We start from the raw sequence: 71,942 nt of genomic DNA on the forward strand, positions 1-71,942 counted from the left end.
TGGCTTTCAGATAGCACTCTAATAATGTAATATCTTAGTAATTTGATGAGTAAATGTTCAGTACAAGGTCACATGATGAACAGGGACTGATATTAAATTAGAGGCCGCCATCTGGTGTCACTGAACTCAAACAGGCTGTAAGGGAGACAGTGGGGAAATTTGGGAAAGAGGTTATGAATAATTGAATAAGAGACGTTTTTGACCATTTCCAATTATTATTACTAAATTCTATAGTTTGCAAAAAACAGAAGCGATTTAACAAAGTAATGTCATCTAAAACAATTATCTGTTTCCATTACGTGGAACTGTGTCCAGAATTGAATTAGATTCAAGTAAATTATTTAGTACTCCCAAATATTAAGCTGATAAACCAGCACCAACATTTGAAGGTCCTAGCAGGTTTGTTAAACAACTAGTTTCATATTTTGACTAGTTTATATCCCAGGGACAGTTAGTACAGATCATATGTCAATGCAACAGGTCATCAACAGGTCAGCATTATAAACATCATCTGATGTGTCTGAAGTATAATTCTGTATACGCAAGGTTTTATCACTTCCTGCCCAAGATGCAGTAATCTCGATTTAGATTAATAATTTTTTAGGACTGATTAAACTTGTGCAAACTAAATACATGTTTATTTTCTTTTTCCAGGACTTATGGAATGTCTGCTACCATTTTATTTTCATGTTTATCAATGATTTTGTATCGCTCCCTTTGAAATGCTTTCTGAGGCAGGTGCCTTGGGAGTTATTATAAAGGTACCCAGATCCGTCTGTTATCCTGTCTCAGATAACGGAACCCCTTGCCAACAGCCAATGAAATTGCAGGGCGCCAAATACAAATCAACAGAAATCTCATTAATCAAATTTCTCAAACATACAAGTATTAGGCACCATTTTAAAGATGAAATTGTCGTTAAATTCAGCCACAGTGTCTGATTTTAAAAATGCTTTACACGAAAGCTCCACAAACGATTATGTTAGGTCACCACCAACTCACAGAAAAACTCAGCCATTTTCCAGCCAAAGAGAGGAGTCACAAAAAGCACAAAGAGATAAAATGAATCACTAACCTTTGATGATCTTCATCAGATGACACTCATAGGACTTCATGTTACACAATATGTTTTGTTCGATAAAGTTCATATTTATATCCAAAACTCTCAGTTTACATTGGCGCGTTACGTTCAGTAATGTTTTGCTTCCAAAACATCCGTTGATTTTGCAGAGAGCCACGTCAATTTACAGAAATACTCATAATAAACATTGATAAAACATACATCTGTTATGCATGGAACTTTAGATAAACTTCTCCTTAATGCAACCGCTGTGTCAGATTTCAAATAAGCTTTACCGAAAAAGCACACCATGCAATAATCTGAGTACAGCGCTCAGACAACAAAACAAGGCATACAGATATCCGCCATGTTGTGTGTGGAGTCAACAAAGTCAGAAATAGCATTATAAATGTTCACCTTTGATGAACTTTGATGAACACCTTACCTTTGATGATCTTTATCAGAATGCACTCCCAGGAATCCCAGTTCCACATTAAATGGTTGATTTGTTCGATAAAGTCCATAATTTATGTCCAAATACCTCCTTTTTGTTTGCGCGTTTAGTACACAATCCAAACTCACGACGCGCGGACAAGTCCAGGTAAAACTTTCAGGCGAAAGTCATATTACAGTTCGCAGAAACATGTCAAACAAATTATAGAATCAATCTTTAGTATGTTTTTATCATAAATCTTCAATAATGTTCCAACCAGAGAATTCCTTTCTCTGTAGAAATGCAATGGAATGCAAGCTAACTCTCACATGAGCATGAGTGATCAGCTCATGCCACTCTGGCAGACCTCTGACTCATTCAGCTCCCATTCCCCCTCCTTCACAGTAGAAGCATCAAACAAGGTTCTAAAGACTGTTGACATCTAGTGGAAGTGCAACATGACCCCATAGACACTGTATATTCGATGGGGAATTGAAAAACTACAAACCTCAGATTTCCCACTTCCTGGTTGGATTTCTTCTTATGTTTTTGCCTGCCATATTAGTTCTGTTATACTCACAGACATCATTAAAACAGTTTTAGAAACTTCAGAGTGTTTTCTATCCAACTCTACTAATAGTATGCATATATTAGCAACTGGGCCTGAGTATCCATCCGGCTGTTCACTCTGGGCACCTTATTCATCCAAGCTACTCAATACTGCCCCCAGCCATAAGAAGTTAATGGGATTCAATGACCTCTGTTCTAACTTTCTATTGAGGTCTGCTCACCCTCACTAGAAAGACTAGAGACATTGGATGGGATGTAAATGGATATGTAAACACTAATAATTAGAATAAGTTTATAATTTATCAATAGTCCTATGTGTGATTCGGAACAAGAGAAGGACAGAGAGAGACCCGTCTCTTGTCTATTTTACTATTCCTTGAACTACCTTGTGGGATACAATTAAGTTAAGATGGAGTTATCAAGAGTTGTAATTCTAATTTTATTCTAATTTATTAACCTCTCTTGGGTAGGGGGCAGTAGTTTCACGTCCGGATGAAAAGCGTGCCCAAAGTAAACTGCCTGTTACTCAGGCCCAGGCCCAGAAGGATATGCATATAATTGGTAGATTTGGATAGAAAACACTCTAATGTTTCTAAACTGTTAAAACTATGTCTGTGAGTATAACATAACTGATATGGCAGGCGAAACCCCGAGGACAAACCACCCCCCAAAAAAATGTCAGCCTACCTCTATTTTCAATGGCTATCACTTTTATTATAAGGCCAAGTCCTCCCAGATTGCAGTTCCTACGGCTTCCACTAGATGTCAACAGTCTTTAGAAAGAGTTTCAGGCTGATTTTTAGAAAAATGAGCCAGAAATGGTTGTTTTTCTAGGTGGCGCGCATTCTTTCGTATTTTTCTCTGGTAAAGACAATAACGGTTCTCCGTCTTAAATTGTATAGTTTATTTACGTATTAGGGTACCTAAGGTTTGATTATAAATGTTGTTTGACTTGTTTGGAAAAGTTTATTAGAAACGTTTGGAATTCATTTTGATTTTCCCTCCACTTTGATGGAGGGAAACTGGGTGGATTATTGACTGAAGCGCGCCAGACAAACTGAGTTTTATGGATATAAAGAAGGACATTATCGAACAAAAGGACAATTTGTGATGTAACTTGGACCTTTTGGAGTGCCAACAGAAGAAGATCATCAAAGGTAAGGCATTTTTTATATCGCTATTTCTGACTTTCGTGTCACACCTTCCTGGTTGAAATATGTTTTTCATGGTTTTGTATGCGGGGCGCTGTCCTCAGATAATTGCTTTGCTTTCGCTGTAAAGCCTTTTTGAAATCTGACACAGCGGCTGGATTAACAAGAAGTTAAGCTTTATTTTGATGTATTACACTTGTGAGTTTATGAAAGTTAAATATTTATATTTCTGTAGTTTTTATTTTGCGCTTTGCAATTTCACCGGATGTTGGCCAGGTGAGACGCTATCGTCCCCTGGGGCCCTTTGGTAAATATGCAAATAGATTTTGTTCACATGCCTGCCTGTAAAAAGTTTTCCCCACCTGCCTGTAAGAAGTTTTCCCCACCTCGAGTGATATATGAAAAAGTGTATTTCTGTTGTTTGTTTTTGTTTTTGTCTTGCTTCAAATACAAATCTCATCAGATTGGGTCTGCTGGATAGTCAGGATTTCTCCCTAAGGATTAGCCCTCTGACACCCTAAACCTGTAGTGAGATCGCCAAGATGATAGGGGAGTATAAGCCAATTTACAGTGTGTTGTTATTCTCCTAATACTGACTTGCCAAGTTAAATAAAGGTTTTTGTATTAAGAATATTGGTAGTAGTAATAATTTGTCATACAGTGAGAAATTGGTCTGGATTTCCTGAATCAGAATTACCCTAAACTAAACTGTTGTTCTGGTCTGTCCTCTCTCTAAGTTTTGGTGAATGTGAGCACAGATGGTATCTAGATGCATGGAAGGGATAATTTGACGAAGAACCGTGTGAACCTCACCCCCTCTTACAGGCTGAAGTAATGGCGACAATGTTGTTCACTGTGATCCTTCTCCACTTCTACCGTGAGACTTGCTGGTGTACTGGTAGGAAAATGGACAAGACATAATGGACAGTGGCGCCTCAGTTGAGAGAAATCGGGACATTGTCAAGGGCCATCCACTTTGAACAAGTGCCATTGGGAGGATGAACTGAAACACTATCTGAAGGGAGGGGGGTGGTCAACCGTGCCCGTAATTGATTTAGGCTTATCCAAAATTGTTTATTTGGGGTATCAGATTGATTGTGGAGGTGTCCACACTGCAAAATGTATAATACTTTAGACTAGAAATGCATTAAGATACCATTCTGTCATTAACATGCCACTTGTGACAAAAGCTCCAGCTGAAATGTCATTGCCAGAATCCATAAATTAAAGTGTGTAATGAAGCATATGTGTAACTGTATGAAGCGAAGGTCTTAAGCCATGGTTTTACAAATTGGATTGTACAACTCAGAACGAAGGGTTTGAAAGTGTCTGTCGTTTTATGTGTTGATTTGGTTTACTTACTACTTTGATTTTAGATTTTAGCTTTATTATGATGCTTATGAATGAAATTAGCTTGACTCCCGTTAATTTAAGTTGAACCTTTATTTTGATATATTATAATATAGAAGCTCAAATCTAAATGCTTACATTAAAATTAATGATAATTATCACAGATGGAGTGATAAGAGGAGGGAATGTGATGGAACATTTTTTAATTGTGCTTTTCTAATAACCAATTTCTGTGTTCATGCAAGTGACTGATAATTTCTTTTTGCTTATTTGAGCTGTTTTTGGCATAATATGGACTTGGTCTTTTACTAAATAGGGCTATCTCCTGTATACCATCCTTACCTTTTCACAACACAACTGATTGTCTCAAGTGACTGATTGAACAAATCCTCACTATCAGTATCTGCAATTTGGCAGTATGCCCAGAACCTTGTTTTGAGAACGAAAGGATATCTCAGTTTCAAGGTCTCAGCTTGGAGTCAAGAAGCCTTATGAGGTTTTGGTCTGTCACATGCACAAACCAAACGTTAATTATTAATTAATTATGAATTATGAATAAGCTAAGTACTGAAATTCCCAAAGAAGAAACGTAACATTCTAGGAACAATTCTAGAACATTACTTTAAATATAACCAAATTTTAGAACATTCCCAATGTCAAACTATTTGGAGAATGTTCCTGGAATATTACCAAAAAATGTATTAAATGTAACCATGTTTGAACTTTCAGGAAATGTTCTGTTGAAGTAATGAAATAGCAAGAAACCAAAAAAAAAAATCAAGTTATTTAAATGTGCTGAGAATCTTACAAAGCCAAAACTCTCCTGCAATCATTACCAGAAAGTTGTGGGAAGGTTGAATAATACATAACCATAGGACAACTACGCTCTAACCAAGCTGTAATAAACATTGTTTTCCTGCAGAGTTCTGTCCTACTATCCAGGTCTGCACCCAAACAATTTTAACTTCTACTTTTAAAAACCCACCTCTCTAAAAACAAGTCTCTCACAGTTGCCGCCTGCTATAGACCATCCTTTGCCCCCAGCTGTGCTCTGGATACGATATGTGAACTGATTGCCCCATATCTATCTTCAGAGCTCATGCTGCTAGGTGACCTAAACTATGACATGCTTAAACACCCCGGCCATCCTACAATCTAATCTTGATGCCCTCAATCTCACACAAATTATCAATGAACCTACCAGGTACAACGCCAATGCCGTAAACACGGGCACCCTCATAGATATCATCCTAACCAACTTGCCCTCTAAATACACATCTGCTGTTTTCAACCAAGATCTCAGCGATCACTGCCTCATTGCCTGCATCCGTAACGGGTCAGCGGTCAAACGACCTCCACTCATCACTATCAAACGCTCCCTGAAACACTTCAACGAGCAGGCCTTTCTAATCAACATGGACCGGGAATCCTGGAAGGATATCGACCTCATCCCGTCAGTAGAGGATGCCTGGTTATTTAAAGAAAATGCTTAAATAAGCATGCTCCATTCAAGAAATTTAGAACCAGGAACAGATATAGCCCTTGGTTCTCTCCAGACCTGACTGCTCTTAACCAACACAAGAACATCCTATGGCGTTCTGCATTAGCATCGAATAGCCCCCGTGAAATGCAACTTTTTAGGGAAGTTAGAAACCAATATACACAGCCAGTTAGAAAAGCCAAGGCTAGCCTTTTCAAGCAGAAATTTGCTTCCAGCAACACAAACTCAAAAAAGTTCTGAGACATTGTAAAGTCCATGGAGAATAAGAGCACAGCTGCCCACTACACCTCCCAGCTGCCCACTGCACTGAGGATAGGAAACTGTCACCACCAATAAATCCACTATAATTGAGAATTTCAATAAGCATTTTTCTACCATGCTTTCCACCTGGCCACGCCTACCCCAGTCAACAGCACCACCCCCCACAGCAACTCGCCCAAGCCTTCCCCATTTCTCCTTCTCCCAAATCCAGTCAGCTGATGTTCTGAAAGAGCTGCAACATCTGGACCCCCAAAAATCAGCCGGCCGAGACAATCTGGACCATTTCTTTCTAAAATTATCTGCCAAAATTGTTGCAACCCAGGGCCTCCCGGGTGGGGTAGTGGTTAAGAGCGCTGTAATGCAGCGCCAGCTGTGCCATCAGAGACTCTGGGTTCGCGCCCAGGCTCTGTCGTAACCGGCCGCGACGGGGAGGTCCGTGGGGCAACGCACAATTGGCCTAGCGTCGTCCGGGTTAGGGAGGGTTTGGCAGGTAGGGATGTCCTTGTCTCATCGCGCACCAGCGACTCCTGTGGCGGGCCGGGCACAGTGTGCGCTAACCAAGGCTGCCAGGTGCACAGTGTTTCCTCTGACACATTGGTGCGGCTGGCTTCCGGGTTGGATGCGTGCTGTGTAAAGAAGCAGTGCGGCTTGGTTGGGTTGTGTATCGGAGGACGCATGACTTTCAACCTTCGTCTCTCCCGAGCCCGTACGGAAGTTGTAGCGATGAGACAAGACAGTAGCCACTAAAAAAACAATTGTTACCACAAAATTGGGGAGAAAGAGGTAAAATTAAAAATAAAATAAAAATAAAAAAGAAATTGTTGCAACCCCTATTACTAGCCTTTTCAACCTCTCTTTCATATCGTCTGAGATTCCTAAAGATTGGAAAGCAGCTGCAGTCATCCCCCTCTTCAAAGGGGGGACACTCTTAACCCAAACTCCTACCCTGCCTGTCTAAGGTCTTCAAAAGCCAACAGACCATTTCAAATCCCACCGTACCTTCTCCGCTATGCAATCTGGTTTCAGAGCTGATCATGGGTGCACCTCAGCCACGCTCAAGGTTCTAAATTATATCTTAACCGCCATCGATAAGAAACAATACTGTGCAGCCGCATTCATTGACCTGGCCAAGGCTTTCAATTCTGTCAATCACCACATCCTCATCGGCAGACTCAACAGCTTTGGTTCCTCAAATGATTGCCTCGCCTGGTTCACCAACTACTTCTCCGACAGAGTTCAGTGTGTCAAATGTGAGGGCCTGTTGTCCGGACCTCTGGCAGTCTCTATGGGGGTGCCACAGGATTCAATTCTTGGGCCGACACTCTTCTCTGCATATATCAATGATGTCGCTCTTGCTGCTGGTGAGTCTCTGATCCAACTCTACGCAGATGACACCATTCTGTATACTTCTGGCCCTTCTTTGGACACTGTGTTAACAACCCTCCAGACGAGCTTCAAGGCCATACAACTCTCCTTCTGTGGCCTCCAACTGCTCTTAAATACAAGTAAAACTAAATGCATGCTCTTCAACCGATCGCTGCCTGCACCTGCCCACCAGTCCAGCATCACTACTCTGGATGGTTCTAACTTAGAATATGTGAACAACTACAAATACCTAGGTGTCTGGTTAGACTGTAAACTCTCCTTCCAGACTCACATCAAACATCTCCAATCCAAAGTCAAATCTAGAATTGGCATCCTATTTCGCAACAAAGCATCCTTCACTCATGCTGCCAAACATACCCTCGTAAAACTGACCATCTTACTGATCCTCGACTTTGGCGATGACATTCACAAAATAGCCTTCAACACCCTACTCAATAAATTGGATGCAGTCTATCACAGTGCCATCCGTTTTGTCACCAAAGCCCCAAAAACTACCCACCACTGCGACCTGTATGCACTCATTGGCTGGCCCTCGCTTCATACTCATCGCCAAACCCACTGGCTCCAAGTCATCTACAAGACCCTACTAGGTAAAGTCCCGCCTTATCTCTGCTCGCTGGTCACCATAGCTGCACCCATCCGTAACACCCGTTCCAGCAGGTATATATCACTTGTCACCCCCAAAGCCAATTCCTCTTTTTGCCGCCTCTCCTTCCAGTTCTCTGCTGCCAATGACTGGAACGAACTACAAAAATCTCTTGAACTGGAAACACTTTTCTCCCTCACTAGCTTTAAGCACCATCTGTTGAGCAACTCGCAGATCACTGCACCTGTGCATAGCCAATCTATAAATAGCCCAAACAACTACCTCTTCCCCTACTGTATTTATTTATTTTGCTCCTTTGCACCCCAGTCTTTCTACTTTGCACACTCATCTACTGTCAAATCTACCATTCCAGTGTTTTAATTGCTATATTGTATTTACTTCGCCACCATGGCCTATTTAATGCATTTACCTCCCTTATCTCACCTCACTTGCTCACTTTGTATATAGACTTATTTTTCTATTGTATTATTGACTGTATGTTTGTTTTACTGCATGTGTAACTCTGTGTTGTTATATGTGTCGAACTGCTTTGCTTTATCTTGGCCAGGACGCAGTTGTAAATGAGAACTTGTTCTCAACTTGCCTACCTGGTTAAATAAAGGTGAAATAAATAAAAAATATGGGTGCCAGCGGTCGGAGGGCATGCCTTTGTGGTGATACTGATGATTTGTCAGCACAGATGATTTGTTAACATAGCGGGTGAGAATAATTAACGAGGCAGGTTAGGTGAATTAACATGGCAGGTTAGGAGAACTAATGCAGCAGGTTAGGTGAATTAATGTAAAGAGAATGAGGCTAAGGTTAGAAACATAGTTAGGGTTAGGCTTAGCTGCGATGCTACATTTATCAACAACTGTTGTCCCTGACGCAATCACTAGATGGAGCTGTATGCCTACGAGATCTAGCCACGACAATATAAACGTAAACAACCCAGATGTGGAGAGAAATCATCAGTATCATAACACCTGCCTCACGCCCGGGGCTGGGAATTATTGCTCAACAGAATGTGATTAAAATCAATAAACCTCCCACTATACCTCCTCCATCACTCAGTGCAGACATCCACACACCTGTCTGATGAACTGACTGCACTGCAGAGAGGGAGGGAGGGAGGGATAGAGAGACAGAGAATAGATAGAGATAGAGGGGAACAGTATAACATTGAACGAAGTGTTTAAAATAAACAAGTACAAAATCAACCAGTGAAAAACAGGTGTCAGCTTGAGTGGGGTGGTGAACATGTTGGTTGTTATCGGTGTGCCCAGCAGTGTGACCTGGGGCAGAGTTGTACGCTCGGTGAGATTAGGGGAAATGGCACGTGTTAGGCTACGGTGAGTTAGAGAGGGGGTAGGCAGGCAGCAGGTGCACTGTTGAAACAATAAACATCCACACGGACAGAGCCAAACTCCAAATAACTCATCCAGCTCACAGCACAGAGAGGAGAGGGAGAGTGCCAAGGTGATGACTAGGCTGTATGTGTTTCATAAGTCATGCCACAGGAAGAGGCGGCCTTTGGTGCCGCTGCCTGCCTGCCTTCTCTGTTTTTCCATCTCTGCTGCTCATCCATGGATCTCCCTCTGACAGCCCGCTTAGATGTTGAACATGTCAATATAGCACTGTCAGATGGAAGATGACAGAGAGGAACACGACGAGAAAATAGGATTAGATGAAGGGAGACAAGAAATGACACATCAAGACAGCATCCAAATGACATGGTCACTGTCAAATGCTCTATTAGTCTTTGTCCAGAAGACACGCTGTAGGGGGTCCAATCAAAAACGCATATTTTGAACAATGGGCAATAATATATTACTTGTGTACATACTCCTCTAAGAAAACCAATGGTCCAACCCTCATGTCTATATCATAATCCATTCCATAATCCAGGCTCAACGTTGAACTCTTCATCTTTCTTCGCAAATCCAGAGGACATAAACCAATATTGAGGTAAGATAGACATACATTTGGAGACATGATGTAGTATTTTCATATTTTAGTATAATACGCTTTCATATTAATGAGAAATTCCTGTTCTTTTTTGATCTATGTGAAATGTCAACGGAGCACTGAGCATTCCTCAAACTTTCTATTTTCAAAGCCTTATACATGTAATTCAGCTTGTGTCATGCGACCTGTGGAAACAGCTTTACAGATGACTACAACAACATGTAAAATCCTCAAAAGTCACAGAGAAAGAGGCCCGGCTCTGTCAACAGAGCTTGGTGCTTATTGAGTACCAGAGTATGAGTCATAATACCCATAAAACCTAGCGGTCAAACAAAGTAATGGCTCCAATTGTTTTTCCACCATTCATTTTTCCCAAAGGGTATTTTAGAAAAAGGTAAAATAAGTGCTGTGTTTTGTGTAGGCTTACCCTGGTGTGATGTTTTGATAACCATGTAAAATCTCTCTCGGACAAGGTGACTTTTATCAATATATTTTCCTGTATTTATCACCAAAATGAAATGCTAATTAGCTGCGAATGTGGCTATCATACAGATATACAAATGCCATGATGATCTGGATGAGATTGCCGAATCGAGGCAAAGGTAAGAATCTCTGGATTAACTATCTAATGTTAGATAATGTAGTAATTCATAAATTGGCAAAATTTCCTTAGATTGACAATTCTGTGAACTGTCTTTTGCAAGTTTTACATTTACACAATACCTGTTAGCAAAGGCGACAGCAAACATGATGTGCAGGAGCTTGCAGGGATTTGTAGTCTTGCACAATGTCTACTTTGAGGCTAATCAGCATTTTTGATTTCTGAGAGTAAAGCCAAATATATTGATAAAAGTCACCTTGTCCAATAGAGATTTACAGTTATCAAAATGTCCCACCAGAGCAAGGGGAAGTCTACACAAAACACAGCCCTTACTTTAAGTGTTTCTAAAATTCCCTATGGGAAAAATGAACGATGGAAAGCTATTGGAAACATTTCCCTGCTAGGTTTCTATTATCGGATATATTAGGTTACAAAATCCGACTTTTGGATATAATGTTAATATGTTAGAGAAATAACCCCCTGAAAGATTCAGAACATGAAGAATAATATTTGTCTTGGTTAAATGTATTTTATAACATAAGGAAGTAACATTATCACCAAAGCGTGTTTTCACCCACTCTTGGCAGTTATGAAGTTGTAAACTCAACTACGGCTGTAACATCTGCCACAGATGGTTCAGCTAGGCTGCACATAACAGGGAATTGAGGGCTATGAGGAATGTTTGGAGCACAGAAAAAAAACACTTTATGGATTTCTTAACACACACACGTTCTGAAGAGATCAGGTTTTATGTAAGAGAGCAAACCTCATCCCAAACCTGAAGGCCCAGCTCGATCCACCCACCATGATGTTTACTTAAACAGACTTGACCTATGAGGTTTGTTTGGTAAACGGAGAGAGCACCACGCAGTTCTGTTCCTGTCACCCTGCTCCTGGACACAGGCTACCCGTCTCCTACTCCTCTGATGCCGAGGTGTTCTGTTGTGCAAACAGGGCCACTAACAGCCAGGGATGTTTCACACAGGAAGGACATCCACACATCCTTGGTTGGTCATATAACCTCCACCTCTTCAAATGCACAAAGTTGATCTGTTCTCCAACTACTGCGTGTCATCCAATGGTAAATTAAACCATCTAAAGTACTTTTCTAGTCTCTGAAGATTGTCAACAAATTTCCATTAAGTTCTTAAATAAAATGGTGTGAAAAATAAAATATGTATCCTAAAACCAAATGACCCCTCAAAAACAGCATACGTTTCAGGCACTAAAGTAAGAGTACACTTCTCTTTACTGAAACAGCCGAGATAAGGCCCTCACAACCAAATCTGTTAGTACTAGTGAGGGTTTATATCTATCATACTATGAGAGCACGTTAAATCTTACCTGAGAAAAAGACAATAGTATATTGCTAAATAATAGCCATAGATATCCACCAGATTGGGGAAGAGAGCATCCAAAATGGAAAGGATTATCTCCATCCTTGTCATTCCATGTCAAAGAAATACATTTGGAAAGTAGTAGATATCTTCAGCTCTAAGTTCCTTCTTGGATGTGGTGCCACGATGGACTGAAATATCTCGCTGCTTTTATACACGATTTGTGGAAAATAATTAAACTGTCAAAACAGCGAAAACATGCAACATAAAGCTTGGCCTGGTGGGGACTGAGCAGAGGGGTACACAATGATCATTGTCAATTATCATTTCCACACATGCAATATTTCCTTCCCAAATACAGAGCAGTGCTACCCCGATTCACACAATGGTTTACTGTGAGGGAAAGTGGACATTGACATTTTTTTAAAGCTCAGAACCCAAGCACCATTACATTATGAAAGCCATACTTTAAATGTAAAGTTAACGAATTCATGGGTTTTAAACTAAGACCGAATAACAGCAGGTGAAACCCGACTAAGCTGACACCTAAAGGAATGTCTACATTGAAACATGACTGCCACCTTGTGGTTGTTGTAATAGCATCCTTGACAGTGATGGGAGTATAGTACCACTCAGTACATAGGATCATTTTGCCCACAACTTGCTCCAATAGCAAGGGTGATAGATGCAAAAATATTACATTATTGAGCTGTATGTTTACAGATGAGGGCATTGTGTTTAGAAATACAAGCCTAAGTTGTCAAGACAAAAAAACATCTGAAAATGTGATTGTCTGCTGTTCACTGCTACCAAACAAACATGCCCTACTAACTTACTGTTTCCACCACACTGGTCTTTCAATAATGGCAATCTCAAATGCCCACTTAGGCTTTTGTCAAACATTTGTCATTCATTTTCTCAGTCACCATCATTGGATTCATGATGCAAACATATTCCCCTCAAAATGCAGACTTTGCATTGAGATTTACAAAGGAAACAAGTATTTATTGCATCAATACAGCATTGAATCACATACTAATGTACCTTAAAATAATCAAAATAACCTTTATGCAAAGGAAAATGTCTATATGCCTGTAAAAACCAAGACAAACAATGAATCAAACTTCACCTACCAAATGTCAAAGTAGGAGATATGACAACAGTAGTTTACAACTGCAATGAGAATGGGATTGCAAGAAATGATTATGTTTAACTGAGCAGGCATCCTGTAGTCCCATGTGGTCACTCAATTAGAACTGTCTGTTCAAGCGAACAAAAAAGTACACACGAGATAATCACAGCATATTATCTGTGCAAGCCATAGTAGGAACGACATTTAAATCACAACAGTTACACACTAGATTTTTCCAAATGTACTTGGCCGTAGGCAATGCATGGCTCCCACAGAATGAGGAAAATAAAGTCATGTCCAGCTACAGTTAAGACTGCATATACTTAACACCAAAAGAATGGGGATGTCATCTACCTTATGCCCTGTTGACATTTTACGGGGATCACTGCTAGTGTATGATATTCCCGGTTCAACATACACAGCGAGATATACTACAACACCCTGTAGCTTGGCTTAAGTATGAAAGTCCATTTCACTCCCTCATTAATTCTGCCTACAGCCAGACATTCTCAGATACCATAGGGGGTTGCCTGTCCATCTGAGTCCACTAGCCAGTGACATGGTTCAGAGGGGTTTAGGCAGGGCAGAAACCTCGTCGAAACACGCATCATAGGCCTCCTTATAGTCCTCATGAGATTTGATCATGATGACGCAGGTGGGCCGCTTTGAGCCAGCAGACAAACCAAGGTCCTGAGGAGACAAATAACAAATCACATCATTGTGAGGTTGTTTGCAAGTTCAAATCCCCGAGCTGACAAGGTACAACATCTGTCGTTCTGCCCCTGAACAGGCAGTTAACCCACTGTTCCTAGGCCGTCATTGAAAATAAGAATTTGTTCTTAACTGACTTGCCTAGTAAAATAAATAAAAAATAAAACCATATGTTTAGTCGTATTAGACATGAAACCCCTGAACAAATGGGACGGTATGTGATTTACTGCTGGAAAACTAACACGGCAGCAATTCATATAGCTTAATCATTCAGCTATAGGTATCTGTCAATATAAAGGAAACACTTGAGTAAATGAGGGATACAAAGTATTGAGAAAGCAGGTGCGTCCACACAGGTGTGGTTCCTGAGTTAATGAAGCAATTAACATCCACATAATACTTAAGGTTATGTATAAAAATGCCCAAGTGTCCATTGTTTTGGCAACCATGGCTAGAAGAGATCCGACATTGAAAGAGTGGTCTCAAAGGAGCATAGGGAGTTTAAAGTAGAGGTCGACCGATTATGATTTTAACGCCGATACCGATTATTGGAGGACAAAAATAAAGATATTTGTAATGATGACAATTACAACAATACTGAATGAACACATATTTTAACTTAATATAATACCTAAATAAAATCTATTTAGTCTCAAGTAAATCACGAAACATGCTTAATTGGTTTAAATAACGCAAAAACAGTGTTGGAGAAGTAAAAGTGCAACATGTGCCATGTAAGAAAAGCTAACGTTTGGCTTCCTTGCTCAGAACATATGAAAGCTGATGGTTCAATATTCCCAGTTCTTCAATATTCCCAGTTATGAAGTTTTAGGTTGTAGTTATTATATGAATTATGACGCGTCACCTATTTCTCTCTATACCATGTGTATTTCATATACCTTTGACTATTGGATATTCTTATAGGCACTTTAATATTGCCAGCCTAATCTCAGGAGTTGATAGGCTTGAAGTCATAAACAGCGCTGTGAGTCAAGCGCTGCTAAGAGCTAAGCGTTGCTAAGAGTTGCTAAGAGCTAAGCGTTGCTAAGAGCTGCTGGCAAACACAGTAAAGTCTGAATGAATGCTTACGAGCATGCTGCTGCCTACCACCACTCAATCAAATCATAGACTTAATTATAATATAGTAAACACGAGCCTTTGGTCATTAATATGGTCAAATCCGGAAACAATCATTTTGAAAATAAAACGCTTATTCTTTCAGTGAAATATGGAACCGTTCCGTATTTTATCGAACGGTTGGCAAACCTAAGTCTAAATATTGCTATTACATTACACAACCCTCAATGTTATAATTATAAAAAATTCTGGCAAATTAGTTCGCAATGAGCCAGACGGCCCAAACTGTTGCATATACCCTAACCCTGCGTGCAATGAACACAAAAGTTGTGACAATTTTAACTAAATATGCAGGTTAAAAAAAATATATACTTCTGTGTATAGATTTTAAGAAAGGCATTGATGTTTATGGTTAGGTACATTCGTGCAACGATTGTGCTTTTTTTTCCGCAAAAGAGCTTTTGTTAAAACGAAGTAGGCTGTCATTCGATTATAAATTAACAGGCACCTCATTGATTATTTGCAACGCAGGACAAGCTAGTTAACCTAGTAATATCAACCATGTGTAGTTAACTAGTGATTATGTTAAGATTGATTGATTTTTATAAGAAGTTTAATGCTAGCTAGCAACTTACCTTGGCTCCATGCTGCACTCGCGTAACAGGTGGTGAAGCCTGCCACGCAGCCTCCTCGTGGAATGCAACGTAAACGGCCATAATCAGCATCCAAAAATGCTGATTACCGATTGTTATGAAAATGTATTTTGAATCGACAGGGCCGATTTTCAAGCTAACACTTATGGGAGATTCTGGATCAGCACCTGAGACAGCGTTTTCCACCACCATCAAGGAAACACCAAATAATGGCGTTGCATCTCCAATAGTTCTAGACACTTGCAGAATCTATCGATGCGGTTCTGACAGCTTGTGGTGGCCCAACACCCTATTAAGACACTATGCTTGTGTTTATTTCGGCAATTACCTGTATATGGTTTACATTTTCCTCCAAGATGTATAGGTAAAATGGTTACTCACCACTTTTGAGGGAATGTAGGCATATGGCAAACTCCTGTCCTCACACATGACTGGTAGATGGCAGTAAACATCGATTGGAAGAGTATCCCCAGCCAACACCACAATGCTGCAAAAGAAGTTTGAATATATCAGTTATCTGGCTGATACACCTGAATAGGGGATAATGCATCACGCAGCTAACATTAGCACACTGAGAACAAAACTTACCCAGTTTCTCCTTTGTTGATGAACTTCTGGACTTCTTTCACTCCTCTGCGAATTTGTTTGAGCTTGGATGCTGAAAAGGGACAGAAGAGCGTTGGAAATAAGAAACCTGCTAGTCTTGTTGGTTGACAGTGTGTGGCAACAAACATTTGTTGCCGAATCGCTAGCTAGGACACGTGCTAACGTAGCATGCTAGAAAACTTTCACTATTTACCAAACTACACCACTTAGCTAGTTAACTTTCTTGACTGTATATCGCTAGCAAATCCATGTAATATCTTAGCATGTATTTGGCAGTAGGTACATGAACCCAATATGACTGGTTAAATTACCCTTTTTTACACATTTGTAAAGTTTCTTGCTTAGCTTCTTGGTGGCCAGTGGATTCGCGATTGGGTTCATGTTTGCGATCAACTCTAGATATGATTTCTCTGTCACTCCGGTCTCCGTCGCTCCAGCATCCTCCTTGATGGCCTTTTCCTCCTTTACCTTTGTCATGTTTTCGATTAAACAAATAATATTAAACAAAACGTTTGCTTGCTGTTTGCAGCGTGCTTTGCAAGGGGGAAAAAATGCTACACACGTGCTGCCTAAAAAGGTTTCCGGTAGTTGCGACGTGTTTCCGACACGCATGTATTTTGGGGGGGCGGACTACACCCCCAAAATTGTATTGCCGCCACTTACTGTGTGCAAGAGGAAAACAAAAAGATCCCACAAAACGGGAACATTGTGTAGGTGGGGAAAAATCTATTCAGACGACCAACAATAAAAACATCCTATTTATTTAGTTAAAAACAAAAAAGCCAGGGGAGGGTGGGATATCTTCCAATGCCAGTACCCCATGTAGGTTCTCTTTCAAGTATTTGTTTCGGTGTTTCACTTATGGGATATGTTTTTAGCATATTAGTCATAAGCCTTTATTACACTACGCCAGCCATAATTGTCTGGACGTCGAGACGTGTGGAAGGGTGTCCCTCCTACCCTATAAAACACGGTCTTCTCGCTTTTCATCAGAAAGCTTACCTCAACACAACTGCACACGAGTTTACGACTCGCTCGCTGTGGGCTATTCTCAGGACTGTGTGGAGGTGGACATTTTCTTTTTCCTTCGCCTTAGTTGGAGGAAAATTATTTGAGGGAGGCAAGGGGTACAGCTGTAACACATTCACAACCAAGTTAGCTGTAGCCAAACAGCGACTATTCGTTAGGAAGCTAGCCACCACACTAGCTAGCTTTTGTGGGTTTTACTTCGACAAGACGTTTTTACTAGCTACACCAAGCTATCTTTTCTGATCTGTATTTTCGGAAACGGTAATCACTAGCTGTCTGACTAAAAAAAAAAACATAGCATCCCAATCACTAGCTGTCTGACTAAAAAAAACATAGCATCCCAGCTATGGCGACAAAAGCACTCCCACCCCAAATGAGGAGAAGCTCTCAGAACGAATATGCTCCTGTGGAAACAAGATATCAGCCAAGGACACCCACTTGGTGTGCTCCGCTTGCCTTGGGCTGCAACATGCCCAGGAAGCATGAACTTCCCCTGGCTCCTGTCCACACTGTGCCCTTTTCACTGTGAAGAGCCCCCGTCACAGGCTAGCCTGAGTCAACAGGAACCTAAAAAGGGGCTGACGTCCCTGATGACTCAGAGGCCATGGATATCCCCACGGGGAATCCTGAAGCGACCAGATCGGTGCCATTGCCCCACTGTTGAAGGACTCCAGTAACAACCTCGCAACCCCCCTGCCAGGCTTCTGGAGACGACAACGACCCTATAGGGTTTTTCGAAGACTCCTTCAACCCCTCAGGCCAGGCCACCAAGCCTCCTGCCGGGGATTCTGAAACTGGACACGCAGGTGGTACGCTACCCCCACCAGCTCTATGTGTGAACCTGCAGAAGGTGTACAAATGCGCTGCGGGTAAGGTGATTCCCTGGCACAATGCAGTAGCATAGACCACCAAGTCCTGCTATGAGGGTAAGAGACTACCCAAAGCCAAACGGGCGGCCAGGAAATTACTAACAGTCATTCCAGAATGCCTGGAGGTGGTTACCCATACCTGGAGTACATCTTTCTCTTCCAAGAACCCTGTCCAAGGTGGGTCAGTGTTAGACTACGTTGACATGGAAGGGATTGGGGTTGGACCCACTTTATCAACCAAGTACGAGGGCTACAGTCCTCCGCGACAGAGAAGGTCTACAGGTCGGTCGTCACAGCTGGGAGGGCGCTCAGCACAACCTCCATGCTCTCGGCATGCCAAGCTGAGCTACAGGAGAAGATAGCGGTCACACTGGAGCCGGGTTTATGGGACGAGATCTGCATTGTGTGATGACCCTCCCACTCTGTCTGCCGTATTCTCTCTTTGTTGTTTCCTTATTAGGATGCTGGTGGGCGAAGTTGGGAGAGTCGTAAGCTACATGGGAAACACCTGGGCCCGGTGTCTCCCAGGATAAATACACCACTTCCCCATTCATGGAGGAGACTCTCTCCATGCAGACACCTTTATAGATTTTGTTGTGTTTCTTGGTGTTTTTTTTTGGTTGTTTGCTTTAGCATCTTTCAACACCCTGCATTATCACATGCATGCATGCAAAACACTCACTTACACTACTGATTACACACACCATTGTATATTATACTTAGTTACTTATTTAATAAATATATATTTGTTACTCCTTATCTCCACATTGTCTCCCTTTTGTTAGGGGCTTTGAGCCGGTTCGTGACAAGTGCCACAGACCTCAACCTGCGTCTGCTTAAAACCGCCGTCTAGGCGTCAGGAAGAGAGATAGGGTTCATGATATCCCAGGAGAGGGCGTGGTGGCTCAATCTATCCACGGTGTCTACTAGTGAGAAGCTGAAGATCCTGGATGCTCCAGTAGACCCTGAAGGCCTTTTCGGTCCCACCGCCAAAAAGAAGCCTCCCTTCCCACCCATGGCACTGTGAGGGAAATGTTATGTTTATGTATCAAATCAATGCTACTTTCTAATTACTAATTAGATGGGTTCATGCAGGTGATTGACTGGTTGTGTATAGAGGAATCCTCACTATCACTGATCCACAACTTGGCAGTACGCCCAGAATATTGATATGGGAACAACCGAGGTATCTCAGATTCAAGGTCTCAACTTGGAGAGAGAGAGCCTTGTGAGTTATTGGTCAGTCACGCATGCGAGCCACCGGTAGTGATGAATTAACTATACCAAATCATGCAAATATAACTTGTCTGTGTATAGCCATATATAAGACAAATGCTGGGGCGGCTCCAGGAGAGCTCCTGATTGACATGTGTACTATGGTGCATTAAGTTTGTTGGAACCTCTCCAGCTTGCTGATAATAAAGAGGGATTCATTTTAAGATTGGCTTAAGGTGTCCCTTGAATTTCCACCACAGCACCAAGGAGCCGGCCGGCTCCTAACCCCACCCAGGGGGTAAGAAGGAAGAAGCGGATGGCCTGGCGGTGTCCCCATCACCAGAGAGGTGAGAACGGCCTTCCCTAAGGACGGTTCTATCTCCTCCGCCAATCCTGAATTTATTCCAGGGTACAAGTTCCCAGGCACCTCAGTGTTCTTTCCGGTGTACTAGGCCCAAGACGATGGCAACAGAACATACACACTCAGGCTCAGGGGGAATCAGCGCTTGTCCTCAAGGAGGAAATAACATCGCTAATTGGGAAAAGGGCAATAAGAATTGCCACGGTCTTGGGCCTAGTACGCCGGAAAAAACAGGTTCGTATCCATCAACCTAAAGGACAATTACTTTCACATCTAAATATATCCTCCTCAGAGGAAATTTCTCAGATTTGCTTTTCTAGGTGTAACCTCAGAATTTCTGGTCAAATCAAATGTATTTATGTAGCCCTTCGTACATCAGCTGATTTCTCAAAGTGCTGTACAGATACCCAGCCTAAAACCCCAAACAGCAAGCAATGCAGGTGTTGAAGCACGGTGGCTAGGATTTTTTTGGGGGGTTCTAGTCAGGATTCTAGCAGCTGTATTTAGCACTAACTGAAGTTTATTTAGTGTTTTATCCGGGTAGCCGGAAAGTAGAGCATTGCAGTAGTCTAACCTAGAAGTTACAAAAGCATGGATTCATTTTTCTGCATCGTTTTTGGACAGAAAGTTTAAGATTTTTGCAATGTTACGTAGATGGAAAAAAGCTGTCCTTGAAACAGTCTTGATATGTTCGTCAAAAGAGAGATCTGGGTCCAAAGTAACGCCGAGGTCCTTCACAGTTTTATTTGAGACAACCATTAAGATTAATTGTCAGATTCAAAAGAAGATCTCTTTATTTCTCGGGACCTAGAACAAGCATCTCTGTTTTGTCCGAAAGTTTGTAGTAGAAAGTTTGCAGCCATCCACTTCCTTATGTCTGAAACACAGGCTTCTAGCGAGGGCAATTTTGGGGCTTCACCATGTTTCATTGAAATGTACAGCTGTGTGTCATCCGCATAGCAGTGAAAGTTAACATTATGTTTTCGAATGACATCCCCAAGAGGTAAAATATATAGTGAAAACAATAGTGGTCCTAAAACGGAACCTTGAGGAACACCAAAATTTACAGAAGACAAACCATTCACAGAGACAAACTGATATCTTTCCGACAGATAAGATCTAAACCAGGCCAGAACTTGTCCATGTAGACCAATTTGGGTTTCCAATCTCTCAAAAAGAATGTGGTGACCGATCGTATCAAAAGCAGCACTAAGTTCTAGGAGCACGAGGACAGATGCAAAGCCTCGGTTTGATGCCATTAAAAGGTTATTTACCACCTTCACAAGTGCAGTCTCAGTGCTATGATGGGGTCTAAAACCAGACTGAAGCATTTCGTATACATCGTTTGTCGTCAGGAAGGCAGTGACTTGCTACGCAACAGCCTTCTCTAACAAGTTTGAGGGGAATGGAAAATTCGATATAGGCCGATAGTTTTTTATATTTTCTGGGTCAAGGTTTGGCTTTTTCAAGAAAGACTTTATTACTGCCACTTTTAGTGAGTTTGGTACACATCCGGTGGATAGAGAGACGTTTATTATGTTCAACATAGGAGGGCCAAGCACAGGAAGCAGCTCTTTCAGTATATTAGTTGGAATAGGGTCCAGTTTGCAGCTTGAAGGTTTAGAGGCCATTATTATTTTCATCATTGTATCAAGAGATATAGTACTAAAACACTTGAGTGTCTCTCTTGATCCTAGGTCCTGGCAGATTTGTGCAGACTCAAGACAACTGAGCTTTGAAGGAATACGCAGATTTAAAGAGGAGTCCGTAATTTGCTTTCAAATAATCATGATCTTTTCCTCAAAGAAGTTCATGAATTTATTACTGGTGAAGTGAAAGCCATCCTCTCTTGGGGAATGCTGCTTTTTAGTTAGCTTTGCGACAGTATCAAAAAGACATTTTCGAATAGTTCTTATTTTCCTCAATTAAGTTGGAAAAATAGGATGATCGAGCAGCAGTAAGGGCTCTTCGATACTGCACGGTACTGTCTTTCCAAGCTAGTCGGAAGACTTCCAGTTTGGTGTGGCGCCATTTCCGTTAGAATTTTCTGGAAGCTTGCTTCAGAGCTCGGGTATTTTCTGTATACCAGGGAGCTAGTTTCTTATGAGAAATGTGTTTAGTTTTTTTGGGTTGCAACTGCATCTAGGGTATTGCGCAAGGTTAAATTGAGTTCCTCAGTTAGGTGGTTAACGGATTTTTGTACTCTGACGTCCTTGGGCAGACAGATATTTTTTTATATGCCTTCCTAACCATCTTAAATAAACATGCCCCATTCAAGAAATTTAGAACCAGGAACAGATATAGCCCTTGGTTCTCCCCAGACCTGACTGCCCTTAACCAACACAAAAGCATCCTATGGCGTTCTGCATTAGCATCGAACAGCCCCGTGATATGCAGCTGTTCAGGGAAGCTAGAAACCATTTACATTTACATTTACATTTAAGTCATTTAGCAGTTTATCCAGAGCGAAAAATTGCATACACCTTATGACAACCAGTGGAACAGCCACTTGCATCTAAATCTTGTTGGGGGAGAAGGGGGGTGAGAAGGGGGTGAAAGGATTACTGCTATCCTAGGTAAACCGTTATACACAGGCAGTTAGAAAAGCCAAGGCTAGCTTTTTCAAAAAATTTGCTTCCTGCAACACTAACTCAAAAAAAAGTTCTGGGACACTGTAAAGTCCATGGAGAATAAGAACACCTCCTCCCAGCTGCCCACTGCACTGAAGATAGGAAACACTGTCACCACTGATAAATCCACCATAATTGAGAATTTCAATAAGCATTTTTCTACGGTTGGCCATGCTTTCCACCTGGCTACTCCTACCCCGGTCAACAGCACTGCACCCCCAACAGCAACTCGCCCAAGCCTTCCCCATTTCTCCTTCTCCCAAATCCATTCAGCTGATGTTCTGAAAGAGCTGAAAAATCTGGACCCCTACAAATCAGCCGGGCTAGACAATCTGGACCCTTTCTTTCTAAAATTATCTGCCGAAATTGTTGCCACCCCTATTACTAGCCTGTTCAACCTCTCCTTCGTGTCGTCTGAGATTCCCAAAGATTGGAAAGCAGCTGCGGTCATCCCCCTCTTCAAAGTGGGGGACACTCTTGACCCAAACTGCTACAGACCTATATCTATCCTACCATGCCTTTCTAAGGTCTTCGAAAGCCAAGTCAACAAACAGATTACCGACCATTTCGAATCTCACCATACCTTCTCTGCTATGCAATCTGGTTTCAGAGCTGGTCATGGGTGCACCTCAGCCACGCTCAAGGTCCTAAACGATATCTTAACCGCCATCGATAAGAAACATTACTGTGCAGCCGTATTCATTGATCTGGCCAAGGCTTTCGACTCTGTCAACCACCACATCCTCATCGGCAGACTCGACAGCCTTGGTTTCTCAAATGATTGCCTCGCCTGGTTCACCAACTACTTCTCTGATAGAGTTCAGTGTGTCAAATCAGAGGGTCTGCTGTCCGGACCTCTGGCAGTCTCTATGGGGGTGCCACAGGGTTCAATTCTTGGACCGACTCTCTTCTCTGTATACATCAATGAGGTCGCTCTTGCTGCTGGTGAGTCCCTGATCCACCTCTACGCAGACGACGCCATTCTGTATACTTCCGGCCCTTCTTTGGACACTGTGTTAACAACCCTCCAGGCAAGCTTCAATGCCATACAACTGTCCTTCCGTGGCCTCCAATTGCTCTTAAATACAAGTAAAACTAAATGCATGCTCTTCAACCGATCGCTACCTGCACCTACCCGCCTGTCCAACATCACTACTCTGGACGGCTCTGACTTAGAATACGTGGACAACTACAAATACTTAGGTGTCTGGTTAGACTGTAAACTCTCCTTCCAGACCCATATCAAACATCTCCAATCCAAAGTTAAATCTAGAATTGGCTTCCTATTTCGCAACAAAGCATCCTTCACTCATGCTGCCAAACATACCCTTGTAAAACTGACCATCCTACCAATCCTCGACTTTGGCGATGTCATTTACAAAATAGCCTCCAATACCCTACTCAACAAATTGGATGCAGTCTATCACAGTGCAATCAGTTTTGTCACCAAAGCCCCATATACTACCCACCATTGCGACCTGTACGCTCTCGTTGGCTGGCCCTCGCTTCATACTCGTCGCCAAACCCACTGGCTCCATGTCATCTACAAGACCCTGCTAGGTAAAGTCCCCCCTTATCTCAGCTCGCTGGTCACCATAGCATCTCCCACCTGTAGCACACGCTCCAGCAGGTATATCTCTCTAGTCACCCCCAAAACCAATTCTTTCTTTGGCCGCCTCTCCTTCCAGTTCTCTGCTGCCAATGACTGAAACGAACTACAAAAATCTCTGAAACTGGAAACACTTATCTCCCTCACTAGCTTTAAGCACCAACTGTCAGAGCATCTTACAGATTACTGCACCTGCGCCCACCTATAATTTAGCCCAAACAACTACCTCTTTCCCAACTGTATTTAATTAATTTATTTATTTTGCTCCTTTGCACCCCATTATTTTTATTTCTACTTTGCACATTCTTCCATTGCAAAACTACCATTCCAGTGTTTTACTTGCTATATTGTATTTACTTTGCCACCATGGCCTTTTTTGCCTTTACCTCCCTTCTCACCTAATTTGCTCACATTGTATATAGACTTGTTTATACTGTATTATTGACTGTATGTTTGTTTTACTCCATGTGTAACTCTGTGTCGTTGTATCTGTCGAACTGCTTTGCTTTATCTTGGCCAGGTCGCAATTGTAAATGAGAACTTGTTCTCAACTTGCCTACCTGGTTAAATAAAGGTGAAATAAAAAAATATATTTAAAAAACAGAGGGAGTCTGGAAGGGCATTAAGGAATCTTTGTGTTGCCTGTGAATTTTTAGCACGACTTTTGATGCTCCTTGGTTGGGGTCTGAGCAGATTATTTTTCGCAATTGCAAACATAATAAAATGGTGGTCCAATAGTCCAGGATTATGAGGAAAAACATTAAGATCCAAAACATTTATTCCATGGGACAAAACTAGGTCCAGAGTATGACTGTGACAGTGAGTAGGTCCAGAGACATGTTGGACAAAACCCACTGAGTCGATAATGGCTCCGAAAGCCTTTTGGAGTGGGTCTGTGGACTTTTCCATGTGAATATTAAAGTCACCAAAAATTAAAATATTATCTGCTATGACTACAAGGTCCGATAGGAATTCAGGGAACTCAACGAGGAACGCTATATATGGCCCAGGAGGCCTGTAAACAGTAGCTATAAAAAAGTGATTGAGTAGGCTGCATAGATTTCATGACTCGAAGCTCAAAAGACGAAAACGTCATTTTTGCGGGATGCATGTGGGATATGGTCACTAGTGTAACCAGGAGGTGAGGCCTCATTTAACACAGTAAATTCATCATGCTTAAGCCATGTTTCAATCAGGCCAATCACATCAAGATTATGATCAGTGATTAGTTCATTGACTATAATTGCCTTTGAAGTAAGGGATCTAAAATTAAGTCGCCCTATTTTGAGATGTGAGGTTTCACGATCTCTTTCAATAATGACAGGAATGGAGGAGGTCTTTATCTTAGTGAGATTGCTAAGGCGAACACCGCCATGTTTAGTTTTGCCCAACCCAGGTCGAGGCACAGACTACACTGACTGTGCTAGTGGTGGACTCCACTAAGCTGGCAGGCTGGCTAACAGCCTGCTGCCTGGCCTGCACCCTATTTCATTGTGGAGCTAGAGGAGTTAGAGCCCTGTCTATGTTGGTAGATAAGATGAGAGCACCCCTCCAGCTAGGATGGAGTCTGTCACTCCTCAGCAGGTCAGGCTTGGTCCTGTTTATGGGTGAGTCCCAGAAAGAGGGCCAATTATCTACAAATTCTATCTTTTGGGAGGGGCAGAAAACAGTTTTCAACCAGCAATTGAGTTGTGAGATTCTGCTGTAGAGCTCATCACTCCCCCTAACTGGGAGGGGGCCAGAGACAATTACTCGATGCCGACACATCTTTCTAGCTGATTTACACGCTGAAGCTATGTTGCCCTTGGTGACCTCTGACCGTTTCATCCTAACATCGTTGGTGCCGACGTGGATAACAATATCCCTATACTCTCTACACAAGCAAGTTTTAGCTTTAGCCAGCACCATCTTCAGATTAGCCTTAACGTCGGTAGCCCTGCCCCCTGGTAAACAGTGTATGATCGCTGGATGATTCATTTGAAGTCTAATACTGCGGGTAATGGAGTCACCAATGACTAGAGTTTTCAATTTGTCAGAGCTAACGGTGGGAAGCTTCGGCATCTCAGACCCCGTAACGGGAGGAGTAGAGACAAGAGAAGGCTCGGCCTCAGACTCCGACTTGCGGCTTAATGGGGAAAACCAGTTGAAAGTTTCTGTCGGCTGAATGAGCGACACCGGTTGAGCATTCCTACAGCATTTCCTTCCAGAAACCATGAGAAATTTGTCCGGCTGCGGGGACCGTGCGAGGGGATTTATACTAACGTTACTATCTGTACTTACTGGTGGCACAAACGCTGTTTCATCCTTTCCTACACTGAAATTACCCTTGCCTAACGTCAGCTGATGACATACATAGAAGGTTGGCTGCTGTGCGCTCAATCGAGACAAGATGTCTTAGAACACAGTTAGCTGCTCTTGGAACACCTGACATTTTGAGGTTTCAGAATAAACACAGTAAAGAGCTTTCTGATTCCCACGCAGACAATCACTTTCCTAGGCTTAACCCTAGATTCGGTATCAATCAAAGCTTGCCTTTCAGTGAAAGAATTGCTTAGCACTATTTTGCAGAGGGAACCTGGTCTCTTTCGATAAATGCCTGAGGCTGCTAGGTTTGATGGCAGCGGCTTTGGTAGTCATCCAATTAGGACGCCTGAATATGACTGGGTTTCAATGCTGGGTAACTTCTCTAGGTCTGAGACCATTACGTCACAAACATCACGGTGTACACGTCGCCATAGATTACACAGTAGTACTGCACTCCTGGAGAAACCAGACGTTTCTGTCACAGGGTGCTCAGATGGGCACTGTTTTATCTGGAAAGGTACTCATGAGGGACGCGTCTCTTTAGGATTAGGGTGCGACCCACGAGGGAAGAATGGTCAACAAAGTGTGGGGACCTAATCTCCGTTCTACTGCCATAAACTGCCTGGACCTCCTTGCTGTGTCCCTGGCATTAAAATCATTTTTCCTATTTCTGGAGGGTCGTGTACTAGGAGTACTAAATCTGGGGGCAGATTTACTCTCCAGGGGGAATCCCCTATATGGGGAGTGGAAGCTCCACCCAGAGGGAGCCAATCAGGTTTGGACTTTGGCATTCCAGCAGTGATCTTTATGCATCAAGGGAGAATACACAGTCTCCCATGTTCTTTTCCCTGAGGGATCGGGATGCACCGATGGGAGTGGACACGTTGGCGCACAAGTGGTTACGAGTCCTCCTGTATGCATTCCCCACACTGTCCCTGATTTCTCCCACCCTATCCAGGGTGCGGGAGAAGGGTCTATCTCTCATACTAATAGCACCACATTGGCAAGAGATCACGCAACTAATTTGCAGTCAACTGTGGCCCCTCCCTCTGCGTCGGGACCTACTGTGCAGGGAGATTTTTCATCCTCACCAGAACGGTTGGCACTCTGAACGGTTCAATTTGAACACTGCCGGGCTTCCCCAAAATGCCATTTTGACTATTCAGAGTGCTAGAGCCTCCTCCACCAGGTCCCTTTAAGATTGTAAATGGCGCATTTGAGAAATGGTGCACTAAATCACAGATCACAGTGCAATTCCAGTGCTCTGTCCCGGTAATTCTGTAATTTCTACAGGCATTATTAGACAAAGGAGAGCCCTTTTCTACTATTAAGGTATATCTGGCAGCTATTTTGGCTTGTCATGTGGGATTTGGGAGCACGACAGGGGGGCAACACCCCGTGCAGTATCCAAAAAGCTTGCCCCGTCACAGGACTTGTCAGTTGTTTTGGATGCTCTATGCCAACAGCCTTTTGAGACCCTGGATCAGGTGGATCTGAAGATGCTTTCATTTAAGACAGCGCAAGAACTGGAACATCAACGGTTGCATATGTTGTTCCCAGTAAGCACGCATCTACATGGACAGGACTAAAGGGTTCACGAAATGTGATCACCTGTTTGTTTCCTCTGCGAAACCTTACACAGGTAAAGCGCTCACTAGTAAGAGAGTAAAGGTCTTATGTTTCCTGCTGGCTACAGGCTCATTCTACTAGAGGAATGGCTACGTCCTGGGCTTTATTTAAGGACATATCTATCCAAGATATTTGATCAAGAGCGAGTTGGGCTTCACCTCATACATTTGCAAAATTTTATAGACTCGATGTCACTGCACCGAGTCTGGCACATACTGTTTTATGTGTAGGATCTTCTGAGGGGAAATGCCCATTTGTGTGATATATCGCACAGGGCAGTCGGTCATCAGGATGAGCTTGTCTGGCAATACAGGAGACAGTATATCCCATGAGGGAAATACCGAAATACTTGAAAAATAACTTTAGGTTAAGACCGTAACCCTGGTTCTCTGATAGTACGCGTGAGGCATTTCACCTGACCACCCTCCTTGAGCGAAGAAGAGGTGTTGCTTATTTTTGAATGACTCAGACACACTGCATCTGACCTTTTATAGGGTAGGAGGGACACCCTTCCCCAATGCACACGTCTTGACATCCAGCCAACTATGGCTGGCGTAGTGTAATAAAGGCTTCTGACGAATACACTAGGGGCGTATCCCATAAGTGAAATACCTCACTCATACTATCAGAGAACCAGGGTTACCATTGCAACCTAAAGTTTTCCGCTGCAGGCCCAGAAATGTTTCTGCTGGAGCCACAAATATGTCCAGTTTCTTTGATTTCTTCATCACTTGTACTGTACAGTTATTAACTGTGGCAATGAATGCCACAAATGTCAGGAGGTCTATGTTTAGACATCCCCAGATGTCTCCCAATTCCGTGGTATCCAATTGGTAATTACAGTTGAAACTACACCATTTCGTCCCATGCCCTCCTGCACACACAGCAATATAATTTATATTTGTCAACTGGCAAGTCTTTGATTATCATGCCACCAGAATAAGACCCTCAATATTTATTGGAAAGGTACATTAAACTCATCACTGTGCACTTTATCTACCCTGTGAAGTTCATAACTTATGTAATCATCAGCCTAATAGTACCACACACCATATGTCACTCCAAGTTTACTTCGATATGACGGTTATTATATAAATATTTGCACACAAAGGTGTTTCCACCGACATTTCTCAAATAATTAATTTGACAAAGATCCCACCATGTCAAACAAACACTATCGGTTAGCCTTTATAAAATTGTACCAAAACTGTTTCCATCACAGCTGTCATTAAAAAAATATATATACGGTATGACTTTACTTGCATAAAAACTGTGGATGGAAACATGGTTAATGACAAAGTCCACTTCACAAATAATGTTTGATACTCAGGCTGCGGAGTAGGACTACCGATCTTCACTCCCACCGGGCCTTCAGAAAAACTCAATCTTTCTACCCTTTTCGACCAGCAAGAAATGTCATGTTCCTGGTGTTCTCTTCTTCCAACTTTAGGGCTTGCTTCAAACTTCCCTTTTCCAAATCTAAAAACAGATCACCTTGCAGAACCCACCTCCACATTTCAAATGACTAAACTCAAGTGACAAACAATTTTTCCAATACATTTATTAAGGCAATAATGTGATGTACTCTGGTAGTCTGAAAGCAAAATAGTTTGTTAGAGAACACCATAACTTCTCAACCACACGTGTGGTGCTTCATTTAAAGGCAAAATTACTTGATAGAAAATATTATCCATACTATCTATATGTTTTAAAAGGCTCAAAGATCCTTCTTAAAAGTGGCTTTAACTGAACCTATTTCGTAGCTGCATCATACACAATACTCTGTGGGTAATGTTAAACATTTGTCTATATAAATACATAAATCCCAACATTTTCAATGTAAAAGGTGCCAGCTTCATAATAAGGGACAATTACAGGTAACAGCACATTCTACATAACCATCCCATCCTCTAATATCACAGATTCTCTCTAATGTCAAGAACTTAATTCTTACTTGCTCACATACAGAAAAAACAAAACAATTCCAATGTGCAGTGTGATTAATGTGACCTCTAGAAATGTACACAGTTCACATAATAATGTGGGAGAAATGTACCGTAATTTCCGGACTATAAGCCGCTACTTTATTCTCACGCTTTGAACCTCGCGGTTTATACAATGACGTGGCTAATTTATGGATTTTCCCCGCTTTCACAAGATTCATGCCGCCAAAAAACTGAGCACCGTCACATAATGTGAGGTAAATCGAGCACGCTCAAATTTCCCATCATTCTGATTACGGTAGTCATTTTGTCACCCTCATCATGGCAAAGACACGGAGAAATGCATATGATACAGCTTTCAAGTTGAAGGCGATCGATCTGGCTGTTGGAAAAGGAAATAGAGCTGCTGCACGGGAGCTTGGCCTTAATGAGTCGATGATAAGACGTTGGAAAGCAGCGTGAGGAACTGAGTCAGTGCAAAAAGACAACAACAGCTTTCAGAGGGAAGAAAAGCAGATGGCCCAAAGTATTTGCTGCCACTCGACATCAGTGTAAATCGTGCATTTAAGGTGGCGCTCCTTGTTCAGTGGGAGGCTTGGATGACAAGTGGGGAGAAATCCTTCACTAAAACGGGCCGCATGCGAAGAGCAACTTATGGTCAAGTCTGCCAGTGGGTCCTGACAGAGTGGAGCATTGTCAAAAAATCCACTATCATCAACGGGTTTCGAAAGGCGGGACAGCTGCGTGTTGAAGGGGCAGCATGAGCTCAGCGGGGAATTTGCCTCCGGATGAAAGTGACGAGAGCGACAATGAAAACGATCCAACATCGGATGAAGCAATTCTGAGGCTATTCAACTCCGACACCGAAGGAGATGGCTTCAGTGGTTTCAGTGCACAGGAGGAGGAAGATAGTGACCAATGACTTTCTTGGTAGGCTACAGTTTAATTTTTGTTACAAGCCGTGTTTCGTTTAAAGGCTGTGTAAAGTTAATTTGTTTCAATGTATCGGTAGGCACCTGCGGCTTATAGACATGTGCGGCTTATTTATGTACAAAATACATATTTTTTAATAATTCAGTGGGTGCGGTTTATATTCAGGTGCGCTTAATAGTCCAGCAATTACGGTATGTGGACCTGAAACCAGAGATGTTCACAGTATTATAAGGGGTCCTTAAAGGAAACCTATCTTCCATTCACATTAGTAAACAAAAAGGTTTTCCTCAACCAAGTCTTATGCAAATATGCACTATAACAATATCCTCAAGTACCTTTACATATCTTTAAATGTTAGTAAAATAGCTAACGCCAGTGTTTTCCATAAGTACATGAAGTAGCCAGCCAAATAGAAAAAGCAGCCAGCCAGGGAGATCCGGGCCTGAGAGGTCAAGGTGGGCATGCCCCCTGAGATTTTTTTTTACAAAACAAGCTCTATTTTGGTGGCCTCTGGTACATTCTAATGTCCTGATTCAATCCAATATACACAGCTAAATTACATTAATAGTTTAATGACTTTCCCTCCCAGGGCTCGTTTTCCCAAAGGAACAAAAGGCTTACATGTGTTTTAACTATGCATCTTTCCCACAATAACCAAAGATGTAACGTTTCCCAAAACACCACACAGAAAGAACATTCGCCAAGTGTGTCATTGGAGCATGTGTCGATACTGATAGGATCAAAAGAAAGGCATTGATTTTGTTTCTTTGACCCGATGCGATACAATGGACATATAACTACGCTGTATTATTTATGAATAGTGAAGGGATATAGGAGATTGACTTTATTCCATCAGTTCGACACCTTTTATAAACTAGTAAAACACTTGCAGTTCGTCAATCAAAGCACAGCAAACAGACTATCACTCCATGGCTGTATTGGCCTATGAAACACACAAAAGAAAAATGAATGTGCCATAAAACAATAAGTGGATTTCAACTCATTGTTACCACTTTATATGGGACGTGTTAATTCACTCACAGGAGACGGAAAATAAGCATCATGCTCTCCCTTCTCCGTGAAAAGATTAGACTGCAGCCAACCACAGTATACACAAAAATAATAGGTATTGAGAGCTGGGACAGACAGCAGAGGGACAAACCATCAGTTTCCCTGTCATTGCTCACTTTTTGACTGACAGGTACCTGTCCTATCAATACATCACTAGAAGGTGCATGTCATTCATTCAAGTGGGAGAAGGCTATACAGACTTTTCTGACTAGCGAATTGAAACTTCTAAATTAAAAGCCTAGTTAGTTTATGAAGTAGCCGGCTTACTATGAGTCTTATCGGCTATTTAGCCGACGACCGGCACTTATGGAAAACACTAACACATTCACATGATTAGGCACAATCTAAAAATGATTATATTCTAGAAGAATGTGAACAAGCCCATTATTTTCAGATTGTAGAATATAGAAAAAGGGTTAAATAAGTTGTTATTTGCATGACTGTACATAATGAGAACTTAACCAAATTGGAACAACTCACTAAAACAGTAAAATCATTCAAAAACAAAGGATTGCTGCAAAGAAAAAACTGTAAGGTGCAGACAGTAGAGTACTACAGCGAGGGCAGAGACGAGCACAAGCCCTAGTCCTGCTCCTGCCTCATCACAGCAATGCCCACCTGGGCATGACGAATGGTGCGTCCGTGGAGCTTGTACCCATCCTGTTTCACTACAGTAACGGTGCTGGGCTCCCCTCCCTCAGCAGGAGTGTGGCACACTATCTCATGCTGGTACGGGTCGTATTTATCCCCAACAGGGCTCATCTTATTCAGGCCGTGCTTTGTGAAGATCCCCTGCAGCCTGTCCTGGACCTGAGCCAGCCTCTGGCCCTCCTCTTCCTGCAGGTTGTCTGTAGTCTTCTCTAGCAGGTCAGCCACCTCAACCAGTTCACGGCAGAAACTCTGGATCCCTGTTTGAGTGGTGGTAAGGGAGAGGAATTAGAACTGCACAAAGTAGAGCAAGCGGGGGTATTTCTTTGGGGGGAACAATATACAAAAGTTGAGAACGATCATTGGAAAAACAATTTGATTGAGAAAATGTATTTTGTAGTAAATGTAGTTTATTTTCCTTTTATGAATTGAAGGTTATTTATTGATGTAAAAATGTCATTAGATTTGGGGAGGAATCACCAGAAATTCTGGTGTGAAAAAATTGGGGTCCCCAGAAATTCAGGCGAAAATGAATACCACTGAAGTAGAGGCACCATACTAGGTATGATGTCAGGGTAAGAGAAAAAACATCTCACCAAAAAGCTTGGCGTCTTGGACAAACTTCTGAGTTCTTTTTCGAACATTGTCAGAGTCAGCCATGGCCCTTTTGTATCTTTCCTGAAATACAATACAGTATAGTACATCATACGTGATTAAATTCTTTGTATTTCCAGGGGTAAATCTAAACAAATCTATACCGGCTGTAGGTAGCACCAGTCAAGACAAAGAATCTTCCTCCTTACTCTCACCACCATCATGGCTCTTTACCGTGAGCTCCCTGACCTGCTCCTCCAGCTTGCTGGCCCTCATCTCCAGCAGTTTCACATTGGTCATCGCATGGCTGGAGTCATCTGTGGTGTCATCACCATTGCAATTATCACCTGTTCCCCAATGCTTTGCCGCTGTGCTGTACAGGCCAATCAAAGCCCTGGAAAGCAAAACACTATTCAATTGTGCACCTAGCAAGAGACCATTTGGCTAGCAGTGTTTCTGTAGTGTAGGCTACAATGTAGGCCTACATGTAATGGCAGAGTTTGGAAAATAAATGCCCTCCTGATTAATACAAATCATCATGAAATCCTTCTGCAAGGAAGGCCCTACTTTGCAGTCAATTTAGTTGTTTTTTGGGGAAAGACTTTAGAAATGAATTCAAACAGCACATGACTGAATTGCGCGTCTCAAAGATTTAACCAATACTTTGGACCAATTATTTTGAAATATTTTTAGTTTTTTTTATCTCCCTTTTATCCTAATTACAATCTTGTCTGATCGTTGCAACTCCCCATAGGGCTCGGGAGCCACAGGTCGAGTCATGCGTCCTCCGAAACATGAACCGCCAAACCGCGCTTCTTAACACCAGCCCGCTTAACCCGGAAGCCATGTGTTGGAGGAAACACCGTACAATCTATGACTGAGGTCAGCCTGCAGCCACCCGGCCCGCCACAAGGAGTCTCTAGAGCGCGATGAACCAAGTAAAGCCTCTCTGGCCAAACCCTCCCATAACCCGGACGATGCTGGGCCAATTGTGCGCTGTCCTATGGGACTCCCAGTCACGGCCGGTCGTCGTTAAATTCTGTGAGCTGCTCCATGCAACAACCAGTTGAAAGCTGAGCGCTCTTGCTGCCAATGCCGCCTGATATTCCACTGAAACTAGCCATGTGTGTGGCCTCGGTCTCGTGACGCGCGGTCATGAGAAAGTTACCTCTCGTTCCATTGCTTTTCTACAGACAAATTAATTCTCTGGTTGGGACATTATTGAACATTTATGATAAAACATCCTAAAGATTGATTCTATACATTGTTTGATTTGTTTCTTCGACCAGTAATATAACATTTTGTCATTTTCGTCCGACATTTCCGCTGAACTTGCCCGCGCCTCGTGAGTTTCGATTTGTAGACTAAACACCCTAACAAAAGGAGGAATTTGGACATAAATGATGGACTTTATGGAACAAATCAAACATTTGTGTTTACTGGGATTCCTGGGAGTGCATTCTGACAAAGGTCATCAAAGGTAAGTGAATATTTATAATGCTATTTCTGACTTATGTTGACTCCAACATGGCGGATATATTCATGGGTTGTGTATGTCGTCTGAGCGCCGTACTCAGATTATTGCATGGTTTGCTTTTTCCTTAAAGTTTTCTGACACAGCAGTTGCATTAACCTGTTACTCCTACCCCCTACTTTTTCGAACATTCTGTTAAAAATCGCGCAACATTTCAGCGCCCTGCTACTCATGCCAGGAATATAGTATATGCATATGATTAGTATGTGTGGATAGAAAACACTCAGACGTTTATAAAACTGGTTAAATCACGGCTGTGACTATAACAGAACGTGCATTTCATCGAAAAGCGCAGGAAAATCTGATCACTGAAAATGGGAAAATATATCCATGCGCCACTAGAACCCATTGTTGAATGTGATCCACATTAAATGGGGCCGAGGTTGCAATACCTACAGCTTCCACACGATGTCAACAGTCTTGTCATTTGCCTACGATTTGTTTCTTGGTCAAACGGACACAAGGTATTGCCTTTCGTCCGGTCTCCGACCGGATATTTTGGTTGAGATTTACCCGGACATTATTTCCAGACGTACAGCTATAGAATATACATCGCCTCGTGATCAATTTGATCGCTTATTAACGTTTACTAATACCTAAATTTGCATTACAAAAGTATTTCGAAGTGTTTTGTGAAAGTTTATCGTCGACTTTTTTAATTTAAAAAAGTGACGTTACGTTATAAAACACTATTTTTTTCCTTGATCACACAGTCTTCATAGATCGATATCTAGGCTATATATGGACCGATTTAATCGGAAAAAAAGACCCAATAGTGATGTTTATGGGACATCTAGGAGTGCCAACAAAGAAGATGGTCAAAGGTAATGAATGTTTTATATTTTATTTGTGCGTTTTGTGTAGCGCCGACTATTCTAATTATTTTGTTTACGTCCCCTGCGGGTCTTTTGGGGTGTTACATGCTATCAGATAACAGCTTCTCATGCTTTCGCCGAAAAGCATTTTAAAAACCTGACTTGTTGCCTGGATTCACAACGAGTTTAGCTTTAATTCAATACCCTGCATGTGTATTTTAATGAACATTTGAGTTTTAACTAGTACTATTAGCATTTAGCGTAGCGCATTTGCATTTCCAGATGTCTAGATGGGACGCCTGCGTGTCGGGTAGGAGCAAGAGGTTAAGGAGAAGTATATCTTTAAATCTATGAATAACACTTGTATCTTTTATTAATGTTTATTATGAGTATTTCTGTGATTTGACGTGGCTCTGTGCAAATTCACGGGATGTTTTAGAGGCAAAATGTAAACTGAGGTTTTTGGATATAAATATGAACTTGATCGAACAAAACATACATGTATTGTTTAACATGTTGTCCCGGGAGTGTCATCTGATGAAGAATATCAAAGGTTAGTGATTCATTTGATCAATATTTCTGCTTTTTGTGACTCCTCTCTTCGCTTGGTTAATCGCTGTATGCTTTTTGTGACTAGTTGCTGACCTAACATAATGATATAATCTGCTTTTGCCGAAAAGCTTTATTGAAATCGGACACTGTGGTTGGATTAATGAGAACTTTATCTTTAAAATGATGCCTAATACTTGTATGTTTGAGAAAATTGAATTATGAGGTTTCTGTTGATTGAATTTGGCGCCCTGCAATTTACTGTTGGTGAGGGGCTCCGCTAGTCCTAGACAGGCTTACAGCTTATACCCCTAATCAAATGGCTACCCAGACTATTTGTTGTGATTTTTTTTACACTGCTGCTACTCACTGTTTATTATCTATGCATAGTCACTTTACCCCTATCTAGATATTACCTTAACTCGACTAACCTGTACACTTTGAACACATTGAATCAATATCAGCCTCGTTATAGTTATTTTATTGTTGCTCTTTAAACTTTTGACTTTTGTTTATTTAGTAAATATTTTTCTTAAAAACTGCATTGTTAGTTACGGGCTTGTAAGTAAGCATTTCACGGTACAGTCTACACCTGTCGTATTTGGCACATGTGACAAATACAATTTGATTTGAAGAGGGGGATCCCAGCTTTCCATCCCTACTTTTTTTCTGAAATTCTAAATATGCGCTAACAGCACCATTTTAAAACAAATACTTTTTAGCAGCATGGATAAGCACATTACCTCTTGGTGAGTGAGTGTATAGAGGAGAGTGGGGTAAAATGTAACACTGGTCAATTGTAGAGTAACTTGGGATAAAACGCCACCCTACCTCAATATTTTTTGGGGGCGTGACTTAAAATTGTGATGAGACAGATTACATATTTAGAGTGCAAGAGTAGTGGCAACCAGGGAAAGTGTTGGGTGAAAAAATTGTGACATTAAGTCATTTCTATGTGAAGTACAGGCAGGGGACTTGTTATCCTGGTTGGCGGTTTACTCCAAGTTACACAAACAGGTAGGCCTACATTATATTCACTGTGTTTATGCAAGGTTTTGGGGAAATCTTTGCCTGTGTGTGTGTAGGTTATCCGCCCCTCCGAAGCATGATTCCGAAATTAGGGACAGAGATTTTTAATTAGAGAAGAAATAACTAGCATTGAAAAAGTTAATTGAGGATACCCTAGTTATAAATAATAATAATATGCCATTTAGCAGACGCTTTTATCCAAAGCGACTTACAGTCATGTGTGCATACATTCTACGTATTGGTGGTCCCGGGAATCGAACCCACTACCCTGGCGTTACAAGCGCCATGCTCTACCAACTGAGCTACAGAAGGACCTAGTTCACGTTTCACATTGCATTTATTAACTTGAAGTGTTTTTAATTCTAGTACTGCTCTGCACCCAGAAGCTTGTTAGCTAGCTAACATTAGCTCTGGTCCAACGTTAAGCCAAATCTCTGAAGTTCAAAGCATACACATTAAAACCAGTAGATAGCGATAGCGCTGACGTCATCCACTTATTCCTATGGAAAACTCCCAATGGCACATGAAGCCAGAAGTATGAATTTGAAGCCTACCATTTTGCTGAATGGCACAAAAAAAGTGGCCATAACTAGCAAAGGATCATGGTCGGTGTAGTCGTTTTCATCCTGCCTGAGAGAGTCAACCCAAAGCTGCTAGACGTCAGCATCAATACCGGTAACATTTGGCTCTGGAAAACGTACCTCAATCCAGGAATGAGAAACGCATTGTACTCCAAATTGTTCCACTATCCCAACTGTTACACAGAAGATTGAAGGACTGCTAACTTAAAAACTAGCAGTCGTTTAATCTTCTCTGTGTAACAGTTGAGATAAAGGGCAATTCGGAGTACAACGCATTTCTCATCCCTGGATTGAGGTATGTTTTCCAAGCCATATCTCGCACCGGCTCCACAATGTCTTAAAACTTGTTGCGACTCTAGGGGCAGTATTTTCATTTTTGGAGAAAAAAAACAAGATGCTAGAATATGCATATGATTGACAGCTTAGGATAGAAAACACTCTAACGTTTCCAAAACTGTAAAGATATTGTCTGTGAGTATAACAGAACTAACAGAAGCCTGAGAAAAATCCACTCCGGAAGTGCCCCAGGTTTTGAAAGCGCTGCGTTCCAATGAGTCCCTATTGAGCTGTGAATGTGCTATCAACCAGCTTACACTTTCTACGTATTCCCCAAAGTGTCTACAGCAGTGTGACGTAGTTTTACGCATTTATGTTAAAGAATAGCCGTAGGCGGCTACATTGCGCAAGTGGTCACCTGATGGCTCCCAGGGTGACTCTCGCGTAAAATACAGAGGTAGGCATTACTCCAATCGGTCCTACTGAAAAACAAATTGTCCCAACGGATATATTATCGAATAGATATTTGAAAAACACCTTGAGGATTGATTATAAACAACGTTTGCCATGTTTCTGCCGATATTATGGAGCTAATTTTGAATATTTTTCGCCGTTTTCGTGACTGCAATTTCCGGGCGATTTCTCAGCCAAACGTGAAGAACAAACAGAGCTATTTCGCCTACAAAAATAATCTTTGGCTATCTACCTGGGAGTCTCGTGAGTGAAAACATCCAAAGGTCATCAAAGGTAAACAATTTAATTTGATTGCTTTTCTGATTTTCGTGACAAGGTTGCCTGCTGATAGCAAGGCATAATGCTAGGCTATCGATAAACTTATTATTATTATTATTATTATTACTTACACAAATGCTTGTCTAGCTTTGGCTGTAAAGCATATTTTGAAAATCTGAGATGACAGGGTGATTAACAAAATGCTAAGCTTGTGTTCCAATATATTTCACTTGTGATTTTCATGAATAGGAAGATTTTCTAGGAAGATTTATGTCCGTTGCGTTATGCTAATTAGTGTTAGGCAATGATTACGCTCCTGCATGCGGGATGGGGAGTCACTAGAGTTAATATGCTGTCTGACCCTAGTGCAGGCTGTAAGCAAGCTGGTCAGATCTGCCATAGGATATCAACAGTGAGCAGTTACATGCATACAATAATGCGAATAGTCAGATTAATATAATTATTTGTTTAAAATGTTTACATCCTTTGCAAGAATAACGATTTCCCTAATAATCCTGTTTACATGGACACCTCTGAAATCAGTCTAGCCGAGTCTTTGATAAATGCAGAAAATCGCCAATCAAAACAAACTTTCTACCACATTGACCATGTTATTCTTGTGAATAATGTTTTATTTGTATGTGAAAACTATTTCTAAGATGCATACTTTCAGTTTTTCCAAACTCACTTCACTCACACATAAGAGGGTGCAAACGGTGCTGCACGTATGCAGATCAAATTTGCCGCTGCAATGCCGAATTACATTACCTTAAGCCAAACAAGATAAGCAGAGTATGGTGTTTACAAGACGACTTCCATAACTGCCATAATCAGTTTAATATTGAATTATTAGTGTGTATGTAAACATAATCTGTGACAATAGTTGGCTGCTATTTAACTGATAGTTTGTCAAATCTGTGTCTTGGTGTGTATGGCCGGCAACTTTCATAGAGAAAACCCCCTGAACTTTTTGTGCCATTTGATAAAGAAAATGACAGCTGAGTTGTAAGTCCTGCGACCCCCAGCACATATGACAAAATCAACAGTAGAAAACAAAAGATATTGATCCGTTTTAAGCAAATGATCTTGTTGACCAAAAAGCTTTATACTAACATTCCCAATTTTTGGTCAAAAGGGATGTGTAATTCCCACTGAGGTATAAAGAAAGGTAATTCCCCCCAATTTTATGTGGTCAAAATGTGTTTATGTCATGTAATAACATACTGTCCACATCATGGAAAAGAGCATAATATAAATTAATTACATATTCAATTATTTTGCTATATCTTAATTTAAGATGATAGTAAATGAAGCAAACTCAAGATTTTTAAAAATTCTATAATCACATTTCTCACTAGTTTAACCATTTAGCTAAAGATTTTTTTAAATGCACAAATTAACTGTGCGATCTAGTTTAGAAATAACTCCCATATTGAATGTGCAGATCCTGGTTCTAATGTCAGTAGCCAGGTTTCCATCCAACCTTTTAGAGTAAAGTATATGTAGGATAAACAACGTAATCACAGGCCTGGTGGAACTACAGATTTCTCCTAAACTTTCCAAATGCAAACAAAACAAAATATGCTAGACAATGTGAGATCTTTCTGTGTCGGTAAAATTGGCGGTGGAAACGCTTTTATGCGCACATATTGATATAATAACCATCATATCGAAGTAAACTTAAGAGTCACGCGATGACATGTGTGGTCCTCCCACTACGACTCGGTAAAGTATGCAGTTTATTATACTACAGATCAAATAAATTATGATCAACTTCACAGGGTGGTGAACGTGCAAGGTGATGGGCTTGATGCCCCTTTTCATAAATATCGAGGGTTTTATTCTGGTGACAAGACAATCGATGCTTGGCTGCTATTTGACAAATAAAAATAATTTCGCTCTTTTGTCCATACTAATCTCATCATGTAGGCTATTCCCTTCATCCGCACTGTATATGCAAGATGTTGGCTAGAGTGCATATGCCAACATCAGCGGGCACATTCGCTATATAACGCACATTTTCTTCGTTAAATACGATAGAAACCCATTTAACTTGTATTTGTTATTCGGTACATGGTAATTTAACCCCAAAATGTATGTTGAAATCATCACGCAAAGACTAGTCAATACGATGGAAACATTCCTGGTGTGAAAATGCACATTGTTTTTATGCAGACTTTAGAATAGTCGCATGAAAATCTGTCGCCAATTGGGATGGAACGCTATTTTATGGCAGCAGCCCATTCCTTCGACTTCCCTACAAATAACTAGTTAACTCGTTATGAAGCATGAATTAGCTAGCTAGCGAACACTGACTTAATCTAAAACTGTCAAAAGTGAGCTAACCGTTAACACTATTAAACGAACTAATGTTGCTAAAAGCAACGTTAGCTCGCTAGCTAGCTTTTGTTCCCGCTGTATTTTTTTTCAATAGCTAGAGGGATATGTTGACAAACCTCACCTGTGATCATTCGACAAAAATAGTTGTAATCTGCCGGCGCCGTTGAGACTTTTCCGAGCCAAGAAAAGACAGCACACGGCCATATTATTCAGACTCTGTTAGCTAGTTACATTCACTGACAGCAGAACAAAGCCAGACCTGTGGAGAGAAAGCACTTGCAGGGGCACACCGTCGGCTGTGGGCGGGGTCGTTCCCCACCACCACAAGTTTTCATTTGCGGAGGCTTTCCAGACAGACAAGCGATGGGCAAAGCTGGGTTCGTTTGCTGGAGTGGGTTCTTCTTCGATGAGGTTTAACGGTGGTTGGCATCCAATAAATGTTGCATTACCGCCACCTACTAGACTGGAGTATAACTCCTTTATACTTTGCTTATCAACAAAAAAATCAAATACCCTACCATCTAACACTACACTCACACTACACTACACTACACTCACAAATTGATGATTTGGGGGTGTTTAATTTAACTTTTGTACACCTGTGGTGTTCCCGGTCAAAAATGACCAGTCAAAAGAAATGAATGTGTGAGATTACAATTAGCACCGCTACTCTTACGATAAGTGCCATGGGATCTTCTGTTTCTCCAATCACGCCACCCTGTCTGCGTCGCACCAAACGACGAGCATCACAAACACGGGGAATCTTCCCCTTCAGTTGGTCAGCTTTGACATTTACCTCTACCAAAGTAATCACTCCTTTCAATGGCGCCCTTTTCTTGAGAGCAAAACAATTCACATCTCTTGTCCCCATTCGTTTAACATGGAGTGCCTGCTCCCTCTGACCAGCAGAAACACATACAAGACAACCTCTGGTTACCCTCACTGATTCCACAGCACCCAACTCTGTTTTCATCCGTGCTGAAATCTCAAATGAATCAGCCAAAAGGCAAGGGTCCACTTTTCCCAAAAACTTCACTCCTACCATCACAGACTCATCTTTATCCTGACCTCAGTTTCCGAGAACTTCGCCACACCTACCAAGTCTTCTTGAACTGCACTGTTGGTTAAGGGCTTGTAATTAAGCATTTCTATACTAGTTGTACTCGACACATGTGATAAATAAAGTTTGATTTGATTTTGTTCTTGATTTAACAGGCTGTCACAATCTCCGTACAATCAGCACAAACCCTTCTTTCAGTGGGTTCGCCTGTGCATGTCAGTACAAAAACGTTTTGCAAAGTTGCAGTTAGAAATGCCATGCATAGAACTGACATGATTCCTTAGAATGAGAGAGGCATGTTTGCAGTGGTGGAAAACATACCAAATTGTCATACTTGAGTAAAAGTAATGGTACCTTCATAGAAAATGACTTAAGTAAAAGTCACCCAGTAATATTTTACTTGAGTAATAGTCCAAAAGTAGTTAGTTTGAAATATACTTAAGTATCGAAAGTAAATGTAATTGCTAAAATATACTTAAGTGTCAAAAGTAAAAGTATAAATAATTTAAAATACCTTATATTATGCAAACCAGACGGCACAATTTTCTTGTTTTTATTTTTTTTACGGATAGCCATGGTCACACATCAACACTCAGACATAATTTGCAAACGAAGCATGTGTGTTTAGTGAGTCCGCCAGATCAGAGGCAGTAGGGATGATGTTCAGTTGATAGTGCATGAATTTTACCATTTTCCTGTCCTGCTAAGCATTCCAAATGTAACGAGTACTTTGGGGTGTCAAGGAAAATGTATGGAGTAAAAAGTACATTCTTTTCTTAAGGAATTTAGTGAAGTAAAAGTAGTTACAAATATAAATAGTAAAGTACAGATACCCCAAAAAACTACTTAAGTAGTACTTAAAAGTATTTTTACTTAAGTACTTTACACCACTGCATGTTTGTTCAACATAATACATTTCTATTTGAACGTTGGACAACGTTGTGTCCATCCTCTTGCTGAACGCGGCCCTGGCCTTCTCCCTACCTATGTGAAGCTAGCCACAATAACGAATTTGAGGTTCCCCTTCAAAATAAAAGTCTATCGTTTGAAAGTGATGCAAACAGATACAAATTTGAAAGATACAAAGAGTAGAATCATTTGTACTAGATATAGCCCTGGATCATGACTCTAAGCTCCATTACATTACACATAAGAGTCATTGGACGAAGGCGTCTTCTGTAGGTAGGAGTTTTGTTTACAGCCGCAACGCTCGGTCTGAACATTAACACGCATCGCTTGCAGTACGGTTTTGAAAGCAGAAATAATAATAATTTTTAAAAGTTTAATTATACCCACCCTTATGGTTCTTGTGCGGTCATATTTCCTTGTTACAGCACTTGTTAACGGAAAACAGACGGAAGACAGAGTGGATTACCTGTGCTAATTAGCTATCTGCATCTTCAAACACGTGTGTAAACGGAAGGCGGGCGCCATAAACGTGTTGTCGCGCTTATATAAGTGTGTAGTTTGTACAATAAGTGTGTATTTTGTATTTGTGAATTTATTTTGATGTGATATTAAAGTACAGGGATTTCTGTTTCTAGAACCGTATTGCAATTGAGAATCGACTCACTGTTTTGGCTTCCAGAGACAATTTTCCCTTTCTACGGAACATGTAAGGTCCTTGGACTAAGGAGTAACGTTAGGCTCCTTTTGTCCAATATTGGGCTAGACTAGATAATGCTAGAGAATGTTACATAATTTAAGATTAAACACAATAATGAATGAGTTTGACAATAAACAGAAAACACTGTTTAAATGACATTGTACTGCACTATACAGCCTTAGCTATGAATTGTGCACCCTGAAACAAGGTATCAGTTTACACAGTGACACCCACACAAAACAATTCTCAGGAGTTTCCACAAATATTAGCAATTTAGCTCTTATTGCAGAACTTTGACTGTGTGAAATCACCTTCACAGTCAGCCTATTGTGCCTATTGAATATTCGAATTGCACTGTACAGCCTAACCTATGGACTGTGCACCCGTGGAATGGGGTATCAGCCTACTCAGTGACACCCACAGGTCATAACTATGTAGAATATACACAAATATTAGCATCTTAGGACTCTAAACCCACTGTGAAATAAGCCACATTAGCTCACCAGTCAAACTTCTGCTATATGTGTATTGAACATTCATAGCTAAAGTAGCTCATTTCACAGTGGTTTCAGAGTCATCCAGTAAGAATTAAGATGCACATATTTGTGTAAACTCTACATAGTTCTGATCCGTGGGTGTCACTGAGTAGGCTGATGAAAAAACATTAACACAAATTAAGATTTGTATTTTTTCTGCAAATTTTAGTCCCACTAAGCCAAAACCAGATGGGATGGTGTATCGCTGCAGAATGCGGTGGTAGCCATGCTGGTTAAGTGTGCCTTGAATTCTAAATAAATCACAGACAGTGTCACCAGCAAAGCACCAGCACCCCCACATCATAACACCTTCTCCATGCTTTTACAGTGGGAAATACACATTGTCTCACAAATACACCATGTCTCACAAAGACACAGCGGTTGGAACCAAAAATCTCCATTTTGGACTCCAGACCAAAGGACAGATTTACACCGGTCTAATGTCCACTGCTTGTGTTCCTTGGCCGAAACAAGTCTCTTCTTCTTATTGAAATCAAATCAAATCCAATTTTATTTGTCACATACACATAATATATAATAATATATGCCATTTAGCAGACGCTTACAGTCATGTGTGCATACATTCTACGTATGGGTGGTCCCAGGAATCGAACCCACTACCCTGGCGTTACAAGCGCCATGCTCTACCAACTGAGCTACAGAAGGACCATGGTTAGCAGATGTTAATGCGAGTGTAGCGAAATGCTTATGCTTCTAGTTCCGACAATGCAGTAATAACCAACGAGTAATCTAGCTAACAATTCCAAAACTACTACCTTATACACACAAGTGTAAAGGGATAAAGAATATGTACATAAAGATATATGAATGAGTGATGGTACAGAGCGGCATAGGCAAGATGCAGTAGATGGTATCGAGTACAGTATATACATATGAGATGAGTATGTAAACAAAGTGGCATAGTTCAAAGTGGCTAGTGATACATGTATTACATAAAGATGCAGTAGATGATATAGAGTACAGTATATACGTATACATATGAGATAAATAATGTAGGGTATGTAAACATATTAAGTAGCATTGTTTAAAGTGGCTAGTGATATTTTTTACATCAATTCCCATCAATTCCCATTACTAAAGTGGCTGGAGTTGAGTCAGTGTGTTGGCAGCAGCCACTCAATTACATTTACATTACATTTAAGTCATTTAGCAGACGCTCTTATCCAGAGCGACTTACAAATTGGTGCATTCACCTTATGACATCCAGTGGAACAGCCACTTTACAATAGTGCATCTAAATGTTTTAAGGGGGGTGAGAAGGATTACTTTATCCTATCCTAGGTATTCCTTAAAGAGGTGGGGTTTCAGGTGTCTCCGGAAGGTGGTGATTGACTCCGCTGTCCTGGCGTCGTGAGGGAGTTTGTTCCACCATTGGGGGGCCAGAGCAGCGAACAGTTTTGACTGGGCTGAGCGGGAACTGTACTTCCTCAGTGGCAGGCCAGTGTTAGTGGTGGCTGTTTAACAATCTGATGGCCTTGAGATAGAAGATGTTTTTCAGTCTCTCGGTCCCAGCTTTGATGCACCTGTACTGACCTCGCCTTCTGGATGATAACGGGGTGAACAGGCAGTGGCTTGGGTGGTTGTTGTCCTTGATGATCTTTATGGCCTTCCTGTGACATCGGGTGGTGTAGGTGTCCTGGAGGGCAGGTAGTTTGCCCCCGGTGATGCGTTGTGCAGACCTCACTACCCTCTGGAGAGCCTTACGGTTGTGGGCGGAGCAGTTGCCGTACCAGGCGGTGATACAACCCGACAGGATGCTCTCGATTGTGCATCTGTAGAAGTTTGTGAGTGCTTTTGGTGACAAGCCAAATTTCTTCAGCCTCCTGAGGTTGAAGGGGCGCTGCTGCGCCTTCTTCACGATGCTGTCTGTGTGGGTGGACCAATTCAGTTTGTCTGTGATGTGTACGCCGAGGAACTTAAAACTTACTACCCTCTCCACTACTGTTCCATCGATGTGGATAGGGGGGTGTTCCCTCTGCTGTTTCCTGAAGTCCACAATCATCTCCTTAGTTTTGTTGACGTTGAGTGTGAGGTTATTTTCCTGACACCACACTCCGGGGGCCCTCACCTCCTCCCTGTAGTAGTGGTTTCTTAGCAGCAATTCAACCATGAAGGCCTGATTCACACAGTTTCCTCTGAACAGTTGATGTTGAGATGTGTCTGTTATTTGAACTCTGTGAAGCATTAATTGGGGCTGCAATTTCTGAGGCTGGTAAATCTAATGAACTTATCCTCTGCAGCAGAGTTAAGTAATTAATTAGCATTTTATTGCATGACATAAGTATTTGATCACCTACCAACCAGTTATAATTCCGGCTCTCATAGACCTGTTCGTTTTTCTTTAAGAAGCCCTCCTGTTCTCCACTCATTAGCTGTATTAACTGCACTTGTTTGAACTCGTTACCTGTATAAATGACACCTGTCCACACACTCAATCAAACAGACTCCAACCTCTCCACAATGGCCAAGACCAGAGAGCTGTGTAAGGACATCAGGGATAAAATTGTAGACCTGCACAAGGCTGGGATGACCTACAGGAAAATAGGCAAGCAGCTTGTTGAGAAGGCAACAACTGTTGGCTAAATTATTAGAAAATGGAAGAAGTTCATATCCTAGCTTCTGGGCCTGAGTGACAGGCAGTTTACTTTGGGCATGCTTTTCATCCGGATGTGAAAATACTACCCCCTATCAAAGAGAGGGTAACATGTTATTCCTGCCACACACACACACACACACACCCTCTGCTATCCTTTCTGTGACATGACCATCAGATAGGTTTGAAAAAGTCAGACAATTTCAATGAAGAGCTTTTATGTACAATACACATAGAAATAAAGTAAAGTGCACAAGCCATCAGAAGTAAAAGGCTCATTACAGTGAGTGAATTACATAATAAGAAAACATCATTGTTTAGTCACATAATTAGTCTCATATTTCCATAACAATTCATTTATACAGGTGTCATAATGTGTCTGTTTTTCTGTCTGTGGTCCAACAAGTTGTTTTAAAACAAGATCTGGAATAATGTTTGATGCACTTAATGAAAGTGCATGTTTTGAAATGACTTACATAGTGGATACAGCATAAAACGGTATTTCTATGGGATACAGTATCTCTTTTAGGCAACTATTCCAACAACAAACTCTCACAGTCAATGCAATATTCTCTTTCCCTTTATTATCTATTCTTGCAGATATGTGCATAATGTGTATGCATATTCACCCTCTAAAAATCTCTCCTCTCAACATCTCAAGTCCAGCCTGATGTGTCCACATGGAGTCCTCATAACATATCCTCTTCCACACTCTGAAGGAACAACAATACCACATGCAACACAAGCAATTACTGGATCACAAAACAAGTGTCATGCCACAGAATGAGCATTCAGTGATTCCTAGTGACTGATAGGGCTTTGAATGATGTTTTTCAACAATTCCAGAGTTGTCTTCCCCTGTCACAATTTTCTCAGCTCAGCGATGTGCAGTAAATATTTGGCTCTCAAGAGGGAAGTGGAAAAGTTGAAGATAATGGAGTCCCTGCTTCACCCCTCCTCGTTTTTCAAATCAGCTCCAACATGTTCCAAGACAACAAGCATTTGACTGACCATCTGAATGAGCAGTGTCTCTCTAAGTCCCCTTTTTGGACTCCCATTCCTAAAAAAAAAAAAAAACAGGACACACATTTTAGTGTTTGTACGTAAAGTACACCTATGAGGGCTGATCATGCTGTACGTTTGTCACAGTCTGCATTCTGATTGTGATGTATAACATTGAGACACAGTGCTACTTAATAAAACAGGCTAATGTCAATGGGTGCCCTGGATCTTGTTTTATGACAGCCTACCTTGGCTTTCTGCATGACGTTCCCCTTGCTAGATGAACAGATGGATGGGGGGCACTTCCGCATCTCCGCAGCACAGTTGACTGGCATGGATGCCTCAGTGTATGTGTTGTCAACTTTACTGATGCGGACCTGGACATACAGTATGAGGAAAGAGAAGTTGAGAATATCTGTTTATGGGTAAATAATACTACTTCGACGTACAATACTCATCAAAACACCGCAGATGGAAATACATGCTAAGACAGTAAGAAATCTTCAACATAAAAACCCTAATAATGCAAAGCAGTGTTGGGGTCAATTCAATGAATTCTCAATCAACTGAAACGTAGAAGCAATTTTTTTTCAAACCTTGGTCCATTTATCTTATTTTAAATTCAAATGACTTCCTGAATTGGTCGCCTTCAATTCGAATTGACCCCAAAGTATACGGTTCAGCTTATCTACAATAAACCATGGTCTAGAGTAGACTTGATATAACTCTTTGTGATGTGCTGTAGGCTAAGTTGTAGGCCAGGTACCTTTCTGGGTGGTTTGCTAGTGGGGGGTTTGCTCACTGTGAGCGGCCCCAGCACCCCTCCAGCCAGGGACTTCTTTAGGTTCTCCTTCACCTCATTGAGACGCAGCTCCAAGTCCACCCGCTCCCCCTCCTTCCCCCTGCAGCTTTCCTCCAGCTGGGCCAAACGCTTCTCTAGCTGATTTTGCTGCTTACCTGAACACAGTCACACACAGCCATCCATTTGTTAGGCTCCATGGCTCCTCAATATGTGATGAATTCCTATACTGTGGCTAAGCAGTAGGTGGACCATTAACCTATGCAAAATAAATGGTCTAGGTTTGCTCTCTCTATTTAAGGAAATTCAATCTGAGATTGAATGTGTTTTACTTTCTTACCTGTAACATCCTTCAGTTGTTCCTTCACCTCTTTCCTATCATTGCGTAATATGAGTAGGGCATTTTTTATGACCTCTCGCTCCTTCTCCATCTGTTCTTTCTCTTTCAGGTACCTTCTGGCATCCTCCTCGGCTCGTGTTTTGCCATACTTCCCTGATACATACTGATTCGCATCTAAAGACAGAGAAACCCCCAAAACACATTCTGAGTGGTCACATTTATAAATGATATAGGTATGATCGAGGCATAGTCTAAAAAGATCATGTCCAATTCCCCCCTATGTTCCCAGCATCACACACAGTCTTGGCTGACCTTCGGGGGACTTACTGGAGCCGTGTCTCTTTATGGTGACTAAGGAATCCGCCTTCTCTATCTCTCTGCTGCTGGAGAAAGAAGAGTGGCGTTTCACCTGAGCTCCTGGTCTGGGTGCTGGCTCCTCTGGCTGCTGTGGAGGGAAGCGTAGGGAAGGGGAATCGGGAAAGGAGATATGATAAGAAAGACAGGGTAACAGGGAGGGAAAGGTGTGTAGTGGCGAAAGATATGAGAGAATAAAGAGTTGAAAAGAGGTGATGGCCAGTGGTGAGAGAGAGGGAGAGAGGATGAACTCAGATGAACTCTGTCACTAATGTAAGTAAAGTTTGGAATTGGAAAAGTTACTGGAAACTTACTGTTTTTGAGAAACGAGACCACAAGTTAAATAAACTAACCACTTCAAGTTGAGCAAACTGGAATGTGAGAGATTTATCACAAAGTATTACAGTCAAATTGTGAAAGCTGGATTGAATGAAAAGACTTGACACAGCTGGATACACAGTTGGATATGATTGTCATACTTTCCAGCAAAGAGTTTTCCCAAAAGAGTCCGGGCTGTGTGCGAGCTCTCTGTACTGCTTACACAACTCAGAACGTTTCTGAAAGAAGCTCATCAGAAATCATCCATGGAACACTATCTCCCCTCCCACATACACACAGAGGAGCCTATCGACTTTCAGCAGGCCTTCAAACTGCGCTAGAATAAAAAGCCCTCTGACTCCTACTCCCTGAGATATGAGAGGATCGTGGAACAGATCATTCACCAACTGGATCCTTTAAGCTTCAGCTGCAGTTAAGGGTGGGATTCATTCGATTTACTGTAAATCTCCTTACCAATACACCCTCATAAGGAACCTCATCATAGGTTCTGGTGTCTGTGGAGGCGCCACTGGAGGAGGTAGCCCAACTATGAGACAAGATGAGGAGGAAAGAGACGTAAGCGTTTACCAATAATGACCATCTAGCATTAGCAATCTACTCCCCGTACAATGTAAAGCACTTTGAGCATTTAGAAATGATCCCAGGCCAAAGGGCCAAGCCCCACTCTATCAGACTCACAGGAAGGAGTGTCTTGCTGCGTCTGTGATGTTAGTGATGGTGTCCACGTCCACATAGTCGTAGTGCAGGGCCTCTGGGGTGGTGGCGCAGCCAGACTCTGCCAGCAGGACCCCCAGCCAGCGGCCCATCTCCTCTGAACAGCTGGCCTGATGGACACACAGAGACACATCACCACATGTCACTGATCACAAAGGGGACTAGAACCCATGAGACAAACCGGAGATACTGGGCAAGAGATTTAAGTCTGTAATAGGGGAGAAAATATCATACATTGGGATAAAAATACACACACACACACACACACACAGACCTACCTCCAATGCAGCCACCTCGTTGCCTCCTTGCAGGATGCGGAAAGCGAAGGGGTGCTTGGGCCCCAGTCCAGGTACGACCTCAGCCCCATGGAGGACCACAGCGCTGACGTGAGTACGCAGGTCACCCCTTTCTTTGTGCAGGTACAGTGTTCCACCCTTTACACAGCACCATCTCTCCCTCCAGCACTGGTTCACAAGCACATTCAGATAACCTGGGGAAAAGGGAAAGGAATACATACATATTCTCACTGTTGGACTTTCGATAAAGGTTATTATATGGGGAAGTGGAAAATAACAGATTTTAAAGGTGGGAGGACAAAAGAAAGATGAGAATAGTAACATAATGCAGAGTACATAATGTAGAGCCTGGGAGGCTGCAGAATCTCAATTTGTAACACATAAAGCTGCAGTAATAAGTAGCTACAACTAGCTATGCACAGGGTTCAGCCCAGAGATCATGACTGAGAGAGAGAAAAATGTCAAATATGACATGGATGTGCTCACCACAGCGGGGATTGTCGTCACGGTAGGAAGAGGTCAGAGTGTCTCCTGGGAGAGGAGGCTTCTTCTTAGAGAAACTGATGATCCTGTTGATCTTCCGTCCAGCCGCTCTGCTCATAGATCCTGTCAGCTCTGTAAACGCCCCCCTCTTCCCCTTCCCTGAATAGAAACACACAGTCGTTTACAAATGTGTCTGAAAACACTTCTTTTTTTTAGGATTTTTTTAGGATTCTTATTTACTGGAAGCTCAAGTTATAATGTGGCACAATATTTTTTTTTGGGGGGGGGGGCGGTTGGAAGTCTCCCCGCTCTGTCTATCAGGTGCCTTGTGTACGTACAGTATATGTCCTATGATGTCATTGTGAGACAAAGGCAGGAAGAGGGCAGGAAGGATGTTTCTGCTCTGAGCCACACTTCCTGTCTTTTATGTGCTTTAGGTAAAACATCAAAATGTTTACCCCTCTTCTGACCCAAGAACATGGATCGCTCTCCTTGTTTATTCATGAGATTTTTCTCCTTCTCTATGCAGACTACCCAACATAGTGCTACACTTCACTCTGCTTGGGCCTGTGACTCACAGTTTAAAATACAGAACAGAATGTTTTTCTAAAATTAAAATACAGATCCTCCTTACATCTTGTGTGTACATCCTCCTTACGACTGACGTGGTCTTTCACATTGTTGAACTATCAGAATGCAGACAGGTAAATACAAAGCTGCAGTATGTACATAAGAATACAGACATACGGGGATGCTCAGGTATTTTGAGGCAGATTGGGGCCTAACCTTGGTCACAGTTGTCCCGGAGCTGACCAGAGGGCAGGTTGTCACCAGTGGCCACGCTGTCAGAGTCGGAGGTGTGCTTATCAGCTCCTAGTAACTAATACAGAAGAAGGGGGGGGGGGATTAGGTTAGTGGTGGGGCATGCCATGCTCGCCAGAAAGGCATGTCACTGTACTTGTGCACGTGGCTTTAAAAACTTAAAACACGGGGATCACGTGACCCTTGAACGAGATGGCCGCATGAACTAAGAGCTCCGCACAAGTAGTTTTCAATTCCTAATCTTACCTCCACTCCAAGTTCAAACTCATTTAGCTTTAGTAAGAAAAAGTAATGGCGGCTACAAAAGGCGACACTACAGGTGACATTTTTACCCGGACTCCAGTATTAGCGACGGAAAAAGCCTCCAAGTAGAAGCTAGCTTCAGAAAAAACTAGCGCCATTAGCCAGGAGCAAGAGAACCCGCTTCCCCCCGAGGCACAACGAATGCCAACCTCGCACTCTGTCGAATACATCCTTTCTGAGTTGAGATCCCAACGTACAGAACTAAACACCAAATTAGATGCCATTAACTCTCAGCTCAGTGCGATAGGGGGCAAGGTGACAATCCTGGAAAACGCTTTGCCTGACATCAACAACAAGATAACCATAAACGCGGGGCGCCTGGACGAGGCAGAGGGGCGAATCCTATCCATGGAAAACTTATTGACAGATGCCATGGAAACAATAGCATATGCTAAAAAGAAAATCGAGCATCTGGAAGAGAAAACAGAGGACCTGGAAAACAGGGGGCGAAGGAATAATTGTGTTCTATTCAATCTGGGCGAAAAAGAAGAGGGAAACATGCCACTGATCCGCTACCTGCAAGACAAACTTCCCGAGTGGCTCCACCTGTCCACCGACAGGCCCATAGAACTCAAGAGAGCTCACCGAGCACTGAGGCCCCCACCAGCAGCCAGACAACCACTGTGCCCAATCACCATACGTTTCCTGAGATTCACCGACAAGGAACGAGTCCTACAGGCGGCGAAAAACAACACCATCACAGTGGGAAACGCCAAACTCGCTTTACACCAGGACCTGTCAGCTGGAATACGCCGAAAGCGCCGAGAGTTTGACGAAGTGAAGAAATACTCCATTGACCGAGGCATCTTCAGGAGATTCAAATACCCAAACAAGCTCAGGATTCTTCACCAAGGAGCCTTGCGACTCTTCAAAACTCCCGAAGAGGCAAAACGTTTTTTTGAAAGACAATCCTGGTCAATGAGAAACAGACCAATGACTAAATGCGATTAATGCCATTACTAAAGGAGGTAAGACGACATATAGCCAATATCCAGAGACCCACCCCCTAAATGTCATTATAGCCGTCCAATTTATTTTCCTTTAACTGAGAGGGATGGGCTGTATAGCCTAACCTAGGCCTACTAATGTTTCAGCCTACTTTTATTTCCCTGTTTTTTTTTTGTTGCTATTGTTGCTACTCGGGGTTCCCTATGTCCCTTGGGGGAGGTATATGTAGGCTGGGCTATTGATTTTATTTTTCTCCCCTCTTTTACTGTGGTCTGGACGAGGGCAACTGTGTCATTTACTCAATGCGGGGTGGAGAGGATGAGGCATTTCTTTGGTGGGGAGAGGGAGACTAACTGTTCCCGGTTTTTGTTTTATTCGGAACACAGAATTGAGACTGAGCGGGGGTGTAATAGATCCAACGGGATGTGTCGAGTTGTTTGGGAACTCGGCTGGGGTGTTCAGAGATTATTATTTTATGTACACCATTTATTTTCCTTTTATGTGAACGCAGCTGTAATTACTATCCACTTTTACCCAGCGATGACTTGCACTAAAGTTCGATTACTGTTCGATGACGATGACTAGTACCTTAAATCTATTGACATGGAACTGCCATGGTCTAGGGCATGCAATAAAACGGAAAAAGATACTATGTGCTCTAAAAAAAGAAAAAGCAGACATCGCGCTATTACAAGAGACACACCTCTGTGATGCTGAACATGCCAAACTCCGCAGAGCTTGGGTGGGACAGGTGTATTTCTCATCTTTCAAATCAAACAGTAGAGGCACAGCCATACTTATCCATAAAAATGTTCCATTCATAATTGACAAAAACATATCTGATCCGGAGGGGAGATTTATTTTGATAACTGGGTCACTATATGGTCAACCAATTACTTACTATATTAAACATATACGCCCCTAACACAGATACTCTTGCCTTCATGTCAAAAATGATAACCCTGTTCAATGAGCATTGTGTTTCCTTTGGTGTGGTGGCCGGAGACTTTAATTGTACCCTTAACCCAACCCTAGATAAATCATCTCAAGAACCCACCACAAATCCTAGATCTGCAAAGATGCTGAACTCTCTTACTAAAGAGATGGGACTGATAGATATCTGGAGAGAGACTAATAGCTCATCTATGGACTATACATACTACTCTAATGTCCATAACACCTACTCCCGTATAGATAACATTTTTATCCCAAAGAGTTTCATAAATTTAGCCACATGTACAATCGGACCCATAGCACTTTCAGATCACGCCTTTGTCCACCTCCGCTTTGACCTCTGCAAAAACATCCCAAGGTCAAAGAGCTGGAAATTCAACACCTCCATGCTATCAAATGATGAGTTCCATACATTGGTAACTACATGGATAGACAACTACACACAAGACAATAAGCATATGCTTCTTCGAAGAAAAAAGCAATGGAAGCACACAGGCTAGATCTTGAGAGGGAGCTGGAATGCTGTAAAAGAATACATAAACAATCCCCAGACAGCACCTCCTGGAGTCATCTTAAAGCAGCCAAAGCCAAACTGAATTTGGACTACACTCTGGAGATTAAAAAAAAGGTTTTCTTTACTAAACAGAAATACCATGAGTATAGCAATAGGCCCAGTAGATCGCTTGCTTACCAATTAAAAAAGGAGCAGTCAGAGCGTACAATCATGGCTATCCGAACAGCAGAGGACGAGGTCACATACGACCCCAAAAAAGATCAATTTAACTTTTCATGATTTTTACTGCAAACTATACACCTCTGAGAGAAAACACACGGAGGCAGAACTCCACTCTTTCCTAGAGGGAATCTCGCTACCTAAACTATCAGTGACCGACCAAGATCGCAACTCCCCCTTCAGTCCTGAGGAGATCCTGGAGGCAATTACCTCTATGCCACCTAATAAGTCCCCAGGCCCAGATGGATTCCCCAGAGAGTTCTACAAAGCTTTTTGGCCCCAGCTCCGCCCTATCTTCATGCCAATGCTGGAGGATTTTTGCAAAAACGGAGTTCTCCCAGACTCAATGCACACAGCTCGCATTACAGTGTTGCTAAAAAAGGACAAGGACCCCCTATCCTGCTCGTCCTTCCGGCCCATAAGCTTGTTGGATTTCGACGATAAAATAATTACCCAATTGCTCGCCAAAAGACTAAACACTCTTCTTCCCAAAATAATAAAAGCGGACCAAACTGGATTTATTAGAGACAGATACTCTTCTGATAACATTCGCCGTCTTTTTGATATTATTGATCAAGTAAACTCACAGAAGACCCCTGTCCTGCTGGCTTCACTGGATGCTGAGAAGGCATTTGACAGGATGGAGTGGAGCTTTCTGTTTTCAGTCTTAGAAAAGTTCAATATTATCCCAAATTTTATTAAATGGATCAAATCACTATACTCTCATCCAAATGCCATGGTGACTACTAATGGACTGAACTCTGACAGATTCCCTCTGGAACGGGGCACAAGACAAGGGTGCTCGCTGTCCCCGCTGCTCTACTTGTTGGGGGCGGAGCTTCTGGCAGAGCTGATAAGGAGCAATCCAAGTATTATGGGTGTTTCTGCAGGCGACCTGCAGCACAAGATTTCGCTTTACGCGGATGATGTCTTGCTCTACATATCCAACTCTGAGAAATCCCTCCCTCTCATTTTAGACAAAATTGCTCAGTATGGCAAGTTTTCAGGTTATAAGATCAATTTGAACAAATCCACTGTCTGCCCTCTCAATATTACACTCACCAGCTCTATGAAGACACTATGTCCTTTCCAATGGAAAACACAGGGGTTTCAATACCTCGGGATCTTCATAACACCAGATCTGAATAGCCTTTTTAAGGAAAATTATCTTCCACTCCTCGATCGAGTTAAGAACGATCTCCAAACCTGGATCTCCCTCCCAATTAGCTTAGTAGGAAGAATGAATGTAATCCGTATGAACGTCCTCCCTAGACTGAACTACTTATTTCAGATGCTCCCATGCTATCTCCCAGTTTCCTTCTTCAAAACAACTAACCAAAGCATCACCAGATTTATATGGGGCAATAAAAAACATGGATCACAAACAGACAAGAGTCAACGTGGATTCAGATAGAAGCCCAATCCTGTGGTTCATTGCCCTTAAGCTCAATTATATTCATTAATAACTTTAGTGAAGTGGGCAACATAGCCAAAACCTTTGGGATTTACAGCACCCTACTAGCGTGGGGGGACTGTAAGAAATACCTGGGCATTTCCTCCCAAATATGTTCTCACTCACAGGCAACCCAGACTTGCCAAAAGCCCTGAGGGATGCCAACTTTAATCTTTGGCATACTCTAGGAATCAGACCAATTTCATCAGAAAACCACTAGACTGAAATCCTTTCAAGAGCTCTGCAGTGAATTTGATGTGCCAAGATCCATTTTTCTTTTTAAATATCTTCAAATTAGACATGTCATTTCCTCATTTACCTCCAAGAGGAGGTTTAGAACTCAGTTGAATAAAGTTGAAACCCTTCTTGTCACAGCACAATCCATTAAAGGCAAAATATCTGCCAATCTATACATACTGCTGCACAGAAAATACTAGAGGTACAGTTTGATATGACCCCATGTATCTATCTTCTTAATGCCCAGCAGGACTTTGTTCTTGATCCTGACAGAGAAAATTTGCTTATGACTATTACATACTTTGCTAAGAAATGTATTCTTCTATTGTGGGCCTCTAATACCCCGTCCTACATTTAAAATGTGGATTGACCAGATTGTTGACTTTCTCCCTCTTGAAAAGCTCACTTATGACCTCCACAAGAGACAGCCCAAGTTTGATAGACTCTGGTCTCCACTACTCAACTATATTTCAAACTGGACAGAGTGAACGGGGTGACTAGGGAACTGTGCAGATACATGTTGTGTAAGGTACTGTAAAACCTAAAAACGAATTATTGGCCCGTCGTCTCAGCGAATGCTAGAAATAGCTGATAAGAACCTTGATAGTGCTGCTGCAAGTGTTATATATGTTTTTTTTTGTGTTTTTATTTTAACTTTGTTTTTGAGTATGTGTGTGTGTGTGTGTATGTATGTATGTATGTATGTATGTATGTATGTATGTATGTATGTATGTATGTATGTATGTATGTATGTATGTATGTATGTATGTATGTATGTATGTATGTATGTATGTGTATGTATGTGCATATATATATGCACCAAGGAAAATAAATAAGAAAAATAAGTGTTTTTGTTTGACTTTCTTTCATTTTCATTTTCATTTTATTTTAATTTTTTCAAATGTACTATTATATTTTGACTTTTTATTTTAATTTGTTTAAGACTGTCACATCTGTGAATGTGGAATGTGTTTTGTTGGTTGATTGAAAAACAAGAAAACTTAATAAAACTTTAAATTGAAAATAAAAGAAGACTTAAAACACACACGCATCCACACACAGTTGAAGTTGGAAGTTTACATACACTTAGGTTGGAGTCATTAAAAATACATTTTCAACAACTCCTACAAATTTCTTGTTAACAAACTATAGTTTTGGCAAGTCGGTTAGGACATCTAATTTGTGCAAGACACAAGTAATTTTTCTAACAATTTACGGTTTGCAACTGCACACAGGGACAAAGATCATACTTTTTTGAGAAATGTCCTCTGGTCTGATGAAACAAAAATAGAACTGTTTGGCCATAATGACCATTGTTATGTTTGGAGGAAAAAGGGGGAGGCTTGCAAGCTAAAGAACACCATCACAACCGTGAAGAACGGGGGTGTCAGCATCATGTTGTGGGAGTGCTTTGCTGCAGGAGGAACTGGTGCACTTCACAAAATAGATGGCATCATGAGGGAGGAACATTATGTGGATATATTGAAGCAACATCTCAAGACATCAGTCAGGAAGTTAAAGCTTGGTCGCAAATGTGTCTTCCAAATGGACAATGACCCCAAGCAGACTTCCAAAGTTGTGGCAAAATGGTTTAAGGACAACAAAGTCAAGGTATTGGAGTGGCCATCATAAAGCCCTGACCTCAATCCTATAGAAAATTTGTGGGCAGAACTGAAAAAGCGCGTGCGAGCAAGGCCTTCAAAACTGAGTCAGTTACACCATCTCTGTCAGGAGGAATGGGCCAAAATTCACCCAATTTATGGTGGGAGCTTGTGGAAGGCTACCCGAAACGTTTTACCCAAGTTAAACAATTTAAAGGCAATGCTACCAAATACTAATTGAGTGTATGTAAACTTCTGACCCACTGGGAATGTGATGAAAGAAATAAAAAGCTTAAATAAATCCTTCTCTCTACTATTATTCTGACATTTCACATTCTTAAAATAAAGTGGCGATCCTAACTGACCTAAAACAGGGAATTTTTCGTAGGATTAAATGTCGGGAATTATGAAAAACTGTGGTTAAATGTATTTGGCTAAGGTGCATGTACATTTCCGACTTCAACTGTAGACCCTGCAACGAGAGAACAATTTCCAGCTAGGACATAAAAGCCATTATCGTCTCAGCATAATCCTGAAATGGGTTCAACAGTCTGTCTGTCCAAAGCCATACATTTAGGCTGTAATGAAATCACTCTGTTTTCCTCTATGTGGAGTTTCAGTTGCTGATTGCTAGCCCTTTTACTTTGACAGCTGTTTCCTTCCCACAGTCAGCAAGGCAGCATGAGCGTCAACCCCCCTCCTATCGAGTGTTGACACTGAGTAAACACACCATCATGAACTGATAAAGATCAGGCAGTGTTACACCAGGGGTGTCAAAACAGGGAGTATGTCTGTCTGTCTCTTCACTGGACTCTTTTCATTCTGTCTGGTTATTTACTGGGACAACACATGACTCCAAAGAGAAGCCATGTGGATATATAAATCAAATTCTCTATCTTAAAGAATTCCATTTCACCTCCTTCCTATAAGCCGCAAACCCTGATTAGAAGCACCTGCTACTTATATGTTGTCCTTTACAAATTCTTCTTTAAATGAAAAGAAAACTGTACCTACACTCTGAAGAAGGCTGTGAAGCCAAAACGTCTGTGTACACTATCCCTGATGCGGTGAAAAGAAAAGGAGAAAAAGTATGCAGGAAGCTTTATGAGACATCTTTTTTGAGTGCGGACCCATCACACCTATTTGTTTGTCTGGTTACTGCAGCATGGTGATATATGTGGATGTTAAACATAGCACCAGTTCCCAGAGTGTCTGTTTGAGGAAAACAGGGGGGCCCATAGGGGTCTGTTCAGTGCATACAGTGTGTTGGATTACAGATCTATAGGCTGAGTGTGGTAGCCAACGGGGTTACTGAGGGGCAGCCCACCTTGTCCAGATCTTTCTTCCTCTGGATCATAGGAGAGGAGGAGCCCTCTAATCCGTCATTGCTGCTGGCCTGACTGACCACCTCCCGGATCACCTTGAGCCATCGCTCCGCCTGTTCCTTGCTCTGGACAGCCAGCACCAAGGCCTCTCCCCCAGGCAGGGAGAAACGCAGCTTGTGCTTCTTGCGGCGTGCCTCTTTGGGGATGTAGATGACGTTACACAGGTTCAGCGGCAGCTCAATGTGTGGGCTGCTGTCTTTGATGCTCTTGTAGCACTGCAGAGAAAGACACACAAACAATAGCTTTTCATTCTTTACAAGGAACTTGTAAAAAAATAATAATAATTCACTGCATATCACTTATGTCAAAATGTGTCTTAGTTACCTCAGCCCTGGTGTGTAATAAACATTTACATTTACATTTACATAAACATTGAATCATAAACACATGCAACAGACAGCAGAAAATTTCCTGTTGTCCTACCTGTAATCTGTTGTCACGGACAACGGTCAGCTGTTTTGCCCACTGTCCGAAGCGTTTCTTGCGCAGCAGGAAGGCACAGATGCGACAGTCCTTCATGGGGCCCACAGAGTTCTCCTCTGACTGCCACCGCCGAGTCCTGTCCTGGCCCTTCGCCTCCTCATCCTCCTCATCATACGACTCATAGGAGCTGCTCAGCGCATCTGAATCAGCATCTGGAGAAAAACAAAGGTTAATGGATAAGAAGGTTCCTCCTCTCTCCCTCCTAATATGCAAATAGAGCACACGAACACATTCACCTCAACAGGGTGTTCCGGTTTCATACTCACAGGAGTTCTTGCGCGGGCCATTGATTCGGGTGGTGGGGTAGTTGTTGTCAGCGTCTTCATAGTATGCATCTTCAATGGAATTTGGGGGACTTGAGCCGACTAGAAGGAAGCAGGAGGTAACAGATTAGATGTAACCAAATAAAAACAATGTGTATATGGACAATGACTTCAGATGGTTATAGGTGACTGTTGGGAGGAAATGTGAGTACTCACTGCATGTGGCGATGTTGGTGATGTACTGGGGCACCGTGCCAGGGTCCAGGGGCACTGCCTCCTCATAGTAGTCCTCTGGTGGAGGGGTGGTTGGCAGAGGAGGGGGGGTGTCAGTGGGACTCTGGGGGGAAAGGGTTAGGGTTAGGCAAAATAACAAATGTGTTATAGACGCAATTATATAGTATAGTCAAAAAGGCTATCTTACTTTCGACGGCGGTATTTTGGAGGTTTTCTCCTCTACCTGATCCTTCAGTTCTTCTGGGGAGGCTCTGAGCTCATGCAGGTCACAATCTGTTGGGAGTGGGACAATAAAATATAAAATCATTTTCAAGATTTCCTTTAAGAATTAAATAATGTGTTACTGTATACTAGGATTGTCTAGCAAGTTCTCCTTCTGCCATATGAAATAATACAGATATGATATTTAGCTCACCCAATTCCTCAAACAAAGATTCCACAAAGCTGGTTCCATTTCCATAAAGGGAAGTGTTCATGTATACGAAGTCTGATCCATTCACTTTAACAGAGAAGAAAACTGAGTACATGGAGAAAATGAACAAAAATCTGCCGTTCTGACCGTGAGCAAGGCAGTTAAACCCCAACCAACAACTGCTTTCTGGGCGTCGATGACATGGTCGACGATTAACACCCCTTGGAACACACACACACACACACACACACACACACACACACACACACACACACACACACACACACACACACACACACACACACACACACACACACACACACACACACACACACACACACACACACACACACACACACACACACACACACACACACACACACACCTGATGGCTGCAGCTGCCCCAGTAGGCTCCGGATCACACTCATCTTCTCTGCTGTGGCTGTGCTCACACTCTCATGGTCCAGCAGCTTCAGCAACACGTTCAGTTCACTCACCAGGTACTCCATCGCTGGTGGGAAAGAACACAGGTCAGAGGTCATGTATGAAACAATGAGAGACAATTTCAAGAGATTGTACAATAAAATTACTGAGCAAATCTATATTCATAGGTCAACTCTGTGCTGACAACATAAGTGGCTTTGGGAAGAGCTAACCTCAGATATCTGGTTATATAGACACAGTGGCTGGAAGAACCTGGACAATATAATAATAATAATGTGGGGTCTGGCAGATTAATGCAATAAACGGGTATGATAGTCACAAAAGCAGAATCAATGATTGACTGTCATTGTGCTAACACTAGTTAGCATTGTCTCATAAAACCACCTATAACTTCCTTCATACTGGACACAGAGACATACAAATGGTATCCATGTGTTCATCTGACTTTGTTTAAGTAGATACAATCCTGAAGTAACCCCTTTAAGGTCTGAGAGGCATTCGCCCATTGGGCAAGTTAGGAGTGGTTTTTGGGTGCCCGAAGATTATGATCACTTAGCCGTAAATGTTAAGTAGCTATTTTAAACTACATGCAGGGAAATAAACCAGAAAGACCAGACTACTGGAATTCTTTTCATCCTGGTTGTTATCAGTAATAAAAACATCCTCTGCTCAGGTCACTTAGCCCAGGAAATAGAGCAACCTTTAATGTCTATCCCTGAGAACTTCTCAGCAGTGTCCAAATTTTATTTTAATTTTATTTCACCTTTATTTAACCAGGTAGGCCATTTGAGAACATGTTCTCATTTACAACTGCGACCTGGCCAAGATAAAGCAAAGCAGCGCGACAAAAACAACAACACAGAGTTACACATAAACAAATGTACAGTCAATAACACAATAGAAACATCTATGTACAGTATGTGCAAATGTAGAAGAGTAGGGCAATAAATAGGCCAAATAGGTGAAATAATTACAATTTAGCATTAACACTGGAGTGACAGATGTGCAAGTAGAATTACTGGGGAGCAAAAGAGCAAGAGGATAAATAACAACATGGGGATGAGATAGTTGGGTGTGCTATTTACAGATTGGCTGTGTACAGATACAGTGATCGGTAAGCTGCTCTGACAGCTGATGCTTAAAGTTAGAGAGGGAGACATAAGACTCCAGCTTCAGTGATTTTTGCAATTCATCCAGTCATTTTATTTATTTATTTTGCTCCTTTGCACCCCATTGTTTTTATTTATACTTTGCACATTCTTCCATTGCAAAACTACCATTCCAGTGTTTTACTTGCTATATTGTATTTACTTTGCCAACATGGCCTTTTTTGCCTTTACTTCCCTTCTCACCTCATTTGCTCACATTGTATATAGACTTGTTTATACTGTTTTATTGACTGTATGTTTGTTTTACTCCATGTGTAACTCTGTGTCTTTGTATCTGTCGAACTGCTTCGCTTTATCTTGGCCAGGTTGCAATTGTAAATGAGAACTTGTTCTCAACTTGCCTACCTGGTTAAATAAAGGTAAAATAAATAAAAATAAATTGGCAGCAGAGAACGGGAAGGCGGACAAAGGAAGTGTTGGCTTTGGGGATGACCAGTGAAATATACTTTCTGGAGTGCGTGCTACAGGTGGGTGTTGCTATGGTGACCAGTGAGTTGAGATAAGGCGGGGCTTTACCTAGCAAAGACTTATAGATGACCTGGAGCCAGTGGGTTTGGAGATGAATTTATTTTAATTTTAATTTTTTAATTTTACTAGGCAAGTCAGTTAAGAACAAATTCTTATTTTCAATGACGGCCTAGGAACAGTGGGTTAACTGCCTGTTCAGGGGCAGAACGACAGATTTGTACCTTGTCAGCTTTGAACTTGCAACCTTCCGGTTACTAGCCCAACACTCTAACCACTAGGCTACACCTGCCAGCGAGAGCATGTGGTGGGTACTATATGGGGCTTTGGTGGCAAAAGAGTGTTGGAGGCTATTTTGTAAATGACGTCGCCGAAGTCAAGGATCGGTAGGATAGTCAGTTTTACGAGGGTATGTTTGGCAGCATGAGTGAAGAATGCTTTGTTGCGAAATAGGAAGCCAATTCTAGATTTAATTTTGGATTGGAGATGCTTAATGTGAGTCTGGAAGGAGAGTTACCAGTCTAACCAGACACCTTTTGGTAGTTGTCCACATATTTTAAGTCAGAACCGTCCAGAGTAGTGAAGCTAATCGGGCAGGCGGGTGCCGGCAACAATCAGTTGAGAAGCATGTATTTAGTTTTAATAGCATTTAAAAGCAGTTGAAGGCCACAGAAGGAGTGTTGTGTGGCATTGAAGCTTGTTTGGAGGTTTGTTAACACAGTGTCCAAAAAAGGGCCCGATGTATACAGAATGGTGTCGTCTGCGTAGAGGTGGATCAGAGAATCCCCAGCAGCAATAGCGACATCATAGATATATACAGAGATAAGAACCCTGTGGCACCCCTATAAAGACTACCATACGTCCGGACAACAGGCCCTCCGACTTGACACACTGAACTCTATCTGAGAAGTAGTTGGTGAACCAGGCGAGGTAGTCATTTGAGAAACCAAGGCTATTGAGTCTGCCAATAAGAATGTGGTGATTGACAGAGTTGAAAGCCTTGGCCAGGTCGATGAACACGGCTGCACAGTACTTTCTTTTATCGATGGCGGTTATGATATTATTTAGGACCTTAAGCATGGCTGTGCACCCATGACCAGCTCGGAAACCAGATTGAATAGTGGAGAAGGTACGGTGGGATTCTAAATGTTTGGTGATCTGTTTGTTAACGTGGCTTTTGAAGATTTTAGAAAGGCAGGGCAGGATGGATATAGGCCTATAACAGTTTGGGTCTAGAGTTTCTCTCCCTTTGAAGAGGGATGACCGCGGCAGCATTCCAATCAATGCTGCCGCGGCAGCTGGGAGGAGGTGCTTTTATTCTCCATGGACTTTACAGTGTCCAAACACTTTTTGGAATTAGTGCTACAGGATGCAAATTTTTGTTTGAAAAAGCTAGCCTTGGGGCCTCCCGGGGAGCGCAGTGGTTAAGGGCGCTGTACTGCAGCGCCAGCTGTGCCACCAGAGACTCTGGGTTTGCGCCCAGGCTCTGTCGTAACCGGACGCGACCGGGAGGTCCGTGGGGCGACGCGCAATTAGCCTAGCGTCGTCCGGGTTAGGGAGGGTTTGGCCAGTAGGGATATCCTTGTCTCATTACGCAACAGCGACTCCTGTGGCGGGCCGGGCACAGTGCGTGCTAACCAAGGTTTCCAGGTGCAGGGTGTTTCCTCCGACACATTGGTGCGGCTGGCTTCTGGGTTGGATGCGCGCCGTGTTAAGAAGCAGTGCGGCTTGGTTGGGTTGTGTGTCGGAGAACGCATGACTTTCAAACTTCGTCTCTCCCGAGCCCGTACGGGAGTTGTAGCGATGAGACAAGATAGTAGCTACTAAACAATTGGATACCATGAAATTGGGGAGAAAAAGGGGTCAAATTCAACAACCCAAAAAAATAAAACCTAGCCTTAGCTTTCCAAACAGACTGTATTGGTATATTGGGTCCTGACTTCCCTGAAAAGTTTCATATCGCGGGGGCTATTCAATGCTAATGCAGAACGCCACAGGATTTTTTTGTGCTGGTCAAGGGCAGTCAAGTCTGGGGTGAACCAAGAGCTATGTCTGGTCTTAGTTATACATTTTCTGAATGGGGCAGGCTTATTTAAGTTGGTGAGGAAAACACTTTTAAAGAGCAACCAGGCATCCTCTATTGACGGGATGAAGTCAATATCCTTCCAGGATACCCGGGCCAGGTCGATTAGAAAGGCCTGCTCGCTGAAGTGATTTAGGGAGCGTTTGACAGTGTTGAGGGGTGGTCATTTGACCGCGGACCCATCACGCACGCAGGCAATGAGACAGTGATTGCTGAGATCCTGGTTGAAGACAGCAAAGGTGTATTTGGAGGGCAAGTTGGTTCAGATGATATCTAAGAGGGTGCCCCATGGTTGTACCGGGTAGGTTCCTTAATAATATGTGTGATTGTAGGACGGCCGGGGTGTCAAGCATATCCCAGTTTAGGTCACCTAACAGTATGAACTCTGAAGATAGATAGGAGGCAATCAATTCACATTTGGTCTCCAGGGCACAGCTTGGGGCTGAAGGAGGTTTATAAAAAGCGACAATGGTGAGAGACTTGTTTCTTGAAAAGTGGATTTTTACAAGTAGAAGCTCAAATTGTTTGGGCACATACCTGGATAGTATGACAGAACTCTGCAGGCTCTCTCTGCGGTAGATTGCAACTCTGCATCTTTTGGCAGTTCTATCTTGTCGGAAGATGTTATAGTTAGGGATGGAAATTTCAGGATTTTTGGTGGCCTTCCTAAGCCATAATTCAGACAGGGCTCGGACATCAGGGTTGGCGGAGTGTGCTAAAGCAGTGAATGAAACATACTTAGTGAGGAGGCTTCTAATGTTAACATGCATGAAACCAAGGCTTTTACGGTTACAGATCAACAACGGTTACGGTCAACAAATGAGAACACCTGAGGAATGGGAGTGTTGCTGGGGGCTGCAGGGCCTGGGTTAACCTCTACATCACCAGAGGAACAGAGGAGGAGTAGGATTAGGGTACGGCTAAAGGCTATAAGAACTGGTCGTCTAGTGCGTTTGGAACAGAGAGTAAAAGGAGCAGATTTCTGGGCGCGGGAGAATAGATTCAAGGCATAATGTACAGACAAGGATATGGTAGGATGTGAGTACAGTGGAGGTAAACCTAGGTATTGTGTGACGATGAGAGAGGTTTTGTCTCTAGAGGCACCAGTTAATCCAGGTGAGGTCACCGCATGTGTGGGGTTGGAACAAATGGGCTATCTAAGGAATATTGGGCAGGGCTAGGGGCTCTACAGTGAAATAAGACAATAATCATTAACCAAAACAGCAATAGACAAAGCATATTGACATTAGGGAGAGACATGTGTAGCTGAGTGATCATAGGGTCCAATGAGTAGTACTAGATGAGTGAAGGAGCCTACTCCGTAGTCGCTGCTACACTATGTGAGCTGGAGGGCCCGGGGATACCAGATGGGCATCCGGTGACGTCGCAACGAAAGAGCCTGTTGAGACCACCTCGGACGGTTACGTCGGCAGACCAGTCGTGATGGATCGGCAGGGCTCCATGTTTGCAGTAAAGGGTATGGGCCAATTTGTAAAAGAGCCCAAGAATTGGCTGGTGGACCTCTTTGGCTAGCTCCAGGCTAGCTCCCGGCTAACTGGTGCCTGCTTCGGGACAAGACGTTCACCAGGAGTAACCACTCGGATAGCAGCTAGCTAGCTGCGAAGTTCCGGTGTAAAGGTGCAGACCTTGCGGTAGGAATCCGGTGGTAGAAAAAAAGCAGTCCGATATGCTCGGGGTTGATATCGAGCTGTGCAGACTGGCAGGAATTGACCGGGTTGAGGCCGGCTGATATCCGAGTTAACGGTGAGGACCGCTAGCATTGGCTAACTGACTACTAGCTAGTAGCTAGTTAGCTGGCTAGCTTCTGAAAGGGGTTCCGGTTCTAAAGTATAAAAATAGCAGATCTGTAACACATTGGGTGAGGCAGGTTGCAGGAGAGTATTGTCAGTCCGTAGATGGAAAGTGAGATTAAAATATATATATACGAAATATATACGAAGAAAACAATATATACATGGGACAGGACAGGAGAAGACACGAAGACTGCTACGCCATCTTGGATTGAATGAACTCCAGATTTTGGATTACACATTTTGGATGAATTTCCACACCTCTCTTCCTGGCACCCTCAAACCCATGACAGGACCATTTCATTATACAGAAACATCTGCTCATCAGCTACCCTGGTGATCATGTCACGTTCTGACCTTTATTTCCTGTGTTTTTGTATTTAGTTAGTATGGTCAGGGCGTGAGTTGGGTGGGCAGTCTATGTTTGTTTTTCTAGGTTTTGGGTATTTCTATGTTTCGGCCTAGTATGGTTCTCAATCAGAGGCAGGTGTCGTTAGTTGTCTCTGATTGAGAATCATACTTAGGTAGCCTGGGTTTCACTGTGTGTTTGTGGGTGATTGTTCCTGTCTCTGTCTTTGCACCAGATAGGACTGTTTTGAGTTTTCACATTTCTTGTTTTTTGTAGTCAGTTGTTCATGTGTACCTTAACGTATTAAAAAGAACCATGGACAATTACCACGCCGCGTATTGGTCCTCTGATCCGTTTCGCCTCTCCTCTTCGGAAGAAGAGGAGGAAATTCATTACAGATCAGTTGTTTCTCTCAGTAGATGAGAGGCTTCACATCTCTTATCTTATCTGTAGATTATAAGGTTTTACTGCTAACCTACAAAGCATTACATGGGCTTGCTCCTACCTATCTCTATGATTTGGTCCTGCTACGGTCACAAGACGCAGGCCTCCTAATTGTCCCTAGAACTTCTAAGCAAACAGCTGGAGGCAGGGCTTTCTCCCATAGAGCTCCATTTTTATGGAATGGTCTGCCTACCCATGTGAGAGACGCAAACTCGGTCTCAACCTTTAAGTCTTTACTGAAGACTCATCTCTTCAGTGGGTCATATGATTGAGTGTAGTCTGGCCCAGGAGTGTGAAGGTGAACGGAAAGGCTCTGGAGCAACGAGCCGCCCTTGCTGTCTCTGCCTGGCCGGTTCCCCTCTTTCCACTGACTTACTAGGGCTCTTTCATACCGTCCCTAGGAGGGGTGCGTCACTTGAGTGGGTTGAGTCACTGATGTGATCTTCCTGTCTGGGTTGGCGCCCCCCCTTGGGTTGTGCCGTGGCGGAGATCTTTGTGGGCTATACTCGGCCTTGCCTCAGGATGGTAAGTTGGTGGTTGAAGATATCCCTCTAGTGGTGTGGGGGCTGTGCTTTGGCAAAGTGGGTGGGGTTATATCCTTCCTATTTGGCCCTGTCCGGGGGTGTCATCGGATGGGGCAACAGTGTCTCCTGTCCCCTCCTGTATCAGCCTCCAGTATTTATGCTGCAGTAGTTTGTGTCGGGGGGCTAGGGTCAGTTTGTTATATCTGGAGTACTTCTCCTGTCCTATCCGGTGTCCTGTGTGAATTTAAGTATGCTCTCTCTAATTCTCTCTTTCTCTCTTTCTCTCGGAGGACCTGAGCCCTAGGACCATGCCTCAGGACTACCTGACATGATGACTCCTTGCTGTCCCCAGTCCACCTGGCCGTGCTGCTGCTCCAGTTTCAACTGTTCTGCCTGTGATTATTATTATTTGACCATGCTGGTCATTTATGAACATTTGAACATCTTGGCCATGTTCTGTTATAATCTCCACCCGGCACAGCCAGAAGAGGACTGGCCACCCCACATAGCCTGGTTCCTCTCTAGGTTTCTTCCTAGGTTTTGGCCTTTCTAGGGAGTTTTTCCTTGCCACCGTGCTTCTACACCTGCATTGCTTGCTGTTTGGGGTTTTTGGCTGCGTTTCTGTACAGCACTTTGAGATATCAGCTGATGTACGAAGGGCTATATAAATACATTTGATTTGATTCGATTTGATTTAGTGGGGCATTTCTGGAGCTGAGTGAAGAGACACCAGAACTGCAGTACCAGTCACTGGACCTGGGTCTCTCCTGGAGAGGAGCATTACACACACACACACACACACACACACACACACACACACACACACACACACACACACACACACACACACACACACACACACACACACACACACACACACACACACACACACACACACCACAGTGATAGGGAAGAGACTGAAAAACTCAGCGTGTGCAGACAGTAATCTCAGTAATCTCAAGACCACCTGTTTTTCTTTGAGGTCTCTGGATCTGAGAGATGTTTTCCCCTGGTCTAATCACTACAATATGGGACTGTTTCTTTTGCTTTAGTCCAAAAGGTTGTTGTCCTTATCTCTGCTCATAGCAGATCAAACAACCTGTCGGTTAAAGTGTTTCATTTCTCTTCCCACTGGACCTTCACCATGTCATACATGCCCCAAAGCACAGACCTGAAGTGCTCTATGAGCAGATGCATTCATGTGGAAACAAGTCTAATTGTAAGGTTATGTTAGCACAGTCAGGATCTTCCACAATCTTATCAAAAGCGGTCTGCTCTCTTGAATGTCTGCATTGCCAGCAGTTACTCCATCATAACACAACAAAACCATTAGGCCTACCTCTGAAACAAGGGCAAACAAGTTCAGCACAAAACACACACACTATGAGTTAATATGATTTCGCAATCGTCTGAATATAGCCCAGTAAGAGTGTTGTTTAGAAGTGGGGTGCCGTAATGTCTGGGGTGGTCAGAGAGTCAGACGTTGCCTGGTCAGCTTATTTGAACAGTTGAGGCAACATTCAGGTTATACCACACAGAAGGTACCTAATTAACATGACAGAGCTCCAGCATGTAACAACACCGGATTCGTTCATGAAATTGTCTTTGTATGTCTAAAGGGCCTTGACTTGGCAAAAATGTTCGTGAGATGAACTTGGACGGTTTGTATTAGAACACAGCTATCCAGAGAAACATGGCAGGTATCAAGACGTAAAACAGATATCTCTGTCATAACACACCAACGTCGAAATGAATGAATGAACGAGCAAGGGAAATTAATTGGTCCTATCAAAACAGAACTCTGTCTGAAAAGTAGACAGGGTCTGAGATAATTAGTTGAGAAAACGTCCACATAGCCTCAGGAAGTGGAGATACAGTGTTCAGTAGGACCTCCGATAAGACTGTACACACAATCTACACACAGACAACTACACCACATGGCCCGAAAGTATGTGGACACACACTCGTCGAATACCTCATTCCAAAATCATGGCCATTAATAGGGAGTTGGTCCCCCATTTCCTGCTATAACAGTTTTCACTCTCCGGGGGAAGGCTTTCCACTAGATGTTGGAACATAGCTGCAGGGATATGCTTCCATTCAGCCACAAGAGCATTAGTAAGGTCAAGCACTGATCTGATGTTGGGTGATTAAGTGTTGTTCCAATTCAGCCCAAAGGTGTTCAATGGGGTTGAGGTCAGGGCTCTGTGCAGGCCAGTCAAGTTCTTCTACACCAATCTCAACAAACCATTTCTGTATCGACCTCGCTTTGTGCACGGGGGCATTATCATGCTGAAACAGGAAAGGACACTCCCCAAACTGTTGCCATAAAGTTGGAAGCACAGAATTGTCTAGAATGTCATTGTATGCTTTAGCGTTAAGATCTCCCTTCACTGGAACTAAGGGGCCTAGCCCGAACCATCAAAAACAGCCCCAGATCATTATTCCTCCTCCACCAAACTTTACACTTGGCACTTTGCATTAGGGTAAGTAGCATTCTCCTGGCATCCACCTAACCCAGATTTGTCTGTCGGACTGCCAGATGGGGAAATGTGATTCAGAGTTCAATGGCGGCAAGCTTTACACCACTCCAGCCAACGCTTGGCATTGCAAATGGTGATCTTAGGCTTGTTTGCGGCTCCTCAGCCATGGAAACCCATTTCATGAAGCTCCAGACAAACGGTTCTTGTGCTGACGTTGCTTCCAGAGGCAGTGTGGAACTCGGTAGTGAGTGTTGCACCCGAGGACAGATGATTTTACGCGCTTCATGCTTCACCAATCGGCAGTCCCTTTCTGTGAGCCTGTGTGGCCTACCACTTCGCGGCTGAGCCATTGTTGCTCCTGGACATTTCCACGTCACAACTCACAGTTGACCAGGGCAGCTCTAGGAGGGCAGAAATGTGATAAACTGACTTGTTGGAACGGTTGTTGGCATCCTATGACGGTGCCACATTGAAAGTTATTGAGCTTTTCAGTATGGGCCATTCTACTGCCAATGTTTGTCTATGTAGATTTCACACCTGTCAGCAACAGGTGTGGCTGAAAAAGACTAATACACTAACTTGAAGGCGTGTCCACATACTTTTAGTGTATTTCCAACTCAAATGTTACAGTCTTGAGAGACTGGGACAAACACAACACACACAGACCACTGAGGGACAAATAGCGGGCTGCCAAGACCAAGTATAATGCAGGCATGCAGTCAATTTGGTTACTTACCGGCTTCAACAGCTGAAGAGGAAGAGAAGCCCAGCATTTTCCAAAAACAGCTCCAGTGAGAATTGCTGTGGTAATCCACACATCAGCTGTGCTTGTCTCTGGGATTGCAGAGCTCTAAACACACAGTTCGGCTGAGGTGTCACTCTCATTCACCCTCACCCTCACTCCCTCTCTCCTTCCCTGGTATTGTGGTATACAGTAGGCTGGGCTCAAATGATTGACTCTCCCGCTGTTACAGCCCACCTCCTATACTCTCTCTTCCTCCCTCTCTCTTTCCCTCTGGGGGGTGGAACTACTCAAAAAGACTTTCATCTCTATTTCTCTTTGAGGAGTTCCACTTCCCAGGGTCTGGTCTCTGGTGGTTGAAACTGGATCACAAAAAAAGGAAG

General features: G+C 42.5%; 3 protein-coding genes and 1 long non-coding RNA gene across 9 annotated transcripts in view; 1 reads left to right on the forward strand and 3 right to left on the reverse strand.

Annotated features, from left to right (window-relative positions):
• Positions 1–9,787: 9,787 nt before the first annotated feature.
• LOC118370388 (uncharacterized) lies at positions 9,788–22,267 on the forward strand. The gene is made up of 3 exons (XR_004822794.2): positions 9,788–10,266; positions 19,067–19,304; positions 19,757–22,267. It is a non-coding gene; the product is annotated as an uncharacterized LOC118370388 (long non-coding RNA).
• Positions 13,183–16,983, reverse strand: LOC118370387 (H/ACA ribonucleoprotein complex subunit 2-like protein). The gene is made up of 4 exons (XM_035755364.2): positions 16,695–16,983; positions 16,366–16,435; positions 16,159–16,264; positions 13,183–14,026 (listed from the first exon to the last, which is right to left on the reverse strand). The coding sequence occupies exons 1-4, from the start codon at positions 16,858–16,860 to the stop codon at positions 13,901–13,903; spliced, it is 468 nt and encodes a 155-aa protein (XP_035611257.1). The 5' UTR covers positions 16,861–16,983; the 3' UTR covers positions 13,183–13,900.
• A 7,306-nt stretch (positions 22,268–29,573) lies between the features above and the next one.
• On the reverse strand, positions 29,574–41,437 carry LOC118370389 (grpE protein homolog 2, mitochondrial-like). 2 transcript variants are annotated; one of them, XM_035755366.2, is made up of 4 exons: positions 41,196–41,437; positions 33,468–33,612; positions 33,221–33,302; positions 29,574–32,884 (listed from the first exon to the last, which is right to left on the reverse strand). In XM_035755366.2, the coding sequence occupies exons 1-4, from the start codon at positions 41,276–41,278 to the stop codon at positions 32,559–32,561; spliced, it is 636 nt and encodes a 211-aa protein (XP_035611259.1). In that variant the 5' UTR covers positions 41,279–41,437; the 3' UTR covers positions 29,574–32,558. The 2 variants fall into 2 exon arrangements, with proteins under 2 accessions (XP_035611259.1, XP_035611258.1); XM_035755365.2 differs by having other exon boundaries at positions 33,453–33,612; positions 41,196–41,432.
• Positions 41,438–47,091: 5,654 nt separating this feature from the next.
• Positions 47,092–71,942, reverse strand: part of LOC118370390 (actin filament-associated protein 1-like 1) — a 44,351-nt gene continuing 19,500 nt past the window's right edge. Inside the window, exons 1-19 of one of the 5 annotated variants that reach the window (XM_052457569.1) lie at positions 71,554–71,942; positions 70,310–71,218; positions 61,431–61,556; positions 61,049–61,132; positions 60,821–60,906; positions 60,616–60,736; positions 60,403–60,501; positions 60,077–60,288; positions 59,596–59,868; positions 52,004–52,097; positions 51,221–51,376; positions 50,717–50,928; positions 50,403–50,548; positions 50,178–50,250; positions 49,344–49,476; positions 49,032–49,205; positions 48,659–48,849; positions 48,141–48,269; positions 47,092–47,950 (exon numbers count right to left, since the gene is read on the reverse strand). The exon at positions 71,554–71,942 is cut by the window's right edge and continues 19 nt beyond it. In XM_052457569.1, the coding sequence (XP_052313529.1) occupies positions 47,924–47,950; positions 48,141–48,269; positions 48,659–48,849; positions 49,032–49,205; positions 49,344–49,476; positions 50,178–50,250; positions 50,403–50,548; positions 50,717–50,928; positions 51,221–51,376; positions 52,004–52,097; positions 59,596–59,868; positions 60,077–60,288; positions 60,403–60,501; positions 60,616–60,736; positions 60,821–60,906; positions 61,049–61,132; positions 61,431–61,554 (2,334 nt within the window). In that variant the 5' untranslated portion in view covers positions 61,555–61,556; positions 70,310–71,218; positions 71,554–71,942 and the 3' untranslated portion in view covers positions 47,092–47,923. The remainder of the gene's footprint in view (positions 47,951–48,140; positions 48,270–48,658; positions 48,850–49,031; positions 49,206–49,343; positions 49,477–50,177; positions 50,251–50,402; positions 50,549–50,716; positions 50,929–51,220; positions 51,377–52,003; positions 52,098–59,595; positions 59,869–60,076; positions 60,289–60,402; positions 60,502–60,615; positions 60,737–60,820; positions 60,907–61,048; positions 61,133–61,430; positions 61,557–70,309; positions 71,219–71,553) is intronic. The other 4 variants (XM_035755371.2, XM_035755368.2, XM_035755369.2 and 1 more) reach the window with 4 other exon arrangements.

This window comes from Oncorhynchus keta, chromosome 12, assembly GCF_023373465.1.
Source record: "Oncorhynchus keta strain PuntledgeMale-10-30-2019 chromosome 12, Oket_V2, whole genome shotgun sequence".
NCBI lineage: Eukaryota > Metazoa > Chordata > Actinopteri > Salmoniformes > Salmonidae > Oncorhynchus > Oncorhynchus keta.

Bases quoted from the DNA above. Each gene is read 5' to 3' on its own strand.
- LOC118370387 (XM_035755364.2), bottom strand. From the start codon at position 16,860: ATGACAAAGGTAAAGGAGGAAAAGGCCATCAAGGAGGATGCTGGAGCG. The intron at 16,265-16,365 runs GTAAGTTTTGTT...CTTCTTTTGCAG, and splicing joins ATCAACAAAGGAGAAACTGG to CATTGTGGTGTTGGCTGGGG. The intron at 14,027-16,158 runs GTGAGTAACCAT...TTGTCTCCTCAG, and splicing joins CCTACATTCCCTCAAAAGTG to GACCTTGGTTTGTCTGCTGG.
- LOC118370389 (XM_035755365.2), bottom strand. From the start codon at position 41,278: ATGGCCGTGTGCTGTCTTTTCTTGGCTCGGAAAAGTCTCAACGGCGCC. The intron at 33,613-41,195 runs GTGAGGTTTGTC...TTTGCTTTCCAG, and splicing joins TTTTTGTCGAATGATCACAG to GGCTTTGATTGGCCTGTACA. The intron at 33,303-33,452 runs GTAAAGAGCCAT...ATTGTATTTCAG, and splicing joins AGCAGGTCAGGGAGCTCACG to GAAAGATACAAAAGGGCCAT.